At 45.0% G+C, this 72,089-nt stretch overlaps 1 protein-coding gene across 1 annotated transcript; it reads left to right on the forward strand.

Annotated features, from left to right (window-relative positions):
• The first annotated feature begins 13,827 nt into the window (after positions 1 to 13,827).
• Positions 13,828 to 39,311, forward strand: LOC148136493 (putative G protein-coupled receptor 139). Its single transcript, XM_087983355.1, has 2 exons — positions 13,828 to 13,966; positions 38,401 to 39,311. The coding sequence occupies exons 1-2, from the start codon at positions 13,828 to 13,830 to the stop codon at positions 39,309 to 39,311; spliced, it is 1,050 nt and encodes a 349-aa protein (XP_087839481.1).
• Positions 39,312 to 72,089: the final 32,778 nt, after the last annotated feature.

Raw genomic sequence — 72,089 nt, forward strand, 5'->3', positions numbered from 1 at the left:
GTCTGCCTCAATATAGCGTGTTAATTCGATCGTCTCAGTTCGATGTAGGCAAAATAATAAATTCAAACTCGATTTGGTTTTCGTATCCTGAAATATATTTAAAGATATTGGTTAAAATCTAATTGTTGTTAAAACAGCAACCAACTCAGGTACGCAATTCACAGCTAAATGTTGCATATTTTCAATTTTCCAGTGCACTCTCATACTTCTAGCTAGTCATATGACAGGTGGTTGTAAGCTCTCAGCGCAAAACAGCATTCACTCTTTCTTAACGTCACAATACATGCTTTCAACTTCATAACACACAATATCCTTTCTTCACGAATCTATACACCTTACTCTAGATGTGATCTCAGTAAGATCATATACAGCGGCAGCAACACGTTCCCAATCTTCTATACTGTTCCCAGCCAGGTTAGCGCACTCTCAGCTGTCTGCAGGAATTCACAGTAATGTTGAAACGTCGGTGTACTTCTCTTCTCCAACAAAAGATGGGCGATCTCGTGAAAATATCAAAATGGCACTTGAGAACAACAGATAAGATGCAGCGAGATGAACTTAAACAGGTCAAACTAGATCTCGCCAAACAGCTCAACATAATCTACATTCATCTCCGCAGAGCCAACGTCGCTCATATTCTACTGAATCTAGGAGGATTGAGTTTAGCAACATCAACGAGAGGCAATCGTTGATGGGAGTTACATATCAGAATGAAAACTGCAAGATGAGTTTTCGGCATTTTTCTAAAACAGGAAGTCAGTTTTATAATTTGTGGGTACTGCAGTAATAATTCCAGTTGAAGGACAAATTAGGTTTACATCTAAAAAGTGTTAACAGAAGTGAATGCTTACGCAGGGATAATGCATTTCAAGATCGTATGTGAGATGGTTTGCTTTAATGGTACGTTGAGCAGTGAGCTAGAGATGAGTTTGCTTTGCAATTGGTATTGCATGATCAGAAGAGTTAACAGAAAAACTTGCTGAAAAGGGGATTTTGGGAATATGAATCCTAATACATTGATTTTTTTAAAAATGATGTTTGAAATTATGTTTATAAAGCTGAATCATGCAAGCAATGAAGGTATGGGGGACAAGTTGACCAGTGAATTTGAAAAGATGGTGAAAAACATGTTACGGAAGAACAGACAATGTCTATTATTTGCACAAAGACTGTAAGGTGAATAACATACATTTTATCCCTCCAAGGTGCAAATAGCAAAAGGGAAACGTGACACAACGATAGTTAACAGAAGTTAAAGATGATATTACATCAAAGGAATCATCTTTGATAAATATGGTAATCTATGGATTCAGTGACATCTAGGACAGTGCAAAGAGGACCAAGAAACGGATAAAGTCATCAGAAAGAGACCAAGATTGCAACGTAATTAGAAGCATAAAGACTGTCGAAATGTTTCTATCGATGTTTGAAAGGAAAATACAAGCAAGTTGAATTCTGGAACGGTGAGTGTGGGGTCAGGAAGATTTATTGTAGAACACAGAGACTGTACAGTTCAACGAAACAGTTACTTTTTGTCGGTCTTCGTGGACAAAGATCAAGTTAATCGCCCAGGAATGCCAAGTGACCATGGGATTTTGGAACGAAAGACCAAAAAAACATTCATACCAGTAACGGTAGTGTTAGAAAATACGGCTTGATTGAATATTGCGATGTCTATCAAACTAATTGTACGTCATAGCAGAATTTCGTACGAAGCAATTATAGACATATTGAATGCATTAGGAATTAAATTTTTTTTTGCCCTGTGCATTCTCGAAAAGCTGAAAACTTGACCCATGATGTCCAGTGTTTCAAGGAATGAGAGGTGATCCCAGTAAAATTTAGGAAATTCACACAAAGGGGACTGACTAACACAGGGGCAAGGAGAGTTGCTGGTCGGCATGATTAGGGAGAATCTCAAGATAATCTACATGGACATCGAGCAGAACAGAACAAACAGTGAATAAGTAGTACCCATTAGAAAACAAGGGGCAATCTCTGCCTGAAGCTGGAGAACATTGATGGTTTGTTACATCAGAGCTTCACATCTGTTTCCCTTGGGAGAAGGAGGAGGCAGGTACAGAATTTGAGAAGATGGACTGTGAAGCTCTTCCGCAAATTGAGAGAAAATGCAAGCAGGTATTTATGGTTTGGCTGTGGGAGAAAAGGGAGGAAAGGCCCTGATCCAAATGTTTAATGGAAACTGGCCACATGGGAGGAGCCAGAGGACTGTTGAGCAGCTATTATGGCTCCACTTTACTGCAAAGTTGGTGGAGAAAGGCCTGGAAATTAAGGACCGATGAGTATCAGATCAGTGTTAAGGAAACTATTGAAGAAAATAGGGAAGTAGAAAAATTGATTTCAATTTAGAGAGGGATGTTTTGAGCAGGCCTAGTCGGCATGACTTTATCAGAAAGAAGCCATGCCGAACGAATTTCAATTATTCTTTCTTTGATGAGGTATTTTATATTGGTTTCCTTCATCATGATCTTTGACAAAGCCCCACATGGGAAACTGACAAAGAAAGTAAACTCTCATGGTATCAAGGGTAATTTCGAAAGTTTGAAAGAAAATTGTCTTTTTGACAGGCGACAGAGGTTGGTTGTAGAATGCTGTTTGTGTAACTGTAGATCAGTGTCAGGTGGTGTACCACAGAGATCAGTGCTATGTCTTCTTATTTGTGGTATTCATAAATGATGTAGATGTGAATTTCTAGGGGTTGGTAAGTGGGGAGTATGAAAAGCAAGTCTGTGCTGTATAGAGTGATTGACTGGTTGGCTGGTAGTGAAGAGGACAGTCTTGGGAAGAAATGAATGGAATGATCAGTAGGGCTGATGAATGGCGGATCGAATGCAACTCTGATAAATGTGAGGTGATGTATTTTGGAAGAACAATCAGAGAAGGGTTTATTCAATGAAGGGTAGCACATAAAAAGGCTCGGGGGAGGTTCTCCACAGATCCTTGAATGTGACTGGGCAGTGTAGTACGTTAATTCAGAAGGTATAAAGGACCATGGGTATTGCATTATTGATTGACACATAGATTGTAAGAACTATTAGTTTGAAAACTTTGTTTCGGCCACAGATGGAATACTGTGTGGATTTCTGGTAGCAATATTACAGGAAGGATGTGATTGTACTGGAGGAGGAGCAGAGGATATTTGCCAGCATGTTCCCTCGGAAGGAGTTCATCAGGTATCAAGAGAGACTCAATAAGTTCGGGTTGTTTGTTTTGCAGAATACAAGGCTGAGGGATCTATATTTTACAATATAAGACTAGAAGGGAAACGGGCAAGGTGGCTAGACAGCAGCTTTGCATTTTAGTCAAAGGGGTAAGAACAAGGGATCACAGTTTTAAAATGAACGGTTTGAGTTTCAGTGTGGATTTCAGGATTGTTTTCCACCCAAGTGGTTTGGGGGTCCAAAACGTACTTCCTGAGAGGGTTGTTGTGATGAGTAAGCTCACAACCATTACAAAGTACTTGCACAACCTTTTGAAGAGTCATAACATTCACCGCTATGGGCCTGATCAAGAAGGTTGGGACTAATGTAGACCGTGCTGTATTTCTGATGGCACAGAGCCTCTCTTTCTCTGGGTGAATGTTTGTGAAAAGTGAATCATAAAAACAGCTTAAGATGGGTATTTCTGGGTTACTGAAAACGATATTAACAAGGTTACACGAGTGAAAGATAACAGTTTCTAAAAATGTGTATTTGGGAATGGTTAGAAAAATGAAGTGCATCTTCCTCAGTCCGAAACCAGAGAATGGAGAACAGCAAACGGCAGAATAATAAAGCAACTACTTCAGTTCTTTCTTCACGGAAGAAAACGCAAAAAAAAAACTTCTTTGTAAATACTAGAAATTCTAAATCTGTTGAGAAAAAAATAATCGAATAAAATTAGTAAAGAACTGAAAGCCAATAAAAACTTTTGAAATGGGAATCATGCATGACAAACTGACTGGTAGATAATGGATGGAGAAGCAACCGATTCAATGCATTTAGATATTCAGAAAAAGAAACAGCGAAACCCCAAGCTTTTTGTGAAAACTCAAATTTTATGGAATTGGAGTTAATATATTGGCACATTCTAAGAATGGGAGAGCTGACAAAGAAACAATGTGCTTTTGGATTGGTTGGTTCATGGCGTATCGCAAGGATCGGTGCTTGGGCCCCAGCTCTCCCAATGCATGTCAAGTCTTTATTTGAAGGATTGAAATGTAATTTTGCCAAGCCTGATGCTGTCACTGAACAATGACAGGTTGTGAGTAGGTGAGGAGGAGGTAATAAAAACGCTGCAAAATAAGTGATTCAAGTGGAGTGAATGGATAATTACATGGTAGATGAAGAGTAATGTGAACGATATGCAATTCGGTGAGAAACAGAGAACAGCAGCCTACATTTGAAAAGGAATTGTTTGAAAAATGTTGATCGATAAAGCGTTTTATGCTCCTTCAATTGTTTTCTTCAGCGCAGATCTCTGAGGTCCATACAGGACAGTCTGTTCTGAAGCCAGACGCCAATACGGGGCCTGGCATTGGCATGCTAACCAGTGTACACAGACCCACCAACTGGGGAGCTGTAACATTGAAATAGATCTGGATCTCCTTGAACACCAGTCACTGAAAGCAATATTGCAGGAAGAGAAAGCGGTTAGGAAGACAAATGGTGTGTTGACCTTCATTCAGGGGAATTCGAGTCTAGGAGTAAGGGTGTCTTATGTCAGCTCTATAGGATGATGGCCAGACCTCATCGAGAACACTGTAAAGTATTTTGTGTAGATTGGATCTCCTTACTTAATACAGAATAAACCTGATATTGATAGACTGAAGCGAAGGATAACCAGACTGACCTCTGCGACGACAGGTTTGTTGTGGGAGGAGAGTTTGTGTCCATTGGGACTGTATTCCATGTGGTTTAGAAAAATGTTTGGAGTTAGCAATGAACTAGGCAGACTTGATGGAGGGTTGATAATTTCTGAAAAAAGAGGCCACGGTATTCGGTATCGACAGGCCACTCTGCACTGAGATGAGGATAAATGTGTCGAATTAGAGACTGGTGAACCTGGAGAATTCTCTAGGACATGATAGGGTCGCTTCTCTGCCCACTCTCCTACCTGGTCCAAGTCCTTCTGCAGAACCCCACGCCTCCTCAATCCGACCTCTCCCTCTGCTTATCTTTGTATCGTTTGCAAACTTAACCAGAATGCCTTCAGTTCCTTCTTCTGGATCGTTAATGCATAAAGTGAATAGTTGTTGTCCCAACACTGAGCCTTACAGAACACCACTTGTCACCAGCTGCCACCCTGCGAGCGGTCCTTTTATCCCAACTATCTTCTTCCAGCCAGACAGCCAAGCTTCTATCCACTCTTGCACATTGCGCCTTACACCATGGGTCCTTGTCTTACTTAGAAAAGGCGTCGAAGGGCCTTTACTCGGCTGTAATGTTCTATGTTCTACGTTCGATGTTCTACTGTGGAAGCCAACGCACTGAGTATAAATAAGGATTTCTAGACAGTAAAGAGGGAGAGAGCAGCTGAATGGTGTAGCGATAGAGGATCGCTCATTATTATATTGACGAGAATAGAAATCGATGGACCCAACGACAACTGCAGTTCGAACTTTGCATTTTTTCGTTGGTCAATCAGGATTCGTAATATGTACAGTGTGTGGGAAAAGTGAATTGAGGTGATATTCGTCCATGAATTAAATTTGGCGAAAATATATTGATTGAATGACCTCCTCATTTCCCAATGCAATCTGTGGGATAGCTCTGTCAATATTGTCACGAGTTTTCAGATGTCAGGAAGGAGGCCTCTGCTGTGTCAAAAGGAATGTGTTTCCCGTTCGGTTTTCCAATACCGAAGCAGGTACTGGGCGTTCAGTCCAGTTTTATCTTTTAAGAACTCAGCGCTGTTTGGTACAATTGTGTGTCTTGCTTAGTTGTTTCAGAGAGTACTGAAGATTCGAACATATGTGTTTCTGGAATGACTTTTAAGCCAGACCAGAAAGACACGGGAGATTTGTTTCTTGAAAGTACACTGGTGACGCAAATTCGTGTTTAAAATCGACATTGGCTTCAAGGTCACGATCACATACACCAGATGTTAGAGCTCGATATATTATTAGTTCATTTTAACTCCCACCAGCTGCCAGATCGTTAGCCTGGTGTGGATCAGTAATCCACTGACTTTTCCAAGACAGCACCATCTCCACATGGAGATCGATTGTGAACCACACTGAGCAGGTTATTTCCATGCTGCTTGACAGTTCGATCAAAAATAACTTCCACCAATTTGACTATCGTGATGAGACTGAATTTGTGATAGTTGGTCAGGTTATAATTATTATTCTCTTAACGGACTGGACATAGTTGAGTAATTTTCTACATTGCCAGGTAGACGAAAGAATTGGAGCTGGAAAGAAACAGCTTCCACAAAGACATGGCTTGTTGTGCAGCATAAGAATTCAGTCCTAATGCAGGAATGATGTCAGGACCCATTGCCTTTGCTGTATCTACTGCATTAACCTTTTTCTTCACGTCATGTGCGGTGAATTGAAATAGTTGAAGATGGACATCTATGATTCTGTGGGCATTATACCGATTGTCACGTGGATCACAAACACAAAACCTCTGACTGAGGAAGGTGCAAACACTAAATACATGTTTTTGCATTGATGTAGAGAGCTGTTCCATTATTTTGAATTGGTCTATTGTGGAACCATCTCCTCCAGTGAGGTGTTGCATCATCCAGCATCATTTATGAATGGATGAGGCAGGACATGAGAGCTTCGATCTGTTCTGTTGGTCTTGTGATCATTTCACCCTCTCTATCAGATGTTAGTTCTGCTGTTTGGAATGTAAGCAGTCAAGTGCGGTAGCTTTAACGCGTTTACATCAGTTTTAGGTACACATGGTTCTGATCCTGTCAGGTTCATTCATACTCATCACCGAGCCATAGATCAGCTTGGTGGTAATGACAGAATGAGAGAATTTGCTGGACAAAATTTTACACAATGTGGTTGAATATAATGCTGCTCCTGAAGCTACTGTCGTCTACAGCACCACATGAATACCTAGTTTGAGCTGCAATATATGCAATACAATTCTGCTGCCTACCCTCCAATGCACACCAAGACCCATTCACCCATCACCCCATACTCCGAGAATTATCCTACTTTCTGATGTGGCAAAACTTCCAATTTTTTTTCTCATTCTGCTGAGGGTGTCTCTGTGGTTTCATGCCTCGAATTTGTCACATGCTTCAATAAATCCTTGACAAATCTTTTCCATTATGCTAATGTCATGTTCTGTGTTTAAAGTGAATCAAGTTTCCTCTGTTTGTCTCCCTGAACATTATTAAGAGTCCTGTCGTGCCACTGATCTCAACCTTGTACAGTGTCTGAACTAATGAAAGTGTCACCGTATATCATCAATTACTTGCCAGTGTATGGAACTCTATGTTGAACAGGTCATTTGAACAGCTTTGACAAAACGTCTTTGTAACTTGTTCGAGAACAGAAATCTTTGGAGAAGCTAAGCACTTCTGGCAGCATCTGTGAAGTGAAAGCTGAGTTAATTTTTAGGGTGTAGTGACCCTTCTTAAAAGCTCCCAGGCTTTCCAACAATTTTCATTTATGTTACAGATTTCCAGTATTCACAATTCTTTGTTTTTTTCGAAGAAGATATTCCGTATCTGGTCACGTCTGGAGAAACAAAACAGATCCGACAGAGTTTGCAGAGACAGAGAAACAGAGTAACGTTTCATTTTCAGTGTGACATTTCTTCAGAACTGAAAAGGATTCGTAACTGGGCTTTTTAATCCCTTGACAGCAGTGGAGGATGGGGGACGGGAAACAAGAGGGTGTGATGATGCAGTGCAAAAGGCAAACGAACTTTTCATTTTGGTGAAAGACAAAAAGATGCAAAATGAGTGTAAATTGACTTGTGAATTGGGGAAGGGGTTCTCCCTATTGAGTGCAAGATAAAGAAGGCATAAGCACATTAGTTCCTAGGAACAACAGGAGGGAGAGTGAATGGAAAATGGAGAACAGACATAACGTGGTCTGGCTAAAATCAGGAGGAAAAAAGGGCTTTTGCCCGAAACCTCGATTTCGCTGCTCCTTGAATGCTGCTTGAACTGTTGTGCTCTTTCAGCACCACTAATCCAGAATAACGTGGTCTGGCTGTGAGGTCATGGAATTGAAAATGAACTCCTAAAGGCTGTCACATACGAAAGTGTAAATTAAGGTTTTACTCGAGCTTGCGTTGTGCTACACTGGGACATCACAGCAGCCCAGGACCGAAGTGTTAGCATGACAGTAAAGTAGTTTATTGAAATGGGAAGCGATGAGAAGGTCAGGGTTATTCCGACAGACAGAATGAAGGTGCTTCTCAAAACAGTTTCTGTTTGGCCTCACCAATGTAAAGGAGACTGCATTGTGAGCATTGAAAGAGTACAAGTGAAAATTGCCTCACCTGGAAGGTGTGTTTGGACAGAGAGGAAGGAAGAGATGAATGGGCAAGTGTTGCATCTTTTGCAATTGCATGGGAAGGTGCCGTGAGGGATGATGGAGGGTGTAACAGAGGGAACGGTCCCTGTGAAATGCTGACCGTGGAATGGAAGAGAAAGCATATTTGGTGACGCTGTCCGACTGGAGGATGTGAAAGTGGCGGAGAATGATTCTGTTATTGTGGATACTACTTGGAAGAAGGGGAAGGAATGAGAGCAGAATTGCGTGAGTGGGACATTCACAACGAAAGATCCTATCCACTTAAGTTGGGAGTATTTCTCGTTGACAGAAAAGGAGGTCTTGTCGGAGGCTACGCACTGGAATGAGGCATCATCGATCGAAAATGACAAAGAAATAGAAATTGGAAGACTTTTGTCACTCAGCCACATGCAAAAGATTGAATATAATCAAACATCTGAATTACTTCTTTCTGTCTTCAATATAATCTGAATGAAGATGTGAGAGTGGATCCCGTGTGAGGTCAGTGGGTGCACAGGGCAGACTCTTTAGCAGATATTTCATAACGTTTGTTAATGATTGATTCTGTTAAAAACAAAGGTTTCGATAAGAAAATGAACCACCCATTGTTCACTTCGGCTGTCAAGAACAATACTCAATAAAACATTTGTGAGCACTACTGTAGGCCAGATTTGACCTGTTATCAATGATTATATTACCCTTTGTCTTCGACTGTTTAGATTAGATTAGATTACATTACAGTGTGGAAACAGGCCCTTCGGCCCAACAAGTCCACACCGACCCGCCAAAGCGTAACCCACCCATACACCTACATTTACCCCTTACCTAACACTACGGGCAGTTTAGCATGGCCAATTCACCTGACCTGCACATCGTTGGACTGTGGGAGGAAACTGGAGCACCCAGAGGAAACCCACGCAGACACGGGGAGAACGTGCAAACTCCACACAGTCAGTCACCTGAGGCGGGAATTGAACGCGGGTCTCTGGCGCTGCGAGGCAGCAGTGCTGACCACTGTGCCACCGTGCCGCCCACCGTTTCTGTCCATAGCAGTTTTATATTCTACCAGTCAGTTTGCTGGACGGCTAGTTTGTGATGCAGACGAATGAGTCTGAAGGAAATATAGAACAATTGTTAGGGTCGGCGGATTTTATAGAAGCATATAAAAGTATGAAGGGGCAAAATATGACATCGAATCAGACAGGTTCTTTCCACTGTTGGGTGAAGCGAGACTTAGGGGGAATAACCTGAAAATAAAGGAGAGCTGATTTATGACTGAGTTGAGGAGGAATCTCTTCACTCAGAGTGTTGTTCATCAATGGGATTCCCTGCTGAGTGAAGCAGTTGAGGTTACCTTGTTGAATGTTTTAACGACCAAGAAAGATGAAGTTGTGAATTGGAAAGGAATAAAGGCTTATGATCTGAGGGCGGTTAAGTGATAAGTCCATGAAATGATCAGCCCTGAACGTACTGAATCCAAAAGCACACATGGCCTACTTCTGCTCCTGGTTCTTATGCTGTTACATATTTGTTTAATCTTTTTTATGCAAAGTGCCAGTTGAGTGTGGGGAGAGAATCCCGCCATGAGGCTATGTGGATTTCACCAACTCCACACATTAATATGTTTTCGAGCCCTCACAGTGAGATAAAGTTTTGTTTTCCCCCATTTCTTATTGCACACTATTCCCTGAGCAATTCAGCACTAAGCTAAGATCCTAGAATTAACCAGCATCCCAGGAATCAGTGCCATCTTTGAAAGCGCACACTGCAGTGGGACAAGCAAACTCCATGCAGAGCTAGCCGGCCCAGCCCCTGATATTGAGGCTGTACGTGGCAGGCAGGGGAAGTAACTTCCCTTCCCAAACCCACATTGTGAACATGGGCATTGAGCTTCTTCTGGATGGGGAGGGTCATAAGCATGATTCCTATTCCCGCAGGACCAGCAGTGGAGGCCATGACACCAGACCATGCCACCCTGAGCTGAGGCTTCCCCCCCCCCCCCCCCCAGGTTAGACCAATCTCAGTCACCGAGGGGAATGTGCAGCATTGGATGGAGATTATTGTCCTTCTTCACTCCATCAGCATAAGGAGAGACCATGGAAGAATCTTGCCATCCCCCTTGAGAAGAATAAGCAAGAGGCAGCGATTTTTTTTTAACATCAGGAACAGTCTCAGCAAACATCTCGCCAAATCTACTATTAATCTCACCACAGCCCATGGCACTCAGATTACATACAAAAGTGTTTCGCTGAAGCTTAGAAACAGCAAGGAGAAGCACGTACGGTGGGAGTTGTAAATCGAAGGCAGTACTGCAGGGAAACGTTTGTGTATGTGATAAACAGAAAATTAGATATTCCAGATATTGCTGATGAAAATCAGCAGGTGTGGTTGCATCTGTCGAAGAAAACGGGGATGACATTTCAAATCTGGGAACTCTTAATCAGAACAGTTTTTTTTTTCTTCCAAGCTCCGGTGCTTGTGTTTGGTTGTTTTATTTTAGGTCGGCAAGCATTGTTCATACAATATTAATGGATGGCATGTTCTGGAAAGGAAAGGAAAGGGTGAGGGCACAAGTGCAGGAGAAGTCAGACACAACTGAAGGTCTTGTCCAAACGAGGTTTGGGGCTGGGTGGGAATCCTTGGGTGACTGAAAAGGAGGTCATATCAGGCGTACCCTGCTGGAATTCAGCATCATCTGAACGGATTCGACAGATTCGGAGAAAGTGGGAGCGTGGAGTCACCCTAAGCTGGTCATTGCTTTTCCACAGTTGGTCAGGTGTAAGCACTGTGTGAAGGACTGTGTTTTTGATTCCCCCCGGGATGGATAAATCGACTTTTCACATTGTCCCCTTGTCTGCGTATGTTTCTTCCAGGTGCTCTGTTTTCCATCCTACAGTTGCAAAACGCACTGGTTTGGCAGTGAAATTGGCAATGGTCAATGGCATTGCAGTATCCAGGGAAGTGCTGCCAAGTTATAGAAATGCAGAGCTATAGGGATAGGGTACAGGTGTATCTGCTGGGTTGCTCTTCGGAGGGTCAGTGTGAACTCGATGGGCCACATGGCCTGTTTCCATATTGCAGGGATTCTATAAATTCTAATTAAATATTTGTTCTTGACAACACTTCTCACGACCCTGCAAAGACGTGCTGCGCAAATTTGCCTTAACAAAATCCTACACCTTATCCTTTCCTAAAATAAACTCAATCTGCCACGTCTCGGTCCTTCGGCCCAACTGATTAAGGTCCTGTTGTACTCTGAGTTAATAGTTTTTGTTGTCCACTGCACCACCAATTCTGATGTTATCTGCAAACTCACTACCCATTCCTGCTATATTCAAATGAAAATCATTTACATAAATTACTCAATCCATTGGATCCATGAGGCACACTGCTGGTCACAAGACTCCAGTTCAGAAAACAATCCTTCACCAGCTCCTCCGTCTCACACCTTCGAGCTAATTCCCTCCAGTTCTCCCTGGATTCCATATGGTCCAACTTTGCTGACAGTCTACCATGTGGAAAATTGTCAAACAAGCTACTGAAATCCATGTAGCCAGCCTCCACTGCTGAACCGTCATCAATCTTCTTCATAATTTATTCAAAACATTCAATAAAGTTAATGAGACACGATTTCCCACGCACAAAAGCACGTTGACTACTCCAATCAGACCTTGCCTTTTCAAATACAAGTAAATCCTGTCCCTCAGAATCCCCTCCAATTACTTATCAAGCACTGACTACACGATCACCGTGTGTCGTTCTCTGGCTTTTCCTTACCACATTTCCTCAATAACGATACTGCATTAAACAACCCCCAATCTTCTGGAACCTCATCCGTGGCTACCCATGATACAAATATCTCATTATGGGGCCTAGACAATCACTTTCTTAGCTTTTCACAGAGCTCTGGGTTACAACTGATCTGGTTCCAGGGAGTTATCCGTCTTTAAGCATTTTAAAACTTTTACTCCTCCTCATCATTCGTATTCACACTTCGCAAGATATAACCATTTATTTCCACAAGTTCTCTAGAATCAATATCCTTCTTTACAGGAAATACTGATATGAAATATTCATAGAGTATCTCACCCAACATCGGTGGTTCCACACATATGCGGCCTTGCTGTTCTTTAAGGGGACCTGTTCTTTCGCCAGTTCCTCGTTTGTTCTTACTGCATTTGCAGAATCCCTTTGGTTTCTCACTGACCCTATTTCCTGAATCTTTCTCATGTCCCCATTTTGCCTTCTGATTTCTCTCTTGAGCGTCAACCTGCTGTGCTGTCCATTCACATGATCTCTGCTGTCCAACCCAATCACATGCTTTCTTTTGTTTCTCGATCAGAGCGTCAACTTCACTAGCCATTCAGCATTCCTTCCACCTGCCAGCCTTGCCCTACTCATGAACAGACACATATTGCTGCTAGACTCAGTAATCTCATTTTTTAAGGCATCCCACTTCTCTGCGAATAGTCTGTCCTGAGCAGCTTTTCAATGTGCTTGCATAAAACGTTCATAATTGGCTTTACTCAATTTCGAACTTTATATCAGAACAACGCTTCTCCATATCTATTTTAGCATTAATAGTTGCTGCAAACAGGTTCAAGAAGCAGAATCACCTCGTGCAACAGGCAGGAGAGGCTGAATGGCCACCTCTTGTTGCTCTGTAACAGACTCAAGAGGTTGAATGGTCTCATCCTATCCCTGTAACAGAGAGACGTGGCAGATTGCAACCTGTCCAGCAGTCTCAATGCGCTGATTCAAGTCTAAATGTTATGACAGGATTGAAAACAGGGCACTTAACAACAGGAGAAACATTACAAAAACTTAATGAGCAATAAATATTATTACCCTGGCTTATGATCTCTACTATTTTCCCCACCAGCTAGCCTCTTATAAACAGGGTGGAATATGTACAACCCTGCAGCGGCTTGGTGCCAGTCCCACATACAAGGAAGGAGGATTTAAAGTATTGAAAGATTTATGGTCCACAGTTGAGACACCCTCATCCATGCCATCCATACACCGTGAGTAAATGTTTTGTTTTTGCATGAAAAGTGACGCAAGGAAGAGGTTAACGCAGTCTGTTGTTTAGTGACTGTGATTAATGAGAGTCTCCATGGATTCTAACTATCCCAGTGGAGGGTTTACATCTTTTAATAATAAATGTGCTCCATTCAATGTGTTATCCCAAAGAACGAGTGGGATCCCGGAAAGCACTAACAGGGATCAGCAGCTCCAGAGGGACGGTGAGGAGAGATCAGAATCTGAGAACATTATACTGGAATGTTCAAACAATGGATCAGAATCTGATAACATTTTACTGGAATGTTCAAACAATGGACAGGGATTTATCCTGGAATATTTGGGTTATTTCTACATATTATGAATATTTGCCATTATCAGCGCTGATTGAATATATACTTCGCATTATTCAGTATATTTATTATCCAATCCTGGCTATCGTTGGCGTCCCTGGTAAGTCTCACTTTCCATTTATTAATTATGTTCAGCGTTTTGACTTCAATATTGTTCTCTTCATTTCGTCTACTCTCCTTGCTGCTATTATTGTACCTGCTAAGAGACTGAATTCAGATATTCATTCCACAAACCGCTGTTAACTGCATCAGTGAACTTGTTCATGCGGTCTTCTCCCTCTTTCCTTCTAGCAGTGTCCCTTTGGGTCTCGATGTTGATTTGTTCAGATTCAGTTGTGAACCACAGTTCATTGTATAACTGACCTTGTTATTCAAATATTGGGAGAATGGAGGTCACTCACTTCTGTTCTGGTTATGAACTCTATTTCCTTCCTCTGACTCCATACCAGCTCTGGCCAACATCTGAGGCTGAAACATTCAAATCGCAACTGTGGCGATCATTCTGGCCATGAAATGATTCCTGACACCACACCCTGAACATTCCTAATTGTAATTCCAAACAACTACAGAATATAATTCACTCTCTCATCCCATCTGGTAGTTAAGACGGGAGCTATGAAATACAGACTGAGTGATGTCAATAATCTGTTGCTGACAATACCGGCAGCACATCTGCATAAGAAAATCTGAGTCGACGCGGTATGGATCGGGTCTGAACACAAAACAAAATCCGAGCCATCCATCATTTCTGTAGGCACTGATCGAAATTGTTATTCGCACTGAAATGCCATTATATTATTTTGTTTTCAATCACGTCATCATATCTTGCCCTCAGTGCTTCTCCTGTGCATTAAAAAAAACTGCTGCTAGTTGTTCATATTAAAATTAATTTCCTCCATGCGCTTACTCTCTCAGACAATGATTTTCACATCTACAAACGCCCCAGATATACACACACACGTACACGTAAAACTCGTTGCCTTGAGTGGGTGTATATGGAGATAAAGAAATAAATTTGTGGAAGACCCAATTACTGTCACTCGCAGTATGGGCTGCAAATCGTCCAGTGATCGGCCGAAATCGAGACAATGTTTAGCAGCAATATACTGGCAAAGGTTTGCAATACTCCCCATGGTGGTCAGATAGCCTGGTTGACTGAGCAATACACTAGCACCGTCTTCACAGCTCTCCACACATATATGTTGCCATGCCCTAGTTTACAGGGACTGGTTCTTTGAGGCAGATTCAGAATTTGATATAACGAACCATGTCACCTGATCTGGCAATGCCTTTCTTCAATTTTCTCATTATTTTGCTTTGCACCCTCAAAAGCGAAATTCATCCAGTTAGTCCCATTCACCTGTCTTTTTTTTTTTCTCCCATGTTTCCACAAAATGGTTTCTTTTAATGAATTGTCTGTTTCTACCTTAATGTAATTCTGTTGTTGTGGTTCTGTTCGCCAAGCTGGGAATTTGTGTTGCAGACGTTTCGTCCCCTGTCTCGGTGACATCCTCAGTGCTTGGGAGCCTCCTGTGAAGCGCTTCTGTGATGTTTCCTCCGGCATTTATAATGACTTGGATCTGTCGCTTCCAGTTGTCAGTTCCAGCTGTCCGCTGCAGTGGCCGGTATGTTGGGTGCAGGTCGATGTTCTTATTGATTGAATCTGTGGATGAGTGCCATGCCCCTAGGAATTCCTCTGTTTGGCTTGTCCTATAATAGTAGTGTTGTCCCAGTCGAACTCATGTTGTCCTATGTAGTGTTATGTGCAGTACTTGCATGGGATTTTGTACACTACATTGGTTTTGCTCATGCTGGGTATCGGGTCCTTCGCCCTGGTGAGTTGCTGTCTGAGAGTGGCTGTTGGTTTGTGTGATGTTATGAGTCCTCGTGGTCGCTGTAGTCTGGCTGTGAGTTCAGAATTGTTTTTGATGTATGGTAGTGTGGCTAGTCCTGACAACAACTCACCAGGACGAAGGACCCGATATCCAGCATGAGCAAAATCAATGTAGTGTACAAAATCCCATGCAAGGACTGCACAAAACACTACACAGGACAAACAGGAAGACAGCTAACGATCCGCATCCATGAACACCAACGAGCCACGAAACGACATGACCAGCTATCCTGAGTAGCCACACACTGAGATGACAAGCAACATGAGTTCGAATGGAACAACACTACTATTATAGGACAAGCCAAACAGAGAACAGCCAGGGAATTCCTAGGGGTATGGCACTCATCCACCGATTCAATCAATAAGCACATCGATCTGGACCTAATATACCGGCCACTGCAGCCGACAGCTGGAACTGACAACCAGAAGCGGCAGATACAAATCACTATAAATGCCGGAGGAAACATCACAGAAGCGCTTCACAGGAGGCTCCCAAGCACTGAGGATGTCATAGAACATAGAACATAGAAGAATACAGCGCAGTACAGGCTCTTCGGCCCTCGATGTTGCGGGCCTGTGCCCGAAACGTCGAATCTCCTGTTCCCTGGATGCTGCCTGACCTGCTGTGCTGTTCCAGCAATAAAGTTTCAACTTTGATCTCCAGCATCTGCAGACTCACTTTCTCCTCGCCGATCCAAGCCCACCTAACCTACACTAGCCCACTATCCTCCATATGCCTATCCAATGCCCGCTTAAACGCCCATAATGAGGTAGAATCCACCACTGATACTGGCAGGGCATTCCATGAACTCACGACTCGCTGAGTTTTGTCACCTAGACAGGGGACAAAACGTCTGCAACACAAATTCCCAGCTCGGTGAACAGAAGCACAACAACGAGCAACCGAGCTACAAATCTTCTCCCAAACTTTAATGTAACTCTCTCTGTCCCTGTCTATGTTTCCCTGGCCTTGGTTTTTGGCTCACGAGCGTGCTGACAACGTGAAAATCAGAAACAATGTGTGTCAGGTTGTTGTTCACATCCCGGTGGGTCCCATGTGGACAAGGGTTTCAGTCGCTTTGACCCATATCTTTGAAACTTGATCTATGCCTGTCCACGGGACGCTTGTGTTTGGCCCTCTCAGCTGATCGTGTGGTCAGTAACACGAGGAAACACCTCGAGTATTGTTGCAAAGGACGAGGCATCTAACTTGCAGCTGAGGAGTTTCTGACTGACTCTTGTTATTGAAAAGTTAGTGAAGGTGCTGGGGATGGTTTGTTGGAAGTTGTGCTCTGAGCTGCCTCAGACATTCACGGAGACCTGACGATATGGTGACTCAATTCTGGACGGAGAATAGGGACTGTAGTTACAGTGTTTGGGTCTGCAAAATGAACAACAAACGGAGTAGAGGCTGCAGAGAGGGGAAGCTCTGAAACCATGGAGTGAGAGCGTATGGGAGAGGGATCTGCTGTATCTGTCTGTGTCTTAACGTAGACTCATAAAACCTCACTCTCCCCCTTTCACAAAAGCTCCCGCTCACACTCTCTTTCACACAACCATGCACATTTGAATCAGTGGTGTGAATTTGGATTTGCAGATTTCTATTTGTGGACGGATTCTATTCTGTTCAAAAACCATACAATTTACGGGCCGTCAGGTAATGCGACATTTTATAAAGAGGCGTCACAGTGGCACAGTGGTTACCCCTGCTGCCTCGCAGCGCCAGAGACCCGGGTTCAAGTCCCGCCTCATGCGACTGATTGGACGGAGTTTGCACATTCTTCCCCGTATCTGCGTGGGTTTCCTCCGGGTGCTCCCGTTTCCTCTCACAGTCCAAAAATTTGCAGGCCAGGTGAATTGGCGATGCTAAATTGCCCGTCGTGTTAGGTGCATGGGGATGGGTCGGGGTGGGTGTGCTTCGGCGGGTCGGTGTGGACTTGTTGGGCCGGAGGGCCTATTTCCACACTCTAAGTAATCTAAAAAAACTAAACACTTCCTTTGAAAATAAAACCAGTGTGAATACAGGTTAAGACACAGGCAGACTCCAAACAAACCTCACACCTAAAAGACATTGTCTGACTAGAGGTGTCACCTCCTTGACATCGATAATACCTTAGTTTATCTCCAGGCAGTGATTTGACATAAATTCTGAGATTTGCAGAATAATTAATCAAAACCTGCACCTCCATTCTAACTGATTAAAGATTTAAGAGCCATGTTAAATGTATTCAATTCATGCACGTAAGTTGTCTGACCCTTTGATCTTTTCCTTGTAACCTCTGTAACTCAGGTCTTCTTCCCTCACTAGCAGCTGCTGCAGATGCAGCGCCCCAAAAAGTAATGTTTTCAAGATATCCCATTAGACTATAAACTGGTGTTATGTAATTTTTGACCATGTCCAAGCCAATCCAACACCGGTGCCTACACATAAAGTCTTTCTTGGTTCACCAATCTTCTCTACAAACAAAAATTTCCAAGGTCCGTGGGCGTTTGTATTGCATGTTAATCTTTTGTGAGGCACGTTATGCAATGCCTTCTGGAAGTCCAGATATTATGCATCTATAGGATCACTTTTATCCACATTGTTTGCTAAATTTTAAATAAATCTCGAGCAAATAATTCAAACACGATTTTTACTTGATAAAATAATGTTGACTGTGAAGGATTGCGGTTTTTCTTTGACAATCCCCTGTTATTAATTTCAACAATAGCTTCAATTTGAATATTTTATTCACTAACTTTCATTTCCGATTGAAGCTAGTTATTCTAAGTTCTTGCCTTTCTCTAAACTCTAACTTCCCTTTCAATTGCTGTGTATTCGGCGTATTCGGCATGACATTAAAGTCGGTGGAGTATTTGACAGTGTGGAAGAATATCGCAGGTTGCAGGGGGACTTGGATAAACTGTAAAATTGGTCGGAGAGATGGCAAATGGAGTTCAATGCAGCTAAATGTGAGGTGATGCACTGTGGGAAGAATAACAGGAAGGCAGAGTATTGGGTCAACGGAAAGATTCTTGGTCGTGTGGATCTGCAGAGGGATCTTGGAGATCATGTACACAAATCCCCGAAAGTTGCCATCCAGGCGGCTAGTGCTGTTAAGAAGGCATACAATTTGTTAGGTTTCATTCGTGGAGGGATTGAGTTCAAGAACCGCAATATCATGCTGCAACTATACAAAACGCGGATGCGGCCACAGTTGGAATATTGTGTACAATTCTGGTCCCCATATTTGGGGAAGGATGTGGAAGCATTGGCAAAGGTGTAAAGGAGATTTACTAGGATGTTGCCTGGTCTGGAGGGAAGGTCTTATGAGGAAAGGCTGAGAGACTTGAACCTGTTCTCATTGGAAGGAAGAAGGCGAAGAGGGGATTTGATAGAGACATACAAGATATTCAGAGGATTATATCGGGTAGACAGTGAAAGTATTTTTCATGGGATGATGATGTCTGCGTGTACGAGGGGCATAACTACAAATTGAGGGGCGATAGTTTTAATACAGATGTCAGAGGCAGGATCTTTACGCAGAAGAATGCAATACCTACTAATGTAGTCAACGCAGCCACATTAGGGAGATTTAAACAATCCTTAGATAAGCAAATGGATGATTTTGGGATAGGGTAGGGAGACGAGCTGAGAATAGTCCACAGGTCGACGCAACATCGAGGGCCAAATGGTCTGTTCTGCACTGGATCGTTCTATATTCAATGTTCTAAATGAGGTGTGTGTTGTTTTAGAAATGGGAGAACTGACGGTGGAAGTGACAATAGGTTTAAAGTGAGAACTGCCTTTCACTGAACATTGCTCCTTACTTGGCAAGTGGGATGTGGATGTTTCAGAATCTCCTCGTCCTGTCCGACCCATGTAATGATCCTCCTCAAATGGCGGGGGCCGGGGGTTAGGCAACAGCTGATAAGCACTCCAAAATCCGGCTTTTCCAATTCTGTCCTATTAAAGACTGTTTCCCCTGTCATGTGAGAAAGGGAGGGAGGATGGGAGTGGTGGCCCTGCAGTTAGTGCCTGTGCAGATTGGGGGTGGGTGGGATGTTGAGGTGTCCAGAGTGAGTCATAGAACATAGAACATAGAAGAATACAGCGCAGTACAGGCCCTTGGGCCCTCGATGTTGCGCCGATCCAAGTCCACCTAAACTACACTAACCCACTATCCTCCATATACCTATCCAATGCCCTCTTAAATGCCCATAAAGAGGGAGAGTCCACCACTGTTACTGGCAGGGCATTCCATGAACTAACGACTCGCTGAGTGAAGAACCTACCCCTAACATCTGTCCTATATCTACCCCCCCCCTTAATTTCAAGCTATGCCCCCTTGTAATACCCGACTCAATACGCGGGAAAAGGTTCATACTGTCGACCCTATCTAACCCCCTAATCATCTTGTACACCTCAATCAAGTCACCCCTAAACCTTCTTTTCTCTAGTGAAAACAGCCCCAAGTGCCTCAGTCTTTCCTCATACGATTTTCCTTCCATACCAGGCAACATCCTGGTAAACCTCCTCTGCACCCGTTCCAATGCCTCCACATCCTTCCTATAGTATGGCGACCAAAACTGCACACAATATTCCAGATGCGGCCGTACCAGAGTCTTATACAACTGCATCATGACCTCAGGACTCCGGAACTCAATTCCTCTACCAATAAAAGCCAGTACGCCATATGCCTTCCTCACCGCACTATTTACCTGGGTGGCAACTTTCAGAGATCTGTGTACATGGACACCAAGATCCCTCTGCTCATCCACACTACCAAGTATCCGACCATTAGCCCAGTACCCCATCTTTTTGTTATTCTTCCCAAAGTGAATCACCTCACACTTAGCTACATTGAATTCCATCTGCCACCTTTCTGCCCAGCTCTGCAGCTTCTCTATATCCTGCTGTAACCTGCCACATGCTTCCTCACTGTCAACAACTCCTCCGACTTTCGTATCATCCGCAAACTTGCTCACCCAACCTTCTAACCCCTCTTCCAGGTCATTTATAAAAATGACAAACAGCAATGGTCCCAAAACAGATCCTTGTGGAACACCGCTAGTGACGGCACTCCATGAAGAAACTTTGCCATCAACTACTACCCTCTGTCTTCTTCCATCCAGCCAATTCCTAATCCAAACCTCCAACTCACCCTCAATGCCATATCTCCGTATTTTCTGCAGTAGCCTACCATGGGGAACCTTATCAAACGCCTTACTAAAATCCATATATACCACATCTACCGCTTTCCCCTCATCAACCTCCTTCGTCACCTTTTCAAAGAATTCAATAAGGTTTGTGAGGCACGACCTGCCCTTCACAAAACCATGCTGACTATCCTTGATCACATTATTCCTATCCAGATGTGCATAAATCCTATCCCTTACAATTCTCTCTAAGACTTTGCCCACAACAGAAGTGAGACTCACCGGCCTATAGTTATTAGGGCTATCCCTACTCCCCTTTTTGAACAAGGGAACCACATTTGTTATCCTCCAGTCTTCTGGGACTACTCCTGTAGACAAAGAGGACATAAAAATCAAGGCCAATGGCTCTGCAATCTCCTCCCTTGCTTCCCAGAGAATCCTAGGATAAATGCCATCAGGCCCAGGGGACTTATCTATTTTCACCTTTTCCAGGATTTCCATCACCTCTTCTCTACATACCTCAAAGCCATCCATTCTACTTATTTGTGCCTCAGTATTCTCATCGACAACAATGCCCTGTTCCTGAGTGAATACTGAAGAAAAGTATTCATTCAGTGTCTCCCCAATCTCTTCCGCCTCCACACGCAACTTCCCCCTACTATCCTTGACTGGACCTATTCCTACCCTAGTCATTCTTTTATTCCTAACATACCTATAGAAAGCCTTAGGGTTTTCCCTCATCCTATCTACTAAGGACCTTTCATGTCCCCTCCTTGCTGCTTTTAGCTCTCTCTTCAGGTCCTTCCTGGCTACCCTATAACTCTCAATCGCCCCAATTGAACCTTCACGTCTCATCTTGAGGTAGGCCGCCCTCTTCCATTTAACAAGGGATTCCAATTCCTTATTAAACCACGGCTCCCTCGCACGACCCTTTCCTTCCTGCCTGACAGGTACATAATTATCAAGGACACTCAATAGTTGCCCCTTGAACAAGTTCCACATATCATTTACACTCTTGCCTTGGAGTCTACTTTTCCAAGCCACACATCCTAAGTCATGCCTCACCGCATCATAATTTCCCTTACCCCAGCTATAATTCTTGCCCTGTAGTACACACTTATCCCTCTCCATCACGAGTGTAAAAATCACCGAATTATGGTCACTATCCCCAAAGTGCTCACCTACCTCTAATTCTAACACCTGGCCTGGTTCGTTACCCAGAACCAAATCCAGTATGGCCTCACCTCTTGTTGGCCTGTCTACATATTGTGTCAGGAAACTCTCCTGCACACATTGAACAAACACTGACCCATCTAACGAACTTGAGCTATAGCTTTCCCAATCAATATCAGGAAAGTTAAAGTCCCCCATAACAACCACCCTATTACTGTCACTCATCTCCTGAATCACCTTCCCAATCCTTTCTTCAATGATTCTAGGACTAGTCAGTGCACAGTGTTGAATCAATACAGTGTTATCAGTGTGAGGCTGTTGTGTAGGCGACGGAGAGACTGAATGAGAAAGGGTGTTTCATTCAATAGTGAGAGTGGTAGAGCATGAGCCTTATTGGCTTTTGCTGCTATACTGATATACAGCGAGTGTAAGGGAGCAGAGAGAATACAGTGACACCTGTCCTGGCAGAACGGGGAAAGTTATTAATGCTTCTCCTGTATTGCTGGACATGTCTGCCGACCATCTCAGCGTCAAAGGGAGCCTCACCTAATGTCTTGTCCACGTCTATCAGAAATAACAACACAGATCACGTCCTTTAATTTCCACCAAATCAGTTTGGATGGAGCTTACAAAGAGCAAGGAGAACGAAACTTTGGTGAGTTGCATATCTGACATAAAACTCTCTCACAGATTTTATGCATCTTATGCTCTGGAAATTAGATCTGCAAGCATTGTAGGTGCTGCGGTAACAATGAATGATTCAAGTTCCATTTGAATTCCCTTAATCAAGTGAATACTAATGCTGCGACAAATAATTTCCATAACTATATATGAGGTAGGTTGAAGCGTGTGTCGTGAACCAAACGAGAGATCAGCTAATTTCAGATTTGGTGTTCCGTGATCAGAAGTGTTAATTCATAACCTTGCTCTGAAGCAGCTTTTGAGAAGAGTGACACGGCGTCCGCATTAAAAATAGAATGTTTGAGCATTACTTAACAATTTAGAATTCTCTGAACTTGGTTTTCCCCTCTGTGTTGTAATCAATAACACATTCTCCTCTTCTTTTCCTTCCCTGTCAAAATACCCTTTGAATATATTCACATGACGCACTCTGTGAGATTCCTTTCTGTCTGGAGTTCACCTCACTCAATTTTACTTTTGATTTGATAAGATCCACTAAACCTTGGTTTTAAAGGTTCGCCAATCACTGGAAATACCATGAACACCTTATCTCCAACAGCAAATTTGCAGTTTCTGATTTTTTTGTCTGTTTGCTGTTCCATTGTATGCTGCGATTCTTTCAAATGTTGTCTAGTCAACTCCCCCACTCTATTTAATTGTTACTGAACGTTTGAAATATAGTCCAACTGTGTGATCTCTGAATTCTGACTTACCAATTTCTCCTCAATCAGTTTTAGAGATCTTCTGCCTTTATGCCCAAAAACTAAACGGACTGAATTTTTTGATTCTTCTGTTGCTTCACTGATCGCAAAAATAGCACAAACGGAATTCCCTTATGTCAATCATCTGGATAGTTTTGGCAATCAGCCCTCGTCATGGTCTTCAATGTCTGATGCTACCTTCCTAATGCTCACTCCGAAACGAGATGGTGCGCAGTGGATTTGAGCAGTTTTCTTCCTTGAGAATTTTCGATGTAAAGTTTGACCCTTGATCGATTGGATCCTTCTTAGGATTCCATATTTAATGAAAGCGTTTAGTATTTCTTCCACATATTTCTTAGCTGTGCTACTGTGCAATGGAACTCCTCTGGAAATCTCGTGGAAACATCCATTATTGTTAATATATACTGATCCCCACTTTTCCGTTGAACTAGTAGCCCTAGGCAATCAGTTAAGACTCTCGTAAAGGTTCCTCAAATCTAGGAATAGGTATTTAACACGCGGGTTTCATAACTGCATGTGTTTTTCCAATTACTTGAAACGTTTGACATTCCCAGCAAAATTCAACTACATCCTTCGACAGTCCAGGCCAGTAAAATGTCAGTGTATATTAGCTTGAGGTTATCTCACCCCTAAATGATTCCCCAGTGGTAGACCATGGGCCACCTACAACACCTCCTGTCTATACCCCACTGGCAATAAGATTTGATGAAACTTTGCCAGTTTCTCATCTGCATGAATGTGTGATGGTCTCCATTTCCTCATTAATACATCATTTCTGAGATAATAACAGTCAGCGATGCAGTCAGATTATTTTTATTGTGTATGTGCTGTGATACAACTTCTTTAAATTTCAGCTCGCTGCTGTAACTCAATTAAATTATCTGAGATAAAAAAAATATCGGTTTTATCATTATTCTGCTTCTGATTTGTCACAACCATCTGATTAAATAGGGTCTCTGCTGATTCCACTTCAACCTTATTAACTGTAGTATTGATGTCTCTCTAGTTTCAAATCATTACATTGTGACCTCGTTGTAAATGAGTCAGGATAAATTCTGGGATGTGTATTCTGCAATAACTCAGTTTCTTGGTTTTGCACTAGCTTTTGAACCACAGTAGGCAGCACTCCTACTAGTCAATCAGCAACATCATTAGCAAAGACAAAAATGTATTCCTGGAGCTGAGAGTTTGTCCAATCACCCAACTTTCAATTTTCCAATCTTCGCTGGACATTTTACCCTCACTTTACATAAATGAGCGATTTTTGTCTCACCATGAATTCCCATTACTGGTAAATTTTCTGGCACTGGTCATTCAGAAGTGCATATCTCTCCATCTTTCAATCTCACACATTGAAAGGATTCGGTATCTCTTAATATTGTAACCTCTTTCCCTGCTGCTCCTGGCCTTTGCGAATAAACTTTACCTTCCCAGTATTTGGTCGAAGAAGATCTGGCACTTACTCCTTCAACAACTTTCGAACAGTTTGTACATTCTGGTGCAGCTTCCCAGCCTTCACTGTGCTTTCTTTTACCACTCAAAAAAATTCACTGGTTATCCTTTTTTTCCGACATCTGGCTTCCTCGTGCTTTTTCTAACCCACCAACAATGTGATTTCATGCGGATTACTTTATTGCAGTTAAAACGCTTCCGCTTTTTAAAAACTCCTCTTGATCCTTCATGGGTTTCCTTTTCACCCTGTGGGGTCGAGTATCCTTCTAATCTTTACCGAGATTACCTTCTCCTTTCCTTTTCCACAATTTCTATCCCTCATGGATGAAAATGGAGTTTGGAAAGCAAACTTTGATTTATGGACCAATTCATAAGCGTGAGCCATTCCAGCTGCGATTCTTGCCGTTTTAACTCTCTGCACTTCCACGTGAGTTCTCACTGCTTTAGAAAGTGAATTTTGAACTCCTCTATTAGTGCCAATTTCTCAATTTCAAATTCCATGCCTTTCTTCATTTCTGCTCTCTCTCTTTCTCTCTATCTCTCTTGTTCTCCTTAGGGTGGCACGGTGGCTAAGTGGTTAGCACTGCTGACACGGATCTGGGATCGATTCAAGACTTGGGCGACTGCCTGTATGGAGTTTGCATATTCTCTCCTTGTCTGCGTGGATTTCCTCCGAGTATTCCAGTTTCCTCCCACTATCCAAAGATATGCACGCCTGTTGAATTGGCCATGCTCAATTGCCCACAGTGTTTGGTGCATTAGTCAGAGGGAAAAGGGTCTGGGTGGGTTATTCTTCCGACTTGTTGGGCCAAAGAGCCTGTTTCCACACTGTAGGGAATCTAATCTTCTCTCGCCTTTTCATCTTGAAAGATCTGATGGCGTTTCGAGCAAATTTAAACGCTGACGTATTGCTGTAATTATCTCTGCTTTCCTCCCGGGAGGAGGCAGCTCCAACTCCAGGTTGCCTGCTACGTCCAGCCTCCTGGACTTCATCACCTTTTTTGATACCCCCAAGGGAACTTCCTCCACCTCCAGAAAGCCATTGGTGACTGAGAGAGCCAATGTTATCCCAAGCACTGTTTAAATGAACAGAATTCAACATCCAGAATAAACTTACTAACAGCTACGACTCGATACAACAACCCTCATCCCAAACTGCGAATATCGACCAAATCCCGCAAAAAGCCTCAATCTTTTATGGACCAGGCCGGACCCCCTTAAAACATTTTAAAAAAACCCCAGAAACTAACTTTGCCAGTTGTTTTAAGCAGGTGTAACTTAAATATCCCGGCAGTGATGCCGCTGTTCAAAGCACTTAGTTTTAAATATTACAGAACGTCTTTACAATATTAACAACTGAGCACAAACAAAAGCTAACAGCATACAAAATCACTTAACCTGTTCAAATACCGAACAGATTATACCAACTTAATGATGGTATCCGTGATTAGTGTTGGGCCACAATGATCGGTGTTGGGAAAGCAATTACTCACAAGTTGCATGGATGATTTCGAATTGGGGAACATGTTTAGGCTGTCAATGTTTGCAGATGACACTATGCTGGGCGGTAGAGCAAAGTGTGCAGAGGACTGTGTAACATTTCATAGGAAAACAGATACAGTGAGTGAGTGGAAAGAGGTCTGGCAGAAAGAATTCCATGTTAATAAATGTGAAATAATGCATTTTGGTAGGAGAAAGAGTAAAAATGCTTATTATTGAATGGGAAAAAGTTGTCGCATGCTCCATGCAGAGGTACCTGGGTGTCCTTGTGCACGAATGACAGAAGTTTGGTCTGCAGGTACAGCAAGTGATTAGGAACGCAAATGCGTACAGCTTTCGTTTCCTCATTTCAGAAAGGTTGTACCAGCAGTGGAGGGGGTGCAGAGGAGTTTCACAAGGTTGATTCCGGAGTTGACGGGTTGGTTTATGAGGAGAGATTGCATAGATTGGGATTATATTCATTGACACTCAGAGAATGAGGGGGGATCTCATAGAAATATATATAATAATGCAGGGAATGGATAAGGTAGCAGTAGAGAAGAAGTATCCACTGGCAGGTGAAGGTAGGACAAGAGGGCATAGCCACAAAATTAGACGCGGGAGATTTAGGACTGAATTCAGAATGAATTTCTTCAGAGCGTGTTGTTAATCTACGGAATACCTTGCCAAGGGAAGTGGTTGACGCTACGTCAAAAAACATTTTTAAAGCTAAGGTTTTGCTTTTTCAAAACTAAACGAACTAAGGGTATGGCGAGTGTATGGGTAAGTGCACCTGAGTCAACGAAAAGTTCAGCCACGCTCTTATTGAATGGAGGAGTCGGCTCGAAGTGCTGGATGGCGTTTCTTATGTCTGTTATGCCCTTATGTTCCAAATCCCTGTACACCAAACCAAACCAGAATGAAGCTGAGTTGGGAGAACCCGCAAATCCCCTCTCATTGTGCAATTGCTTTTTTGAAACTCGAAAGTCTTGTACCTGAGACAGTATCTGTTACCTACAAGTAAACTGGCCGTAAAACCCTATCATGCCCAGATTTTTCGTAGTGTGTGCCTTTTACGAACATCTGAAAAAAAAGTAAAGGATACTTTTGCCTTGTAAAAGGAGCAACATTGTTGCATTCATTTTGCTCACCTGATGGCCGTCATAAGTGTACTCTTGCATGCTCTTGAAGGTATTCATTTGATCCCACCTCCCGATACCTGACATATAGCTTCTCCATATTTCTTGACCAGAACCTCAATAGCCCTCATTCATGCACTGTTCACTACTTTTGCAAGCATTTCCCTTCACACTAACCACATGTCTCTGAACTCTTGTTGTCTCACTTTTGAAAAACTGCCATTTTCTAGCAACTCGTGTACAGTGAATAGCTTCCCCTAATCATCTTTTTTAAAGTTCCTGCCTAATACAGTTATACCTAAATTATATTTTCCCCAGCTTATAGCGTTAACTTACTTACAGGCCTATTCATTTCCAGAGGTTTTCTCAAACTAATAGTACTACGGTCACTGGTCCCATCGTTCTCTCCCTCTCACAGCTCAGTCACTTGCCTGCCTTATGTCCCATGGGGAAATAGTGTTGAGGTCTAGTTCACATGAGCCACGATCATATTGAATGAGACTGCAGACTTCAGGGTGCGAATAATTGCTTGTGTCTCAATTTATTGTTGTGAGTATATGCGTTTGTTTCTATGTTTGCCTGTGTCTTTGTGCTACAGTGTATTAATGTGTGTATCTCTGCATCTGCATCTCTGACCATTTGGGATTCTGTTGTTTTGTAAGTGAATTCATTGAATGGGAATCAAAATGTTCCTCTTCACTCTCTCTCCCTCTCCGTCTGTCTCACCCTCCTGTGTTTAAAGTGGTGTAATACCACACTCTGATGCCCACTCCGCGCCAGTGCACAAGCAGCAGCTTTGTTTGAAAAGGCATCAAAGACAGTGACTCTTTTGAACTCAGTTGGTTGTCGTGTGAAATCTGAGGAGTTCATTGAAAAGTTTCTAATGTCATTGCTCATTTCGCCTTATTAGATCCAAGATTCAGGCAGTACGGTCACTCAGTGGTTAGGACTATGGCCTCGCAGCGCCAGGGAACAAGCGATTCCAGCCTCGGACGATTGTACTTGTGGCTTCTGCCCATTCTGTCCGTGTCTGCGTGGGTTTCGTCAGGGCGCTCCAGTTTCCTCCAACAATCCAAAGATATGTATGTAAGGTGACTTGGCAATGCTAAATTGTCCATAGTGTTCATGAATGTGTAAGTGCATTAAGGTGCATTAAGCAGGGGTCAATGTAGATTAATAAATTTGGGGAACGCGTCACTGTGGGTTAGCTTTGGAGGATCAGTGTGGAGATGTTGGATCATATGGTCTGAATGTATGCTATACGGACTCTGTAACCGAGGTACAGATTCTTAAGCATTTGATACAAAAATGCAAGAAAGAAAAATGGAAGTACAGTACAAGAATAAGAACGTAAAATCGAAAAGACTCGATTTAGAGTCCATAAACCCAGTCTCTGCGAGCACTGAGTCTCCAGACTGCACCGGCCTGAATCTCCAGACCGCACTGAGCACAGTCTCCAGGATACCCCGGGCCCAGTCCCCGGCCCGTGCTGGACCAGTCTCCCGAAAACTATGGGATCCATTCCAGACCGCCCTGGGTCAAATCTCCAAACTACGTTGGGCCGAGTCTCCAGACCATACTGCGCTGAATCTCATGACTGCACCCGATCAAGTCTCTAGACAAAACCGGGCCGAGTCTCCAGACCGAATCGAGTCTCTAGACTGCACAGAGCGAAGTCTACAAACTGCATCAGTCCGATGCTCCACAATGCAGCAGGCTTTGTATGCAGGCAGCACTGAGCCTAGTTTCCATACTGCCCCGGACCCAGTCTTCACACCACACCGGTCCCACTGTCCAGACTGCACTGGAAGCAGTCTCAAGTCCACAGCAGGTACAGTATCAAGACTGCACCAGGCCCAACCTCCCGGTGCTCCAGGCCCAGTCTCCAGACTGCAACGGGTCAGGTCTGCAGACTGCACCAAGCAACGTTGCCGGACCGCACTGGGTGGATTCTCCAGACTGCAATGGTCTAAATCACCAGATCGCACTCGGCATCCAGATGGTATTGTGTCGAGTTTCCAGACTGAACCTAGTGGAGTCTCCAGACTGCATCGGACCGAGTCTCCACACTGCAATGGAACAAGTATCCAGACCGCACCGGGAAGAGCGTCTAGAAGCTATTGGGCTGAGGCTCCAGTCTGCACCAAGTTAAGTCTCCAGACTGCACTGGTCCCAGGCTCCAGACAACACCAGGCGGCGTCTCCAGACCGCATTGGGCCCAGTCCACAGACTGCAATGGGTTAAGTCTCGAGACCACGGCAGAGTCTTCGGAACACATCAGGCCGAGTCTCCAGATCGTGCCTTGCTCAGTTTGCAGAGCAAGCTGGGCTTCAAAACTTGGTGTCTTCCCTCCCACGCCAGACTCGAGTTTTGGACTCCCCTCCAGGACACCCCACCTTCATTCTTCTCAGAAAAACTTTAATAAGGTACAAGTTTTGAAAATTCTTCACTGAAACCAAAATAAAATGAGAAAGTGAAAAAGTACAGGCGGCGCAGAGGTTCTCCGACCGGAAAATGCCGAATCTGCCGCCATGTTTATGATACTTGACGACTGTTTCCATGAGCAAAGAATGACTTTGGAGACTCGAGCAGTTTTATCCGATTCTTTGTAATGTTGCCCCTGAAATATTGACAGCAGAAGATGAATATTCCCATTGCTGACCGGTATGCTGCTATTGGATTTGTTTCAGGTCTTTACAATTCATTCTCATCATAATTTGGACGAATACATCAAAGCACATTGAAAGTTAGAGATAGTCGAATAAAATTCATCTCAAACTCACTGAAAGGGCTTGGATAAAAGTCTACTACTGTGGTCTGAATAGCTCTCCGTATTGGACAGATATTTAGTCCGGGTTTATAGATCGATGCAATGGTGTGGACGATAAAATGTTCCACTCTGGGCAGATTTCTTGGTTGGACAGAACAGAGCATGGTCTACACAGTGTTCTAAGCTGAGTGGATATCTCCTTTGGGTTTATAGTTTTTGGACTGGTTCTGTGGTGTGAATTGGGAATGTTGTTTACCGAATCATTTCAGCTGCTCTGGCAATGCCTTTACTTTGTGTTCTCATTCTTGTGACTGGACACTCCGTCTCTCACCCTATTTACGATGCAGTGTGACCATGCACAGTACATCGTGTTGGTGAATATCGACTGTCTTGGCAGCAGCTACTGCCTCTTCACTTAGAAGCAATCAACCATTCCCGTCATCTTCGGTTCTCCTTGTGAAAAGAAAGAATGACGTCTCAGATAAAGGCCGCCGCCCCCACCTTGATACACGGTTCAATACACCCTCCTCCACGCCTTTCCCCAACGCCACCCAGCCACATCAAATATCCCGTGTGTACTGAGAGCAATGGGGTCACTGGAAACGTCAGGGAACTACCTGTCAGGCAGTTGGAGCAGCACGTCCGATGTTTGAACGTCAGAGTGAAAGCATCAGTGTACACTGTATCAATCAATCCAATAATTTCTCCGTTGATATAATGCACAGGCCTTTTCTTGTCCTGAAAAATTCACAGGTTCACAGTTTCCGACGTTATATCCCATCTGCCAACTTGCTGTCTATTGCTTATCGAATTCCGAACTCTGGATGTCCTGTTGAAAACTTCGCTTCCTACCTAATGTAGCGTGATTGACGAATTTAATTAGAACGTATTGTTCCATTAATTAAAACCATTTAGAGAATGAGAAAATAGTTGTGGACTCAGCACTGATCACTATGTCACTGTATTTAGTAATTTCTATGAAACTGATAGATACTAATTCATCCCTAATTTATACCAGCTTCTGGCTCCGGAACCTATCCACCCACATACTGATGTAGCAGCTTTGAAAGGTTAAATATTCCCTTCCATTTCCTGTATAACATTCACGAGAGATTAAAAGATCTGCTCCAACTGCTGAGTAACATCCTTCAACGGTTGAATGGCCTCTTTCTGTTCTTTCTTTAAAATTCTTCATGGGCTGAATAGCCTTTTTACAGTAGCGGTGTAACTGCAAATGGTTCTAAATATCTTAGAAACATCAGTGAACAGTTCACTTCTGACTTTATGATGGCGGGAAGGCCATTGATATTGCAGCTGTTGACAGTCCACAATGTCTCATGAATGGCCAGTTTCCACTTGCACGGTCGTTTGGAAATATGCCCTACTGCGCAGGAGTTCGGGCCACATAACACAGTAGGCTTTATCTTAAATGTGAAGCAGAGACTTGCCGTCTGCCAGGACTGCATGCTGGGTGCTACTACAGATACTGTTCGGGAATGAAACATCTCAATGAGAATGCTTCGCTCTTGTGTTTCACCCATCACTTCCCGCAGTCTGGCTGCGCTGTATTTTAGGTCTTGCTCTACTCATTCAATGGTGTGCCTGTGGAGACACTCTTGGTGTATAACACCCTGAGTACATTCTGTGTCCTTGTCACCCTCAAAGCTTCCGCTGATTTGTTTGCAAAGTCGACCAGGACTGATTCATCAACGTGGAATCGTGTGGAGGGCAGGGTATGTCCAACATCAGGAGATTTCGTAGACCATCCCTGACCTGTTACCATTAGATTTCCCGGGTTCTGGAATCAATGTTGGGGAACTTCGGAGTACCTCCATCCTTGAATGTAAACTATGGTGCACCCACCACAGGTCAGACTCTCCTACTGGTGGGACAGGATCTGCCCACGCAGTCTGATGGAGCTTCATGAAACATTGCCCATCGGGTGTAATTATCTGAGTAAGACAATCTCAGATTGTTTCCTGACTGGTGAATGTGACGAGTCGACGTAACATTGGAGCAGGGTAAAATGGGTTAAAAAGCTGAATGAAACTACTATATAGAAATGCATTTTGTATTCTCAAAACAGAATAAGGAATTCACTGCAGACTTCGAGGGGAAATCGATATGATTTAATGGAATTGGAGAGACATTGCTACAGAGGGGCTGATATTGGGAACTGAATATCCAGAACATTTTATATTTTTGAGTGTTATAAAACAAATGAAAAGTAGGTGGGGAGAAATCTTGGAATAAGGGATGCCATCTGTATGATTGTAAGAGCGGATTAAAGAACAATTGATCGAGATATTGTCTCAACCGTAATGTTTTTTTTCTTGCAAATCACCAGTTGAGTTTTGGGAGAGATTCCCACAGTGAGGCTGAGTGGGTCTCAATAAACTTACTGGACAAAAAGGCCTTTGTGATGTGGATCTCCATGACACTGTAACATTCTATACTTGACATTCCCTGGAAAATTCTATAACTGATATTCTCCGGAATATTCTATCATCCATACTTCCTGCAACACTCTGCAACTGACATTCCCCAGAATATTGTATATCTGGCATTCTCTGAAAGTTTCTATCACAGACATTTTCCAGAACTTTCGGTAATTGACATTTCCTGTGTTGTGGATGAGGCCAGACCACTCAAAACAATCTTCAGTAGGCATTCCATACCATAACTGTGCAATTAGGTTTGGTAAGTGTGCAATGAAAACTACGTGGATTATGTTAACGAGTTTGCCGATCAGGTTTAAAACAGACAAAAAACAAATCACAAAATTACACAATGAAACACATAGAAAAGAATTTAAGAACCCCTACAGAAATCAGTCTACCCAATATAGACGTAGGTATGATGTTCCAAACAGTCGCAATAAGTAAACGAATTTAAAAACCCGTACAAATGTAACAGGTTGAAGTTAGAAGAGAGAGAGAGATTTTCCACACAGCTCACTATTGAACTCCCAAGTAGTACTGGACAAAATTAAACTGCACAGCGAGAGAACTCACCACTCTGCTTTCAGTCCAGAGGTCACTTCTAAATCATGAACACTTTGGCTCGAAGTTTAATCTATTTACACAGAAGCAACAGGCCTTTCAAAATCCTTTTCATCTCTGTATCAAACCAGTAAAACCAGAGCACGGCTTGGTTTCTTACCCACTGAAATAAATCAAGGACAGAATATCTTTGAGCCCAGGAACATCATTTCGAAAAATACGGGTTAACTTTGTGACACCAGTCCCCTTAAAAAAAGAACTATCAATACCAAAAGATGTCCTCATGTTTAACCTTTCAAAAACCAGTTAGTAGACTAACAGGCATATGCACTATACTAACTATAAACATGCAAACATGCACAACCACATGCAAATTCAGGCAATGGTACACCCACCAGCAAACGCCTCTGGATGTCATTTCAATCTCGATAAGGCATCAGAAGTCAGTTTTTGCGACCTGACACATGCACAATTGTCAAATCGAATAGCTGCAACAAGTTCTGTCTAAACAGTCTGGCATTTTTGTTCTTAAAATTTTCCACAAACGTCAATGAGTTATGATCAGTGCATACGATTGTCTCAGGTACATTGTTGGAAATGCAAACACTGAAATGATGCATTTCCACGACCAACCTTCACATCTATTCTCCACTGTTAAATATTTCTGTTGATGAGCTCGCAAATTCCTGGAAAAATACACGATGGGCTTTACTGTCGCTTATACATCCTCCTGCAGGAGCACCACACCGACACCCGCATCACTGACATCGATAACCACCTTTAAAGGCTTTGGGTAATCCGGGTGGCTAATACTGGGGCAGTGGTAGACAGAGTTATTAGGCTGTCAAATGCCGTTTGACAGTCCTCTGTCCGCTGAAAAGGTTTGCCCATTTTTTATCAATCCAGTGAGTGGAGCAGTCACTCTGCTTACGATTCGGCACAAACGTTTGGTCAAATCCACTCAATCCCAGGAACCGTTGTTTAGCTCTTTTCGTCGACGGTGTGGGAAGTTCACCAATTACTTTCATTTTCGTGTCTGGTGGGGCCACCTCTCCAATAATATGGCCTAGAAATGTGACCTGGGCTTTCGCAAATTCACTTTTAGCTCGCCTTACCGCCAAGTCCGCCTTCTGAAGTCGTTTCAACAAATCCAATAAATGCTGTAAATATTCCTTCCATGAGTAACTAAAAATCACTAGATCATCAATACACACCGCACAGTTTGGCAATCCAGCAAGAACCTTATTAGTCAGTCTCTGAAATGTGGCTAGAGCGTTTTTTTTTTCATACAAAAAGGCATGACTTTGAACTGATATAATCATTTGGCGCTACGAAAGCCGAAATCGCTTTTGCTTTCTCTGACAGAAGTACTTGCCAGCAGCTTCTGAGCAAATCCAACTTAGAAATGTAAGTTGCTTGTCCCACATTTTGGTCACAGTCCCACAAACGTGGAATTGGATATGCATCAGTCTTTGCAGCAGTCTTTGACATTGTGTTAGTCCATAAATAATCGTTGGGTACGATCTGGCTTTGTCACGATGCCTATGGGTGAGCTCTAGTCACTGGAGCTCACTTCAGTTATGCCATCTTGGAGCATGCACTCTATCTCCTTCTGAACCTGTGCCTATAGGGTTATGTCTATACAGATGTTTCTTAATCGGTACACCATCTCCTATCTCTACATGATGCACAATTAGGTTAGTACTTCTCAGTTTATTTCCGCATATCTCCCCGCGTCATAGTAATAACGGTTTCAGGTCATTTCGATTTCCTTGAGGAAGGTAAGTCAATAATTTATCACACTTTTTGACAAATTCCTCATTGTTCAATTTGATTTGAGAAATGTCCAATTCAGAATCGTCTGAACGTGGTTCTTCCTTCTGTGCTGTAATCACGAACACCTTCTCCACTTGCTTTCCATCCCTTTCAAAATACGGTCTGTGAGATTTCTTCCTATCTGGTGTTCTTACTAAGTAGTGGGCCTCACGCAATTTCTTCTCGATTTAGTACGGTCCATTAAACCTTGCTTTGAACAGCTCACCTGTTACTGGAAGTGATAACAATACTTTATCCCCAGTTGCAAATTTGCGAATTTGTGATTTCTTATCCGCTTCCTGTTTCATAGTATGCTGTGATACTTTTCAATGTTATCTAGACAACTCCCCACCTCTATTTCATAGTTCACCACAATTTGATACATAGTCCAAATGCCATCTAATTTCTGACTGGTTAATTTGTCCTTTATCTATTTTAACTATCCTCTTACTTTATGCCCAAACATTGATTCAACTGGATTGAATTTGGTCGATTCATTCGGTATGTCTCTGATTGCAAAAGTACAAAAGTCCCTTATCCTAATCCTCTGGATAATCCTGACCATGAACCCTTAATATTTGATGCCATCTCTCAAGCCCTCCCTGCTATTCTGGATGAAACGCAATAGATTTGAATTGCTTCATTCCCAAGTTATTCATAGCCTCCCTGAATAGTTTGGATGTGAAGTTTGATCCTTGATTTGTCTGAATCTCTATTGACAGTCCGTATCGAGTAAAAAATGTAAATAATTCTTCTACAACCCTTTTTGCTGTGATGTTGCATATTAGGATTGACAATGAAAACAACGGAGCTTTTTAACGCCCTTGTCTTCCTCAATGGTTTCTTTTCTTATATTGTGGTAAGTTATCCTTATGATCTTCACTGAGATCTACCTTTCCCTTTCCACGTGAAAATTTCTCTTTGCCCCAATTTCTCTCTGTAATGATCTGAAATTCATTCTCGAAGCCTAGCCCTGTTTTAGGGACCAGCGCATATTCATCAGCTCTTTCAGCTGTTACTTTTGCTGCTTTTACTCTCTGCTCTTCCACATGAGTTTGACTACATCAGACAGTGATGTTATGACTTCCTACAAAGTAATTACCTCTCTAAGTCCATCATAGGGTTGCTCGATTTGGAAAGCTCTTATCCATCTGCCGAAACTTCTCGTTGATCCTTTCAAACTCACCATAGATTTGACCAGCATCCCTCCTTAGATTCCTGCAACTTTGTCATAAAGCTTCTGGTACAAGCTCATATGCACTTAAAATGGATTTTATTCATCACCTCATATTGCGCAGATGTCTCCTCTGGTAGTGATGCGAATATATTACCAGCCCAACCTGCAAGTTTCGTTTTGATCAACAAAACCCACATTGCCACTGGTCACTGCATTTGTTTAGCCAGTTTTTCCAACGAGATGAAAAAGTCTTCCACATCCTTCTCGTCAAATTCAATGTTTGAATATAATTAAACAGTTTCTCTCTCGGTTTCTGACTACCATGGGCTTGCTCATCCTGACTCTACTCCTCACTAAAACTCACCTCAGCCTTAACGTCCAATCTTTTAATCTGGATTTCCTTTTTAAGTGTCGGTTTTTTAAGTTTAAAGGCTGTCTCTTTTTCTTTCTCTGCTATTTCTTTTTGCCTCTCTTCTGCTGCAGTGTTTTTTCGCTGTCTTCTGTATTTAATCGGAAATCAAGCTACATCATTTCTGCTGTCCATTCCTTAGCGCTCGCCTCAAATTCAAGCTGCTTCATTTGCAATGGAGTTCTTGTCATCTCTGTAGATTCCGTTGGATTTTCCAGCACGTCTAAAAGATGACCTTCTGCTGCAATTAACGCTAGTTTTTTCAGAGAAGCAGACAGTTCCAATTCCAGCTTCTGTGCTAAATCCTGCATCTTTGTCTTATTCTCTTCTTGCAAATCGTCCAAAGTCAACGCATCCACATCCAGAAAATAATTGGCGATCGAAAGAGCGATTATTATCCCAAGCTTTGTCCACCCAACCAAACCAACACCAGAAATAAAGACACTCGCATCTGTCACTCGCTATTTAAAATCCCGCAAAGTGCCCCCAACCTTATATGGACGGGGCCAAACCACTCAAAACATTCTTCAGTAGGCAGCACAGACAATAATTTGCAATCTGTTTAGTTAAATATTCAGTGAAAATTACCAGGATTAAGTTAGCGAGGTCGACTACCAGTTTTGAAACACAAAAAATGCATTCACAAAATTACGCACTGAAACACGAAGATCAGAATAAAGAACCCCCACAAAACTCAATCGATGCAAACTAAATTTAAAGTATGCTGTTCCAAATTTACAAACAGTCCCAATACAAACCCCTTTCAAAGCAGTATAAATGTACGACATGTTTGCAGGTTGAAATTAGAGGGGGCGGGGGGGGGGGGGGGTGATTCCAACAGCTCACTATTGAATTCCCAACCAGTACTGGACTGAACTAAACTGCTCAGCAGGGTAGCTGACCACTCCCCTTTCATTCTACAGTTCACTTCTAAAACATGATCACTTTGGCCTGAGGTTTCATCTGTATGCATATAAACAACAGTTATCTCAAAATCCTTTTCATCTCTGTTGAAAAACATTCTGATCAGAGCCTGGCCTGGTTAATTACCCCTCCGAATAAAAAAGACATGACAGCGTAACCCTGAACCAAGGGACAGCTTTTTGCATTTGTGACACTTGGAATATTCTTTCACAGAGTATTTATAAACGGACGGACGTCAGTGACTTGAACAAAAGATAAGATCCTGAGGGAAGAGATCCGGTTCCAGGGAGGAGCAGATACTGTTTGGAAGTCCCCTGAGGCAGTTAAATGGTTTAATATGTTTTCCTGCGTTTGAGTTTCTTCACGACAGAGGGCCGAGCACATTTTAGACTAAAAGACAGAAATTTCCAATCCCTACCTGTCCTCTATGAACGGGGAGGGAATCCTACAGGACGACAATGTTTTCATTTTCCCTATTAGGAACTGTGAATAAATTATCTCTGTCCACTCTCGAGTGATCGAGTGCGCGGTAATGTTCCACAAAGCATATGCTATTATGAGTATATCTCTGTGTGATTGGGAGAGAGGGCTTCTTGTGTTTTATGACACAAATTTGTCACTAAGTCAGACGTTCTCTTTTGTTATTTCAGCTCCAATCCTTTTAATAAATGCAGTGACAGGTTTGAAAATGTCACTGGATCGTCACACAAACTTGGTGTCAAGGCTAATGCATAATTTGTTTGTTTCCTCCCTCACAGTTAACGTAGTGACAATCTACCTCCTCCTTTATAAAGATTGTGGATTATCCCCGTGTGTCAGACGTTACCTGGTGGCCATGGCAGTGGCGGATCTATTGGTCATTATTTTCGACCTGATATTGAGACACATCCCAATTGTTTATTATGAACAGTTTTATTTCTTATATTCCATCCCTGTGTGTAATATCCACGCTGTCCTGCTTTATGCAGCCACTGACTGTTCTGTCTGGTTCACCGTCATTTTCACCTTTGATCGGTTTGTGGCCATTTGTTGCCAGAAGCTGAAAAGTAAATATTGCAGTGAGAAAACGGCGGCTGTAGTTCTTGGAACAGTGACGGTGCTGAGCTGTTTAAAAAACATTTTCTGGTATTTTATGCTCAGAGATCGGTATTGGCTGGGAAACGCCCCCTGGTTTTGTGATGTAACAAAGGATCTTCGCTACGCCAGTGTCTGGATCACAATCGAGTTCGTCCACCACATTCTAACCCCGGCTCTCCCATTTCTCCTGATTCTGATGTTCAATGTTCTCACCGTCAGACACATTTTAGTGACAAGCAGAGCCCGCAGGAGACTCCGCGCTCACAACAAAGCAAACGCTCAATGTGACACAGAAATGAGAAATCGAAAAAAATCTGTCATTTTACTCTTTGCTATCTCAGTCAATTTTATACTATTATGGGCAACGTTCATGTTATATTCCATATGGTACCGCATGGATCATATTGGGAATACATCTATGTTTCTACATTCTTTTGTGAGGGAATTGGGCTTCAAACTGCAACTCCTCAGTTACTGCACAAACACCGCCATTTATGCCGTGACACAAACAAAGTTCAAAAGACAGCTGAAGAATGTGCTGAAACATCCCTTTACCAAATTACAAAAATCAGTTACATTCACTCGAAAATGAACACATTAAGCATTTTCTCATTTCAGTTCACTGTTTCCGCTATGAAATAGCCTGACACTGTGGCAACAGACTGAGAGTCGTGCTTTTTTGTACAATCTTATGCCATAGGGAAATACAGTGACATATTTAATGCTTCTCACAAATCAGGGACCAGTGAGAAAAAGCACCATCCCACTGACTGCATGGATAATTTCAGTTTGTAAACAATAAAAGTACTCTCTAAAAAGTGTCAAGCAGCAGAGTGAATGATATTGTTTGCGTTTGTGTAGAAGGAGCTGAGCTGGAGAAAACGGACTTCGCCCCATGTTCTGGTCCTCAGGGAAAGGGAGGGAACAGGGGCCGATCTCAGGTAATTAGTTATAGTCACTCTATGCTTACTTTCACCTCTGGGTCACCCACTCCGACATAGCCTAAGGCTAAATTCAGCTCTCGCCCTTTGTACGTCTCCATCCATGTCTTCCTCCCACGCTCAAACATTCCGTTTATCTCTCTCTCTCCTATTTCCGTTCGCACATTCAATTTCACTTTCTCCTGCTTTACCATAATCCTTCACGCTTTATCTGCATCGTAATCTTTACCTCCTAATCGCCATTTCTCCACACTTCCCTTCCTCAAATCCTCTCTCACCATCCAGTGCGAAGAAATAGAGTCGGGGGCATGGTGGTGATGTGGACTTTCGACCGTTGATTGGGTAGCAGAGGGGGTGTTGTGGAGCATCAGGCAGTTGTTTGGATAAATGTCTGAGGATTGGCCCAAATACCGTTCCTAGAGGACTCAGTGGGTGTGAGAACACATACTGTTACTCTGGGACAAATGTGGGGGTGGCACCATAGGCTGTGCCTGGTGGACCAACAGGCTATTCCACGTGGCACAGATTGTGTGGGCATGGGGCCAAAGGCCATTTTTAGAGGATTCATTTGAGAGTGTTTCCCAGGCTAGAGATTAGGGCAAGGACTGTGGGAGGGATTGAGCATGATGGAGGGATGAGAATGGGGTGGTGAGAGTGATGGTGGGGTATTGGCTAGGGAAGGGAATCTGGGAGTGTGCGAGTGTGTGTAATTGAGAAAGACGGTGTGGCAGTATGTGGGAGAGTGAGCATGTGAGTGGGGGAGTGTGCGAGTAAATCACCTTGATGTTGGCGGAGTGTGCGAGGGAGTGAGCAAGACAGTAAAAGAGAGTGCCGGGGAGTGAGCATGACACTGGGCAAGTGAATGTGGGAGTGAGAGTGACGGTAGGGGAGAGTGCAGGGACTATGCATAATGATGTGGAAGCATGCACGCGAGTGAGCCTGATGTTGTGGGACTGTCAGCATGACAGTGAGGGAGTGTGCAGGGGAGTCAGCATGATTGTGGGGGAGTTTGTGGGCGAGTGAGAATTATGGTGGGGCTGTGTGTGGGTTAATCATTGTAACAGAAGGGTAGTGTGCCGGGGAGTGTGAGAAATGGTGTGGATGTGATCCTGGGAGTGTGTGTGACTTAGAGGGTTGGGCACGGGAGAATGCGTGATGCTGGGGGAGTGTGCGGGTAGTGAGTGTGATGGTGTGGAAATGAGAGGGGACGTGTGTGCGGTAATGGGGAGTCTCGTGATGGAGGGAGTGTGACAGTGTTGAAGAGTTCAGGGAAGTTTGTGCGATCATGGATGATTGAGCAGCGGCGTGTGCTTAATTGTGGGGATGATAGCAGGGGAATGAGTGTGAAGGTCTGGGAGTGAATGTGGGAGTTTGTGTGACACTCGGGAATTGAGCAGGGGATTAAGCATGATGGTGTGGAAGTAAACAGGGGATTGTGCGTGATCATCGGATAATGTGTGTCTGAGTAAGGATGACAGTGGTGGAGAGTGAAGAGGAATAAGCATGAAGGTGGGGGATTGAGCGGAGGATTGTGCATGGAGATGAGGAAGTGAGCGGAGCGATGCGTGTGACGGTCTGGAAGTGAGTGCTGGAGTGTGCGTGCAGGTGGATGAGTGTGCAGAGGAGTGTGCATAATGGTGGGGATGTGAGCAGCAGAGTCGGCGCGATCGCGGGGGAGGGAGTGAGCATGATGCTGAAAGAGAGCATGAGCAACCGTCACTGATAGGGAGGGGGTGAGAGTAGGGAGTGTTTGCGAGCGTGGAAGAGTGAGCAGGGAGTGTGTGTGATCGAGGTACAGTGAGTGGTGTAGAGACTGCGACCGTGCAAGAGTGTTAGAAGGAGTGAGCATGATGGTGGGTGATTGAGCGGGTAAGTCTGTCTGTTGGTGCACCGTGAGTAGGGTACTGAGTGCTACATGAGGGGAGTTTGCAGGGAAGTGAGCTTGATGGTGAGGGAGTGTTTGGATGAGTGATTGTGATGGAGGGTGGTGCTGCAGCTGAGTGAGTGTCAATGTGGGGTAGTATGCGGGGAGTGTACATGTGATGGGGAAGTGTGCAGGGGAGCGAGGGAGACAGAGGGGAGTATGCGTGGGAGTGAGCATGACCATGGGGTTGTGTGTGTGTGACTCAGCATGGTGGTGGAGTGTGTATGGCGGTGTGAACATTGCGGTGAGTGTGCGGGAGAGGGAGTGTGATTATGAGGGACTGTGTGGGGGAGTGAGTTTGACTGCAGAGGGTGTGAACGAGGTGCGAGCGAGATGTGGGCGTGTGTTCGTGGGGACGAGCGTTACGGTGAGGACGCATGCTACAGTGAGCATGATGTTAGGTGCATGTGCAGTGCAGTGGTTGAGACGGTGAGGAAGTGTTTAGGTGCATGAGTGTGATGGTGTGGTAGTGTGTGGGGAGAGTGAGCGCGATGATAGGATATGTGCTGTGAGTGAGTGTAACGGAGGGCGAATGGGAGGGGGAGTGAACACGACGGTAGGGGAGTGTGGGGAGAGTGAGAGGGATGGAGGTGAGTGTGTGGCAAGTGTGCATGAGGGTGTGACAGCGTGCAGGGGAGTGAGCCTGATGGTGCCGGAGTGTGCAGTGGTGTCAGCGTGATGTTGGGGAATTATGGCTGAGTTTTACGGATTGACCATGATGATGGGTTAGTGTGCTGAGCAGTGAGCGTGATGATTGATGACTGAGGGGGAAATTGTGACAGATGGTTGGGAGGTGAGCAGGGGAGTGAGTGTGACAGTGTGGGAGTGATTGGTGGAGTGATTATAACGGTGGCGTAGTCTGCAGAAAGTGTGAGCGTGATGGTGGAGGAGTGTGAGTGGGAGTAAGCATGATGGTTGGGATGCGTGCGTGTGAGTCAATATGACGGTAGTTGTGTGTGCGGGGAGTGGTCATTACAGTGACGGGGCTTGCGGGGAAATGAGTATGAGATTGGCAATGTGTTTCTGGGAGTGAGCGTAACAGTGATGGAGTGTCCGGCAAATAGAGAGTGATGGTGAAGCAGAGTGCGGGGAGGGGGGGGTAGTGAGTGTGACGGTGGGCAGTTAGCGTGATGATGGGGTTGTATGCAGTCGAGTGATTTTGCCAGTGGCATAGTGTATGGGAAGTGAGCATGATGGTGGATGAGTGTGTGGGTGAGCCAGCATTATGGTGGGGTGTATACGGGAGATTCATCATTACAGTGAATGAGTACGTGGGGGAGTGAGAGTGACGGTGGGAACTGTGCGGGGATATGAGTGTGAAATTGTGGGAATGTGCGCTGGAGTGAGCATGACGGAATGGTACTGTGGGCAGGAGTGAGTGTGACAGTGGCAGAGTGGTTTTGGGAGTGAGCGCGACAATGAGGTATTGTGTGGGGAAATGAGTGTGATGATGGAGCAGTATGCTGGGAAGTGAGTGTGACTGTGGGCGAGTGTGCGGAGCAGTGAGCGTGATCGTGGGATATGTGTAGGAGAGTAAGTGTGATCCTGGTGAACTGTGTGGCGAGTCAGTGTGTTGCTGGGTTAGTGTGGGGGGAGTGTGAGCGTGATGGTGGGGGAGTGTTCGAAGGAGTGATGCTGCTGGTGGAGGACTGAGTGGCAAGTGTGCATAAAGGTGTGAAATGCACAGGGTAGTGACCCTAATGATGGCGGAGTGTGCATCAGTGTAAGCATGCCATTGTTGTGAGTGTCGGGGTGTGATCATGGTGAAGTGTGCCGGGAAATGAATGTGACAGTGAGGGAGTATGTGGAGGAGTGATTGAGACAGCGGGGGAATATGCAGGCGGGTTGGTATGCGGAGAGTGAGCTGGACGGTGGAGCAGTGTGCATGGAAGTCAGTCTAACCGTGCGGAACTGCAGTGGAGAGTCTGGCAGTGAGGGTTTGTGCGGGGGGTGAGCTCCAATGTGCGTGGCAGTGCGGAGGCGTGAGGGTGATGGAAGTGGAGTGTGTGAAGGAGTGAGCGTGATGGTGAGATCATGAGTGGGGAGGCAGTGTGATAGTGGTAAGACATAGGATGCATAGAATGTGGTAGCAAAATGCAGGGGATGGGGACAATCGAAATGTGGAGCTTGTGTAACGAGCAGATATTTCGTTTCCATGATAGGTATGTCCCTGTCAGGCAGGGAGGAAATAATAAGGTAAGGGAACCGTGGTTTACTACAGAAATTGCATCTCTTTCTAAGTGGAAGAAGGAGGCTTGCGCGACGATGAGACAAGATGGCTCAGATGAGGCGATGGAGAGTTACTGATTAACTGGGATGCATTTAAGAAAGAGGTAAGAAGAGCAAACCGAGGACATGAGCAGTCTTTAACAGGGCAGCGTAAATGAGAACCTTAAAGCTATCTATAGGTATGTGAGGAATAAAAAGATGACGAGGGTAGGAAGAGGGCTAGTCAAAGAAAGAAGTGCGAAGTTGTGTGTGGACTCTGTGGAGATCGGAGAGGTGCTTAACGAATATTTCTCATCGGTTTTCAGCCTGGAAGAGGACAATATTTTAGATGAGACGAATGAAATATGAGATATTAGATGAAAAAGCATGGAGGTCAGTAAGGAAGAGGTGTTATCAATTGGAGAAGGAGTGAAAGTAGATAAGTCCGCTGGGCCAGATGGTATTTATCCGAGGATTCTTTGGGAAGCTAAGGATGAGATGGCGGAGACTTTTGCTTTGATTTTTGAGTCAACATTGTCTACAGGTTTCGTACCAGAGGATTGGAGGATTGCAAATGTTGTGCACTTGTTCAAGAAGGGCAATAGAGATGATGCAGGAAATTAAAGACCAGTGAGTATCACTTCTGTTGTAGAAAAAGTTTAGCATAATATTATAAGAGATAAGTTTATAAGCATCTAGCAAGCAACAATTTTCTTTCAGATAGTCAACATGGTTTCGCCAAAGCAAGGTCAAATCTCACAAACTTCATTGAGTTTTTTTGAGTAGGTGACCAAGCATAACGATGAGGGCAGAACAGTTGTGGTGGACATGGATTCTTCATTCCTGAAGAAGGGCTAATGCCCGAAACGTCGATTCTCCTGTTCCCTAGATGCTGCCTGACCTGCTGCGCTTTTCCAGCAACACATTTCCATCATGGATTCAGTGAAGCCTTTGATAAGTTTCCACATGGTAGACTGTTGTAGAAAATGGAGAGGCATGGGATTGAGGGTGATTAAGCAGTTTGAATTAGAAACTGGCTTTCTGAAAGAAGGCAGCGAGTCGTAGTTGATGGAAAATATTCAGCCTCAAATCCGGTTACTCATGGTGTGCCACAAGGATCTGTTTTGGGACCACTGCTGTTTGCCACTTTTATAAATGACTTAGAGGCAGCCATATGTGGATGTGTTAGTACGTTTGCAGATGACAGTGAAGTCGGTGGAGTAGTGTACAGTGTGGAAGAATGTTGCAAGTTGCAGGGGGACCTGGATAAAATGCGGAATTGGGCTGAGACGTGGCAAATGGAATACAAAGCACCTAACTCTGAGATGATTCCGACAACAGCAAAGCAAATTACTGGGTCAATGGAAAGATTCTTAATAGTGTAGATGTATATAGATCCCTGCAAGATACCACTCCAGTTGATAGTGCTGTTAAGAAGGCATACGGTGTGTTAGGTTTTATTGGGAGAGGGAATGAGTTCCGGAGCCCTATGTCATGTTGTAACTAAACAAAGCGCTAGTGCGGCCTCATTTGGAAGATTGTGTACAGTTCTGGTCGCCCCATTACAGGAAGGTTGTGGAAGTCTTGGAAAAGGTGTGGTGAAGATTTGCCAGGATGTTGCCTGGTCTGGAGAGAAGCTCTTATGCGAAAAGGCTGAGATACTTGGGTCTGTTCGCATTGGAAAGAAAAAGGCAAGAGGGATATGATAGTGACATACAAGATGATCAGAGGATTAGATAGGGTAGACTGTGGAAGTCTTTTTCCTAGGATCATGAGGTCAGTTTGTACGAGGGGGCATAACTACAAATTGAGGGGTAATAGATTTTAGACAGATGTCAGAGGCAGGTTCTTTACTCAGAGAGAGGTAAGGATATGGACTTCCCTGCCTGTGAATGTAATTAACTCAACCCCATTAGGGAGATTTAAACAATGCTCGGAAAAGTACATGGAAGATGATGGTATCCTGTAGGATGATGAGCTTAAATTAGTTCACAGGACGGCGCAACATCGAGGGCCGAAGGGCCTTTTCTGCACTGTATTATTCTATAGGTGAGAGTATGAGGTGAGTGAGCATGATGATGTGGCTGTGTTCGGAATGTTGCATGATGGTGTCGAAATGTGCAGCGGAGTGAGCAGATGGTGTGTGAGTGTGTGGAGGAGTCAATGTGATGGTGGTAGAGTGAGTGGGAGAGTGAGTGCTGCAGTTGGGGATTGTTTGGGGAAGTGATTGTGGTTGTGTGGACGTGTATGTAGGAGTGAGCATGACGGTGGCATAGTGTGCAGGGGTGTGACCGTGAAGGTGGACATGTGCAATGCGCAGTGAGCTTGATGAAAGGGGAGTTGCAGGGTAGTGGGTATGTCGGTGAAGTGTCAGTGAGACGGTGGTCGAGTGTACAGTGGAGTGCGTATTTTGGTAGGGAACAATGCGGGGGAGTGAGCGTGACGGTGGAGCAGTGTGCGAGGATGTGAATGTAACGGTGGGTGAGTGTGCAGAGGAGTTAGCATGACGGTGGGGTGGTGTCCAGCAGAGTCAGCGTGATGGTGGGGAGTGTGCAGGTTAGTTAGCGTGACGGTGGGGATTTGTGTTGGGGAGTGAGCATGATGGTGGTGCACTGCGTGGCGAGTCAGTGTTTTGGTATCTACGGGTGCGGGGGAGTGAGGGTGACGATGGTGGAGTGTGTGGCAAGTGTGCATTACAGTGTTGAAATGTGCAGAGGACTGAGCCTGACAGTGGTGGAATGTGTGGTGTAGTACAGATGACATTGTAGTCATGTGAGAGGAAATGAGTGTGACGGTTGTGGAGGGTGAGTGGGAGTGCACAGGGAAGTGTGCAAGGGAAAGTGGGTAATGGTGGGGTTAGTGGGTGGCAGTGAGCATGATGGGGTGGAAATGTGCAGGGGAGTGAGCGTGGTGGTGAGGGAGTGTATGTGGTAGTGAAGGCAACGGTGGGAAATGTGTGCAGTGGACAGAACGATGGTGGGTGTCTCTGCGCTGGGGTGAGCGTGTCTAGGGGGAATTGCGTTGTGGATTGACCATGATGGTGAGGCAATGTATGCGGGATTGAGCGTGATCTGAGGTTGTGGATGTGGAAGTGAGCGTCATGTTGGGGCAGTGCCTGGCAAGTGAGCGAGAACGTGGTGGTGTGCGCGAGCGAGTGAGCAGGACGTTGGTGAAATGTGTGGTGAGTGAGTGTGAATGTAGGGGATTATACATGGAACTGAGCATGATGGATGACCAGTGAGTTGGTGAATATGCATGATGGTGGGCGAGTGTGCGGTGGAGAGTGTGTAACTATGGGTGAGGACATGGGTGAACAAGCATGATAGTGTGGGATTGTGGTGGGAGTTAGTATGACCATAGGAGGATGTGTGGGGAGTGAGCATGATGGTTTGGGAATGTGCGGAGGAGTGAGTGTGACAGTGTGGGACTGTGCGGAAGGGGTTAGTGAGCCGGGCTGAGTTTGCGCTCGAGTGAGCGTGACAGTGAGGGAATGTGCGTGGCTGTGTCTGTGGGAGTGAGACTGAAGGTGGGGGAGTGTCTGGCGGTGAGATTGGGATGCTGGGGGATTGTGGGGAGTATGTGTTGGTGGTGGGTACTGTGCGGTAGTGTGAGCAGGACGGTGGGAATGTGTGAGGGACAGTGAGTGTGAGGGTGGTTGAGTGAACTGTAGTGTTGACCATCGTTGTGGAGAGAGCAGGGGAATGAGTATGATGGTGACGAAATGTGCAGGGGGGTAAAACTGATGGTGTGGTTCTGCAGCAAAATGAGCATAACAGAGTGCGTTTTGCAGGGGATTGAGTGAGATAGTGCGGGTATATGTGGAGGAATAAGTGAAAACGTGTCAGTGTGCGGGGGAGCGAGTGTGACAGTGAGGGAATGTGTGGGAGAGTGAGTGTGATGGTAGAGGAGGAAGACGGTGTGTGATCTTGATTCTGGAGAAGAATGCGGGATAGTGAGCATAACGACGGGGAAGTGTGTTGGGGAGTAAATGTGGCTCTGGGGGAATATGTGGAGACATGACTGTGATGGTCAGAAGTGGTAATGGGAGTGAGAATGGCGGTGGCGCAGAGTGCAGGGTGTGAACGTCATAGTTGGGATGTGAGGGGAATTAAGCGGGACAATGAGTGAGCGTGAGGGAGAATGAGCATATCAGCTTGTGAGTATGCGGGGGAGTAAGCGTGATGGTAGGGGCATATGCAGTGTTCTTTGCCTGGTAGTGAGCGTGACGGTTGGAAACAGTATGATGCAGTGAGTGTCATGCTCGGTGAGTGCAGAGGAGTGAGAGCAACAGTGCAGGAGTGTGTAGGGAAGTGACAGAGGCAGTGGGGATGTGGGCAAGTTAATGGGTTTGACGGTGGGTGAGTGTGCAGTGAAGTGCGTGTGACACTGGGGGACTATTACAGGTATGTGAGCGTGACGAGGTTGGTATGTGCAGGGGAGTGAACCCAACTTGCGCGGGTATGTGCAGGGACTGAGTGTGAAAGTGTAGGAATTTGTGGGGGTGTACGTGTGGCTGTTGGGGCCTTTGCATGAGTGTGAGTGCGATGGTGCGGGTCTGTGTGAGGTAATTAGATTGGCAGTGGAGGCGTGCGCGAGGAGTGGGTAAATGTGCAGGAGGTGAGTGTGACGGTAAGAGACGAGTGGTGGAGTGTGCATGATAGTGGGGAGAGGGCATAATTGTGGTGTAGTAAACAAAGCAGTGTATATGATGGTGGAGGAATGATCGCTGGAGTGAGTGTAACGTTGAGGCAGTGTTCAGGCGAGCAAGCATTATGGTCGAGGAGTGTGGGGGAGTGATTGGGACGTTGGGGGTGTAAGAGGGTCACTGAGCGTGATAGTCGGGGAGTATGCGCGGGAATTACAGTACCGGTGGGCGATTGTGTAGGGGAGTTAGCATGACGGTGTGGGTATGCTCGGGCAGTGAGAGCGATCCTGGTGGGGTGTCTGGGGCAGTGAGGGAGATGGAGCGAATCTGTGATGGAGTTGGCGTGATGCTTGGGAAATGCGTGTGGGAATGATCGTGCCCATGGCGGATTGTGTGAGGCGAGTGAACGTGATGGTGGATGACCAGAGATTGAGCTTCAGAGTGTGGCAGTATGTGGGGGAGTGAATGTAACAGTGAGGTAGTGTTCATGGCAGTGAGTGTGATGACGGGAAGTGCGCGGGGAGTCCGTGTGATGGTGGTGGAGTTTATTGTGTGTGACCAAGAAGCTGGGGGAGTGTGCGAGGGAGCGAGCATGATGTTGGTGACGTTTGTGGTGAGTGATTCATAAGGTGGGGGCGTGTGTGCACGAGTGAGCATGATAATGCGGGAGTGTGCGAGGGATTGTTTATGATGGTATGTGGGAGGGAACGTGACGATGGAGTGTTGTGCACCTGAGTGAGCTGGATGGTAGGGACTATCCGGGTACTGAGTATGACCGTGGGTGAGTGTGCAGTGCAGTGAGCATGATGTTGTGGGAGTGTGTGGCGTAGTTAATGTGATTGTGGAGGCGTGAATGGGGGAATGAGCTTCATGTTGGATAAGTGCGCCTAGGATTGAACTTAACAGTAGTGGAGGTTGCAGCAGAGAGAGTGCAAAAGTGGATGGGTTTGTGAGCGATTGAGTGTGACGGTGTGACAGCGTGTGGGAGAGAGACTGTGATGGTGGGGGAGTAAGAGGGGGAATGCAAAGTGAATGTGAGGCTGACGCTGTGGGCGTTTGTGGGAGAGTGTATGAGTGAGTGAAGGTGATGTGGGAGGGTATATAGCATAGTGATCGTGACTGTAATGGAGTGTGAGGGGGGGGGGGTGAGCGGGACCACGGGGGAAATGTGCAGAATATTGAGTGTCACATTGCAAGAGTTTGCGGGCGAGTGAGCTGGAAGGTGGGAAACTGCAGGAGGGTGAACAAGACGTTGTAGGCGTGTCTGGGGGAGTGACCATCACTCTGGGCGAGATTATGGTGCAGTGCTTGAGACTTTGGTTTAGTGTGCTCAGTTGTGTGTAGGTGTGAGCGCAATGGAGAGAGTGCGCATGGCACTGACTGTAATTTTGCGAGTTGGTTCACGGGGAGAGAGCGAAATGCTGTTCAAGTGTGCGGGGCCTTGAGTGCCATTGTTGCCGGTTGTGCGAGGTAGTGAGCATAACGTTGTCGGAGTGTGCAGTGGAGTGAGTATGACAGTGGGGAAGTTTGCGGCGTTGGGTATGGGACTCGGGGGAGGATGCATTAGAGAGACCGTAATGGTGGTCTACCGCGATGGTGGAGTGACAAAGATGGTGTGGGTGTGTGCGGCAGGGTGAGTGTGATAATGGGGGAGTGAGTGAGGAGAGATTGTAGAGGAGAGAGCAGGGAAGTGAGCATGGCATAGGAGGAGTGTGAGCAAGTGAGTGTGACGGTGGAGGAGGGAGTGGGGCTGTCATTAGGGAACAGATCATGATAGTGCGCGTGTGTGTGGGGCACCGAGCATGATGCGGGGGGGAGGAATGTAGTGCGCCCCCGGGGGGGGCGGACTGAGTGTAATGGTGGATATGTGGGTGGGGAAGTGCGCAAGGCTGTGCGGAGGTATGGGAGCGTGGATGTGATAGTGTGGCATTGTGCGAGGGAGTGAACACGGCGGTGTCGGAGGGGTGGGTAGGGCATGTGACAGTGGGAGAGCGTGTAGTGGACTGATTCGAATGATGAGTATATGTGCAGATGAGTGTTGTGATGAAGGACGGTGCATTGGAGTGAGGTTGACTGTGACGGAGTGTGCGTGACAATGGGTTGTGTGCGATTGAGTAACCAGGAAGGTGGGAATGTGTGCAGGCGAGTGAGTGTGATGGTGGGAGCGTGTGCGGGCAATGTGCGCAATTTTGTGGGAGAATATGGGGAGTGAACGTGATAGCGGGCTGCTGTGCAGAATTGGGTGCGTCTTAGTAGTTGAGTGAGTTAGGAGCATGCACGATTTTAGGGGAGTAAGCAGGGGAGTGAACGTGATGGTGGAGGATCGAGCAGAGGAGCTTGCATGACGGGTTAGTGGTGGTGTGTGTGGTGTGGAGTGAATGGAGGATTGAGTGTGATCGTGGGGATTTGAAGAGGGGAGTGGGTGTGACAGTGGAGATGTGTGTAGGGAGTGAGCGTGATAGTCAGCAGCACGCTGTTTAGTGTGCGTCATGATGGGCGAGTGGGCGGGTGAGCGAATGTTATGATGGTGAGCATGTGGATGAATGACTGTGACAGTGTGAGAGTGTGCAGGAGATTGAAGTTGACAGTGGGAAAGTGTGTGCAGTTGTCAATGTGATAGTGGGCGCGTGGGGGTGAGTGGAATTGATGGTGGGGATGTGCGGGGACAAAGTGGAAATGTGCAGGGAATTGAGCATGACAGTAATGATGTGTGCAGGGGATTGAGTGTGACGGTTGGCTAGTATGCGGAAGAGTGAATATGATGGCGTGCGAGTGTGCGAGAGAGTGAGTGCAGCCATCAGGGAATATACAGGGAAGTGAGGTTGACGTTAAGGGAGTATGTGGGGATCCCGTGTGATGGTTGGACAGCGTCTGGTCATTGAGCATGAAGGGGTGAACATATGCGAGGTAGTGCGCATAATGGTGGATAGTGTCTGGGGAAGTGTGTTTGATGGTGGATGAGTGTGTAGTGGAGTGTGGCTGACAGTGTTGGAGTGTGTGGGGCAGTCAGATGGATGGTCGGGGAGTGTCTGGGGGAGTACACTTGACGGTGAGTGAACATGACGATATGAGAGTGTGTCGAGGATTCAGGATGAGTGTGGAGGAGGAATAACAATTGGGAAGTATAGGGGGAGTAAATGTGAAGGTGGGGTATGTGTGGGAGTTTGCACATGTTAGATCGACAGCGTATGGTGGAGACAGAAAAATCGTGGTGCAGAGTTCACAGTGGGTGTGTGAGGGAGTGAGGGTGACGGATGGGGAATACGCAGAGGGGTGTGTGAGGGATGGGACTGACACTGGTGGACTGTGCTGCAGATTGCGTTGGACAGTGGTGGAGTGTGAAGGCGTGTGAGCATGACTGTGAAGTGAGTGTGTGGGGGAGTCCGTGGGGGATTGTGAGAGGGGTTGAGGGTGACAGTAGGGGAGTGTGCAGGATAGTATGTAGAATATTGGTGGAGTTTATGGGCAAGTGAGTGTTGTGGTGCTGTGCGTGTATGGAGCAGTAAAAGTGACACTGTGGGAGTGTGCAGGCGAGTGAGCATATTAGTGGGGGAGCTTGTTGGCGAGCGAGCAGATGGTGCGAAAAGTGTGAGTGGAATGGAGCGTGACGCAGGGGTGTGCGCACGGAAGTGCGTGCGACATTGTGGGAATGTGTTGGAGAGTGAGCTGTATGGTGGGGAAGTGTGCGACGGATTGATTGAGATGGTAGGGGAGTGAGCAGGGTTATATGCAGGTCAGTGAGCGTGATGGAGGACGAGTGTGCGGGGTGTGAGCGTAACGGTGGGCAAGTGTACGGGAGAGTGAGCGTGGCGGTGAGGAAGAGCCCAGGGCCGTGAGTGTAATGGTGCAGGTGTGCACGGGAGAGCGGGAGTGGCAGTGGTTTTGTTTGCGGAGTAGTGAGCGTGACGGTTGGAGAATGAGAAGGTGGGTGAGCATGACGGTGTGAGAGTGTGCAGGGGATAGATGGTGACGTGTGTTGAGTGTGCAGGTGAGGAAATGTGTGCATGGTGGAGTGTTCGTGACGTTGAGAGAGTGCCAGATGGAGTGATTGTGACGGTGGGGAAGTGTGCAGAAGAGTGAGCGCGCTGGTGCATGAGTATGCAGGGGACTGACTGTGATGTTGTGGGAGTGTGCGGAGCAGTGAGCATGATGCTGGAGGTCAGTGCAAAGGAGTGAGCGTAATGGTGGGGAAGCACATGCATGAATGAGCGTGGCTGTGGGGGTTGTGCAGGGACGTGAGTGTGACGGTGTAAGAGTCTGCAGGGGAGTGAGATTGACGGAGGTAGAGTGTCCAGGCTAGTGAGTGTGATGATGATGATAGACTGGTCAAGAGAGTGAGTGTGACGGGTCAGTGTGCGGCTAAATGAGAGTGATGGTGGAGGAATGTGCGAGCTAGTGAATGTCACTGTTTGGATATGAGCAGGGGTGTGAATGTGAATGTCGGGGAACGTCCTGATGAGTGAGTAGATGGTGTTGGAGTGTGCAGGGAATTGTGCCTGATGGTGGCGGAATGTGCAGAAAGTGAGTGTGAGGGTGAGTATGTGCAGAGGAGTACGTGTGATAGTGGAGAGAAAGCGTGATGGTGGGTAGTGAAAAGGGCAGGTTTGCATGATGGTGAGGGAGTGAATAGGATTGAGTATAATTGTGAGGCATGTACGGGTGAGTGAGAATAATGGCGAGGACGTGTGTGGCGGAGTGAAAATGACGGTGGGGGTATGAGCTGGGGAGTGAGTGCAACAGTTAGTGAGTGAGCTGGGAACTTTTTGTGACAGGGAAGAATATATGACAGTGAGTGAGAGCGCAGGTGAGTGAGTGTGATGGTTGGGGCTGTGCACGGGCATGTGAATGATGTTGGTTAAGTGTGTCTGGGAGTGAGCGTGATGTTGTGTGTGTGAGGGGGAGTGAGCTTGATGGTGGGTTTGTTAGCGGGTGAGTAAACGTGACGGTGAGCAAGTGTGCAGGGGAGGGACTGTGACGGTGGGGAGTGTGCAGGGGAGTGATTGTGACAGCGGGGGATTGTGCAAGAGAGTGATTGTGCCCTTGGCGGAGGCTGCAGCAGAGTACACGTGGGAGTGGAAGTGTGTGCAAGGCAGCTAGCGTGTTGGTTTGGTCGTGTTCGGTGGAGTGAACATGACGGTTGGCAGACGGCATGTGATTGAACACGTCGGTGTTTGACTGTGCGGGGGAGTCAGCGTGAGGTTGGGGAGGATGCAGCAGAATAAGAGATACGGTTGGGGATATGGGAGAAGGGTGTGTGTGGGCGGAAGTGTGGATGGTGGTGGGGAAGTGAGCGGGGGAGTGAGCGTGACGGTGAGGAGGTGGGTGTGGGTATGAGCTTTACGATGTGGAAGTGTGCGGGGGAGTGAATGTGATGGTGAGGAAGTGTATGGGGCATTGAGGGTAATAGTGGGGAATGTGTGGGCAAGTTAGCATGATGCTGGACAGTGTACGTGGGAGTGAATGTTTCGGTCCGTGACTGTGTGTCAGCGTAAGTGTGACATTGGGGGAGTTAGCATGCCATTGCCGAAGTTTCAGGGGAGAGTGTGGGACAGCGGGAGTTCGTGCAAGGGGAATGTTTATGACAGTGGCGAGGTGTGCGTGATGTAAGTGTAGTGGTGCAGGCCAATGCAGGTGAATTGGTGAAATGGTGAGGGAGTGCGTGGGAGAATGAGTGTGTCAGTGTGGGAGTGAGAGAGTCAGTGGAAGGGTGTGTGAGAGCGCGGGGAGAGTAAGGGTGAGGGAAGAACGGTGACTGTGTGCTAAGGAGTGGGTCAGAAGTTGTCTGAAGGTGAGTGGGTCTGAGTAATGGTGAGTGAGTGAGTGTGAGGGATTCAGGGAGGCAGTGAGGGATTGAGTGTGATGGGGTCTTAGTGCTACTGATGGTGTGAGTGGAAGGGGTCAGGGTCAGAGTGATGGTGATGGAATTACCATGACTGGGTCAGGGTGAAACTGATGGGGTGAGTGTGAGTGATTAAAGATAACTGTGACGGAATGACTGTGAAGGGAACAGGGTGCCAGTGACTGCCTGAGTATGAGGGGGTCAGTGTGTCACTTACAGAGTGAGTGTGAGAATATTATGAAGCTGAAATGCGTGTACGCAGCTTTAAAATAGAATAAACACTGTTTTACACTGAGCACTTTCAAGCACCCGTCTTACGGTTAGCTAGCAGTCTCAGAGTGCACTGAAACACTGAAAATATGTAGCATTTATCTTTCAAATGGATATCCGAGTTTTGGTTGAAACCAAATCGAAATTAGCCAAGCAGTTTACATTATGCCCCATGAAACGACAACCCAATCATGTTTGAATTTATTGATTTGCCAACCTCGAATCAATGAGATGATCTGGTGTTTGGGCTGTAAATAAAAACATTTTGAAATTTAGACAGAGACTAACTGGCACCGAGATAGACTTCCATTGAAATCACTCTCTGCCAAAGGTATGTTTTCATGTAAAGATGACCAGGTAAATCATTAGCTAGAGGAAGACAGACACCGATGACAACAGCCGCTGTTCAGTTTTGGATTTAAGTTGATGAATTTTTAACAGGAGTTAATTGAAATACTATATTGTAATAAAGGTGAAGGCAGATAACAAGTGCTACATTTGAAATAGTTGTATTAAATAGCGGTGGCTGAACGTTCGCTTTCACAGTCAAAGAATAAAGTGAAATTATTTCTTTTAAATCGTGGAATTTGGGAGTTCTCTGTCACTCCTCCTTGAACAGATTACGATGGGAAGTGAGCTTTTCTGGGTTTTTGATTTAATAAGCAGAAGTGTTCACTGCCGTGTCGTAACCGATAAAAATACTCGTATTCGCCAAATGAAGATCCCCACTTCTATGTAAGTTTAAGTTGTAATGAGTAGATTTATTGGATGCAAAACCACCGCTCAGTATTGAAAAGTTGCAATATATGAATAAATGACCTCAGCAGCATTCTATTTAAGTTGTGGGATAATTTGCATAACAATGACTTTGCTTTGGACAAGTTGTGTAACATTTAACTTTGTTCGTTTGCGTGAAGTGTTTGTCTCTGCTTTTGAAACATCTTGCACGTAAGCGATTTTTTTATGGAAGGCTGGAGAATTGACATCTGTCACTACTCTTTCCATTTTGCGTGCGAGCAGCAGCTGAGTTTAAACTACAGCTAAGGTAAGACATTTTGTTTTAAAATTACTTACAGGTAGCGGGCAGCGGTGTTTTTTAACTTCACAGAAAGAGCGGGAGCAGCAGGAGGAAGTGACGACGACCAGAGGGCAGCCGGGAAGGAAAGCAGTGAGTATACAAATCAGGAAGGCGGCTAAACGCGAGACTCTACAACTGTAGTGTCTCCCTCCCGCCCTCCTCCTCTAACCCCCTTATTAAGTACTCTGTTTTTTTTAAGGTAAGGATTTTCTATTTCTTTATTAGTGACTGGTTAAAAAGTTACTTTTTTTGTTTATCTATTCATTGGTTTTTAGAAAAAGACGATAGCAGAGAGATATCAGAAAGTTTTTTTTTAACTCAAACCTGTACGAAGTAATAAAGTAATTAACTAAGCAGAGATGGCTGGGCAGGTGGTGTGCTGTAGCTATATCATGTGAGAGCTGGCTGATCCCATTGTGAATGGCAGTGACCAGATCTGCAGCAAGTTTTGGTTGCTGGACGACCTCCGGATCCGAGTTAATGATCTGGAATCTGAGCTTCAAACACTGCGGCACATCCGGGAGAGGGTGTTTTACCTGGACGCTTTGTTTCAGGAGGCAGTTACACCTGGGAGATTAAGTAATTCACATTTACTTAGTGATCAGGGACATCAGAATGTGACTGTAAGTGAGGCAGGTAGGGGGAACCTGAGTTCAGGAGTGCAGGAGCCTCAGCCCTTGACCTTGTCCAACAGGTATGAGATTCTTGCTCGCTGTACGGATGAGGAAAAGGGCTGTGGACAAGATGAGCCAGCTGACCACGGCACAATGGTGCAGAAGGCCATTCAAGAGGCGGGAGCAAAAAGACAAGTAGTTGTTATAGGGGATTCTATAATTAGGGGGACAGATAGTATCCTTTGCAAACCGGATTGGGAGTCTCGCACGGTGTGTTGCCTACCCGGTGCCAGGGTGTGGGACATCTCTGACCGGCTTGAAAGGATATTGGAGCGGGAGGGGTAGGATCCAGTTGTTGTGGTCTACGTTGGGACTAACAACATAGGCAAAGCTAGGGTGGAGGACCTGTTTGGGGATTATCGAGCACGAGGAAGGAAATTGAAGTACAGGTCCTCAAGGGTCATAATCTCCGGATTACTGCCCGAGCCACGTGCCAATTGACATAGGGATAAGAAAATTAGGGAAGTAACACGTGGCTAAGGGATTGGTGTGGGAAAGAGTGATTCCACTTCATGGGGCATTGGCATCAGTTTTGGAACCCGGGGTATCTGTACCGTTGGGACGGTCTCCACCTGAACCGATCAGGTACCAATGTTCTAGCGAAGAGGATAAATAGGATGGTCAGTCCGACTTTAAACTTCTGAGTTGGGGGAAGGGAAAGTGAAAGCGATAGGGAGTATGGAGTTAAATGGAAAGATAAGTGGCAGGATAGCATATGTGCAGGCAGATTTAAACTTGAGACAGACTGGGGATGCAGCAAAAAGGAAGGATAAATTAGGATATCTTATGACTTCCAATATCTCTAATGATAAGAAAGTTAGCATTAAAGCACTTTACCTGAATGCTCGTAGAATTCGTAACACAGCAAATGAACTAATGGCACAGATCATCGTGAATGATTATGATGTGGTAGGCATCACAGAGATGTGGTTACAGGGGGGTCAGAGCTGGCAGTTAAACATTGAAGGGTTTTCAACTTATCGAAAAGACAGGGAGGTGGGAAGAGGGGGTGGGGTTGCCTTGTTAGTTAAGAACAAAATTAAATCTATGGCACTGAATGACATAGCGTCGGATGATGTGGAGTCTGTTTGCGTGGAATTGAGGAACCACAAAGGCAAAAAACCCATAATGGGAGTTATGTGCAGACCTCCTAACAGTGGTCAGGACCAGAGGTGCAACATCTACCGGGAAATAGAGAAGGCATGTCAGAAAGGCAAGGTCACGGTGATCATGGGAGACTTCAATATGCAGGTGGACTGGGTAAATAATGTTGCCAGTGGATCCAAAGAAAGGGAATTCATGGAATGCTTACAGGATGGCTTTTTGGAACAGCTTGTCATGAAGCCCACAAGGGAGCAGGCTATTCTGGACCTAGTGCTATGTAATGAACTAGACTTTATAAAAAAAATCTTAAAGTGAGGTAACACTTAGGAAGCAGCGATCATAATATGGTAGAGTTCAGTCTGCAGTTTGAAGGAGACAAGGCAAAATCGGATGTAATGGTGTTACAGTAAAATAAAGGTAATTATGAGGGCAGGAGAGAGGAACTGACGAAAATAGACTGGAAGCAGAGCCTAGCAGGGAAGACAGTAGACCAAAAATGGCAGGAGTTTGTGGGTAAAATTGAGGACACTGTACAGAAGTTCATCCCCAAGAAGAGAGAGATTATCCAGGGAGGGATTAGACAGCCATGGCTGACAAAATTTGGAGATGCTGGTGTTGGACTGGGGTGTACAAAGTTAAAGATCACACAAGAGCAGGTTATAGTCCAACAGGTTTAATTGGAAGCAACGCTCCTTCATCAGGTGATTGTGGAGGGCTCAATTGTAACACAGAATTTATAGCAAAAATTTGCAGTGTGATGTAACTGAAATTATACATTGAAAGATTGATTGTCTGTTAAGCCTTTCATCTGTTAGAATTCAGTGATAGTTTCACTTCTTTCATGTGTAAATCACAAAACCCTTTTGTTTAATAGTTGCATTCTCGGGTTAGCTGTTAACAATGGTGATAGCTAGACAAGATGTTAAAGGTGTTAGCCCCCTGTGTGCTGTCTATGACCTGATGTTTAGATTGATTCTGATCTAAAAACTGAGATAACAGAGTTTTGCATAAATTCATGCTGTTTTTGAGCTCAGAGTTCTACATGAATATATGCAGTTTTTGAACAAAGTGCAATTTAACTCTGCAAGTACAAATTCACCACACAAAATATATGTGTGCATGTGGGTCTTTGTCTGTCTGTGTGTGTGTCTGTCTGGGGTGGGGGTTGTGAGTGTGAGAAAGTGTGTGTGTGTGCATTGAGTGCAGAGTGTCTTAAGTCTGTGAGGGTGTGCATGTGTGGGAGTGTGTGTATCTATAAGGGTGCGTGTGGGTGTCTGTGTGCGCGTCTGTGTGTACCTGTGTCAGTGTGTATGTGAGTGTGTGTGTGTGTGTAGGAATATGTGCGTGTGTGTGTGTAGTGCAATGGTGATCACCTGTAATGTGACATGAACCCAAGGTCCCGGTTGAGGCCCTCCCTATGGGTACCGAATTTAGCTATCAGCCTCTGCCTGGCCACTTTCCTCTGCTGCCTGTCCCGAAGTCCACCATGGAGGATGGTCACCCGAAGGTCCGAGGCTGCATGTCCTGGACCACTGAAGTGTTCCCCAACTGGGAGGGAACCCTCCTGTCTGTTGATTGTTTTGTGGTGCCCATTCATCCGTTGTCGTAGCCTTTGCTCGGTTTCGCCAATGTACCATGCCTCCGGTTATCCTTGCCTGCAATGTATAAGATAGACAACGTTGGCTGAGTCACATGAGTACCAGCCATGTACAAGGTGGGAGGTGTTCCCACGCGTAATAGTGGTATCTATGTCCATAATCTGACACGTCTTGCAGCGTCCACCGTGACAGGGTTGTAAGGAGTTGTCCTGAGAGCCGGGCAGTTTGCAATGAACAATGATCTGTTTGAGGTTTGGCGGTTGTTTAAAGGCAAGTAATGGAGGTGTGGGGAAGGTCTTGGTGAGGTGCTCATCCTCATTGATAATGTGTTGCAGGTCACGAAGAACATGGCGTAATGTTTCAGACCCTGGGAAGTAGTGAACCACGAAGGGTACCCTGTCAGTTGCAGCACGTGTCTGTCTCCTGAGGAGGTCATTACGGTTCCTTGCGGTGGCACGTCGGAACTGGCGGTCGATGAGTTGAGCATCGTACCCCGTTCTTGTGAGGGCATCCTTGAGTACTTCCAGGTGTCCATCACGTTCCTCCTCATCTGAGCATATCCAGTGTATGCCTCGGGCTTTTCCATTGGGAATGGCTGTTTTAATATGTTTTGGGTGGAAGCTGGAGAAGTGGAGCATTGTGAGGTTCTCTGTGGGTTTGCGGTAGAGTGTGGTGCTGAGGTGTACGTCCTTGATGGAGATGCACGTGTCCAAGAACGAGACAGACAGTCGAGAGTAGTCCATGGTGAGTTTGATGGTGGGATGAAACTTATTGATGTCACTGTGTAGTTCTATCAGTGGTTGACAAAGGAAGTCAGGAAATCTATCAAAGAAAAAGAGAGATCCTATAAAGTGGCCAAGAGCACTGGGAAATCAGAAGATTGGGAAGGCTACAAAAACAAAAAGAGGATAACAAAGATAGAAATAAGGAAGGAGAGGATCATATATGAAGGTAGGCTAGCCAGTAATATTAGATGTGATAGTAAAAGTTTCTTTCAATACACAAGAAATACACGACAGGCAAAAGTAGACATTGGGCCACTTCAAACTGATGCTGGAAGCCCAGTGATGGGAGATAAGGAAATAGCAGAAGAACTTTATAAGTACTTTGCATCAGTCTTTACAGTGGAAGATCTGAGTAATATACCAACAATTAAAGGGAGTCAGGGTGCTGAGTTGAGTATGGTTGCCATTATAAAAGAGAAAGTGCTAGAATAGCTAAAAGGTCTTAAAATTGATAAATCTCCTGGCCCCAATGGGCTACATCCTAGAGTTCTGAGGAAATAGCGGAGGCGTTGGTTGAGATCTTTCAAAGGTCACTGGAGTCAGGGAAAGTCCCGGATGATTGAAAGATCGCTGTTGTAACCCCCTTGTTCAAGAAAGGATCAAGACAAAAGATGGAAAATTATAGGCCAATTAGCCTAATCTTGGTTGTTGGTAAAATTCTAGAATCCATCATTAAGGATGAGGTTTCTAAATTCTTGGAAGAGCAGGGTCGGATTAGAACAAGTCAACATGGATTTAGTAAGGGGAGGAGAAAGTGAGGACTGCAGATGCTGGAGATCAGAGCTGAAAATGTGTTGCTGGAAAAGCGCAGCAGGTCAGGCAGCATCCAAGGAACAGGAGAATCGACGTTTCGGGCATAAGCCCTTCTTCTACAGGAATTCCTGAAGAAGGGCTTATGCCCGAAACGTCGATTCTCCTGTTCCTTGGATGCTGCCTGACCTGCTGCGCTTTAGTAAGGGGAGGTCGTGCCTGACAGACCCTGTTGGATTCTTTGAAGAGGTGACAAGTAGGTTAGACCGGGGAAACCCAGTGGATGTGGTCTACCTCGACTTCCAAATGGCCTTTGATAAGGTGTCACACGGGAGGTTGCTGAGCAAGGTGAGGGAGGGCCCATAGTGTTCGAGGTGAACTACTGGTATGGATTGAGGATTGGATGTCTGACAGAAGGCAGAGAGTTGGGATAAAAGGTTCTTTTTCGGAATGGTAGCCGGTGACAAGCGGTTTCCCGCAGGGTTCAGTGTTAGGGCCGCAGCTGTTCACATTATATATTAATGATCTGGATGAAGGGACTGGGGGCATTCTAGCGAAGTTTGCCGATGATACAAAGTTAGGTGGACAGGCAGGGAGTACTGAGGAAGTGGGGAGGCTGCAGAAAGATCTAGACAGTTTGGAAGAGTGGTCCAGGAAATGGCTGATGGAATTCAATGTGAGCAAATGCGAGGTCTTGCACTTTGGAAAAAAAGGATACAAGCATTGACTACTTTCTAAACGGTGAGAAAAATCGTAAAGCCAAAGTACAGAGGGATCTGGGAGTGCTCGTTGAGGATTTTCTAAAGGTAAACATGCAGGTTGAGTCCGTGATAAAGAAAGCGAATGCAATGTTGTCATTTATCTCAAGAAGGTTGGAATATAAAAGCACCGTTGTGCTACTGAGACTTTATAAAGCTCTGGTTAAGCCCCATTTGGAGTACTGTGTCCAGTTTTGGTCCCCACACCTCAGGAAGGACATAGTGGCACTGGAGCGTGTCCAGCGGAGATTCACACGGATGATCCCTGGAATGGTAGCTCTAACATATTAAGAACGGCTGAGGATCATGGGATTGTATTCATTGGAGTTTAGAAGATTAAGGGGAGATCTAATAAAAACGTACAAGATAATGCATGGCTTGGAGAGGGTGGACGCTAGGAAATTGTTTCCGTTAGGCAAGGAGACCAGGACCCGTGGACACAGCCTTAGAATTAGAGAGGGTCAATTCAGAACAGAAATGCGGAGACATTTCTTCAGCCAGAGAGTGGTGGTCCTGTGGAATTCATTGCCACGGAGTGCAGTGGAGGCTGGGACGCTAAGTGTCTTCAAGGCAGAAATTGATAAATTCTCGATGTCACAAGGAATTAACGGCTAGGGGGAGAATGCGGGTAAGTGGAGTTGAAATGCGCATCAGCCATGATTAAATGGCGGAGAGGACTCGATGGGCCGAATGGCCTTACTTCCGCTCCCATGTCTTATGGTCTTATGGTCTTTCATGGACATCAAAAATATGTTTTAATTAGTTCGAAAAAAGTATCATTTATGTCTCAATTCAATTACAATTGAATTTCCCTGGTTTCCCCCATAGTTCATTGGAGACAAACCAGGGCAGGGCGCTTACTCAATGGTTAGCATTAATTCCTCACAAGTCCAGGGTCCTGGGTTCGGTTCCAGCATCGGTTCACTGCCTGTGTTCGATAACATCAGATGTTCCAATTTCCTCCCACAGTACAAAAACATGCAAGTTAGGTGCATTGGCCATGCGAAATTAACCACCATGTCGAATAAAGGTGGTGGGTGTGGCGAGATGATCTTTGGAGGGTCGGCATGGGCCATATGGCATGCTTGCATTCTGTCGGGCTTCTATGAACGCAGCATTTGTGCAATCGTTGGTGGGGTGGTGAATACTTCAGCTGGCCTGTTTGGCTTGGCCTTTAAAAGCTTCAGAACACCATTCCCGCATTAAATATGATTAGTTTTCCCGTTTAAACTCAGTTACACGAAAAGGTCGAACTCATCACACTCTCAGTCTCAGCGAGACTGAGACTCAGACCATGCGTGTGACAGAAACTGTCAGGTCACACCGTGTGTGTGATGAAGAGAGTAAGACCATGCATGGGACTCAGACTGTGTCAAGTCAGACCATGCGTGTGACTAAGATTGAGTCAGGCCGTGCGTGTAAGTGAGACTGAGACTGAGTGTCAGAACATGCATGTGACTGAGACTATGTAAAGTGAGACCATGTGCATGACTGAGACAGTGTCAAGTCTGACCGTGCGTGTGATTGAGACTGACTGAGAGTCAGACCATGCGTTTGACTGAGACTTAGAGTCAGATCGTGTGTGAGTGAAACTGTGTGAAGTCAGAGGCTGTAAGTGTCTGAGCTTCTGTGAGATATTGTGAGTCTGACCATGCGTGTGACTGAGACTGATGGTCAGACCGTGAGTATGAGTGAAACTGCGTGAAGTCAGACAGGCTGTCCGTGTCTGAGATTCTGTGAGACTGTGTGACTGAGACAGTGAGTGAGACATGTATGTGAGTGAGACCGTGTGAAGTCAGATGAGATTGTAGCTAGAGTGTGAGTCACATCTTGTGTGAGAGTGAATCTGTGTGAGAGACAGTGACATTGTGTGTGAAGGACTATGCATGAAACTAAGAATATGAAAGAGATTGTGTGTAAGAGAATATATATTTGCAAAGTGCAAACTATTTTGGAGGGAAAAACAACAAGCAAGCTCACCATTTATCCAATCATTAGCAGAATAATGAATACTTCAAATGAAGTCTTTAGCTCGGCTCTTCGACGCTTGAGCACAACCTTTCTGCATCAGTCTTTTTATGTTTTCACAGTTTAAAATATGTTGGATAACAAATCCATTTAAATGCGTTTAAGAAAGGGCAACTGCAAGAAATAATAGAATTGTTTATTATTGCCAATGATAGTGCACTTTTTTCCAATTGTATTTTAATTGATGTTTAGCTGTTTAAGAATTTATCCTGAATTGTTATATTGTGTGATGTGCGTGTGTAAGCGAATATATTTTTGTGAGCTGCAAACCATTTTGCAAAAAAAATTAAAAGAGGCACACGAGACCAGATCACAGTAGACATAAGTACATCTTTTGTTCCCATTTATCTGCTTATGTTCAATTACTCAGAACTGCCATTGCCTGGTGAGGCTGTACCGACAGTAGTGAAAATAAAACAATAATATACTTTGTGTGAAAGTACATGTCTTACTGATCAAGAGCCTAATCCGACACTCATTCATTGACCTCTTCATTTTTATGCAATCACATCTCAGGTGAGGACAGTGTTTTTTATGTATATTTACTTTTCAAATGGATCCAAAGTAAAAATCCATTCAAATAGTAAAATACCAAGAATGTATTGAAAATAGTTGGGTATCTATCAAATTCCGATTTTAACTATGTACAAATTAACACCAGAAACAACAAGTGCTGAATCGCTATTACATTTCTCGCACACTTGTCTTGCACGAAAAATGTTCCAGTCTTCTCTCCCAATGTGAATCTATGCGCCTATGTTCTCTGGTGAAAAATAATCCTGATTTTCGAGAATTCTTAAGAATTTTCTTTCCCCTTCCGGCAAATCGCTTGGTCCCCTCTATAGGTTCACTAATTAAACAATTACACATAACCTCTCACTGCTAAACTGGTTCAGCATGTCGGTTATGCCAACAATATTCAGCGCATTTATAAAAGGGAATCATCTGAGTTATTTGTCTAATTTTACTTTCTAAAGACAGTGCTTAGTAAATGTTTTCAACCTCTTATATTTGGTTTAAGTAAAAAATGCAATCTTTTGTTTGATTCGTTTTAAGTAGAAGGCAACCTCTGGGCTGATGGGGCTGTGAGTAAATTTCGTATGCAATTAAGGTTGCTTCTCTACATATAACCCACTATCAGAAATTTTTGTGCTGAGAGGTCACCACTAGGAAATGTGCATCTATATTAATGGACAGTCAGAATCGTAGAAATCAAGGCTGGTGCCTGGGTACCACGCAATAAATCTCTTTTAGGGGTCAGTTCTTGGAGTAATTGATTGAACAAATAATGACTTTGCCAGGATTGGAAGCTTGTTCTCAATATGTGGGAAATGTGCCAACATTCAAATGATCTGTAATATCCATCTACAGACTTTCACGACTGACCCCATGCAATTCGTGAAATGCAACCTTCAGTTTCGCGACCACGTTTTTCTTGATGCACTTTCAAAGAATTTATACGCATGACCATTGATTAATATTTTTCTCATTGATTGCCTTATCAAAAGTATGGGCCAGCTAGTGCTGGCACAAGCATTGGTCAGATTACAAGCAGATAAAAGAGGTAGCTTCAGTAATAGTGGATGTATTTGTTGTGAATTTCCGAACCTGTGAAATCTGATAATGTATCTGGAAAACCGCCAAGGTGACACTCTATTCAAAAACAGACGGAGGCAAAAGTCACGTAACTATCAGCCGATTAGCTGAACACTTAAAGTTGGAAAAGTATTTGGATGAATTACTAAGGAAATATTAGTAATTAAGCAGAGTCGAAATTACTCCATGAAAGAGAAATCATGCCTGACTATTTTGAGAAAGGCTCAACCAGATGAGTGAGATAGGAGACAGTACTAATGTCGTATTTGGAATGAAGTGGCCGTTCAACAACTTACCTCCCAAAAGTTAAGTCTTAACATAAGAGCCAGTGGTATTGGAAGCAATATGTCAGCATGGCCAGAGAGGTGGCTTACAGACAGAAAACACTAAACAGGAAGAAGAGGATCTTATTCAAGTTGGTGACCAGTTGAGAGTGGGGGGTTCACAAGGATTCATTCTGGGACTGCAACTGTATACAACACAGATGAATGACTTGGCGGCTGCAAGTAGAACATACTGGGATAAAGTTTGCAGACAACATAAAATAAGAGAAAGGACGGATTGGAACTGGGATACAACCACTTCACAAATAGATATCAGTATGTGGGGAGACAACAATTTAGCAAATTGAGTATAATGAGCGAAAATGCAAAGTTGTCCTTGGAAGGGGAACAAAAAATAACAATTATTTTAGTGGAGATAAACGGCAGAAATCCGTAGCAAAGGAAACACAAAGCACAGGAAGCTAGCATTCAGGTGCAGCAAGCAAACAGGAAGTATAATGGAACGTTGGCCATTATTTAACGGGAGAAAGTGAGGACTGTAGATGCTGGAGTTCAGAGTCGCGAGTGTGTTGCTGGAAAAGCACAACAGATCAGGCAGCATCCGAGGAGCAGGCGAATCTACTTTCTTTGCTGATGAAGGGCTTATGCCCGAAACATCGATTCTCCTGCTCCTCGGATGCTCCCTGACCTGCTGTGCTTTCCCAGCAATGAACTCTTATTTTAAGGCGGTTGGAATTTAAGAGTAGAGAAGTTTTCCGCAACCATACAAGCCGCTGGAGTTACCACAACTAGAGTATGTCAGCCGGTTTCGGCCCCCTTTTAAGTGATATTTCACAGAAGCCTCGTCAAAGTAGCTTCACTCGATGAATCGCAGTATGGTGGTATTGCCTCATGAGCAAAGGCTAAGTAGGTTGAGACTCTACTCTCTGGAATTTAGAGGAATGAGAGGTGATCTCCTTGAATTGTATAGAATTGTTAAGACAGGGCAAATGATGACAGTATTTTCCCTCGTGGGATTGTACAGGGGCAGAGAGCGTATTCTGCAAATAAAGAGTGCCAATTTAGAATTAAATTTTGGCTTTACTGTCACGTGAACTCCAATGTCACACAAGGTGCCACTTAAAGTACAAAGTTACATGGGTTCAGATCCTCTAATACAAATTGTTAACAGGGAAACAAAATCTAAAAGTAAAGAGATGAGAAAAGAATTCAGCATTTAGTTTGTAGCAATATTTTAAAAAAAAGAAATAAAAAGCTCTGAATGCCAATCTTTCTAACCCAGCCCACACGGGCAACTAGGCTCTAAATTAGATTAGGTGGTCTGCAGTCCGGAAGCATGCGCTTAAGCGCGACAAGTCCATACCGACCCTCTAGCGAGTAACCAACCCTGGCACGGACCCCATACCTATCCCTGACTAACGCACCCAACACCATGGGCAATTTAGTAGCCAATTCACCTGACTTGCACATCTTTTGGATTTTGGGAGGAAACCGGAGCACCCAGAGGAAACCCACGCAAACACGGGTAGAAGGGCAAACTCCTTCCAGTCGCCCAAGGCAGGGATCGATCCCGAATCACTGTTTCTGCAAGGCAGAAGCGCTAATTGCTGAGCCACCAATCTGAGCCATGCCTCCTTCTGTGATTCACCTGGAGGGTCATGAGGCTGGAAGACTGCTCTGGAACAATATCGCAGCCGGAAGTAAGACTGAGGCCATGTCAGCTAAGGTTTTGCCACTCCGGGCCTGTGCTGAGGCAAGGATATCAGCACATCACCGAGAAGAATGGAGTGGAAAAACCCCACAAAAATGGAAAAAAAAAACAGACAAGTAAAGGACAGAACAGACGGGTCATACCTGTCAGTCTAAGAATGAAGGGAGGAGGAATTTGTTCTGAGGTTTAAGTGTGGCTGGAACCCAGACTGCATTCATTCATTCAAGCCCTTTTCAGTCTATCCCGTTTCACCATACACGTCTCCCCTCCACTTTGGACTCCTCCGCCCCACAGAAATGGCCTTGTCTATTCACCCTATCCATGCCCCAAAAGATTCTGCAAACCACTCCCATCAGTCTCTGACACTCCACAGAAAATAGCCCCAGCTTCTCCGAACTGCAAGCCCTCCAAACCCTGTAACATTTTTGGAAATACTTCCTGAACCACATCACACGACCGAATCTGTATCAAAGGAACTGAGGTTGCACGGTTTGAGAGAATCAAGTTACTCAGAGTGACAATAACGGTCAATCTGTCCTGGACTCCCCACGTAGGTGAGATGACTAAGAAGGTATGACAAAGCGTTTTCTTCATCATGCAGCTCAGGAAATTTGGAATGTCAATAAGGACCCTTTTCAACTTTTCCAGATGCAAAAATTAAAGCATATTGTCTCGGTGCAAAACGGCCTGGCATGGCAACAGGACTGCCCAAGACTGTAAGAAACTCGACGACGTGGTGTGCACAGCCCAGAACATCACGGAAGCAAATCTTCAATGCTCACGTATCACACGCTCCCTCACTGTCATGCTCACTCCGTCATACATTCCCCCACCCTCACCTTCACACCCCGTCACACTCCCCCACCCCCAATCTCATTCTGTCGCACATGTACCGACAGCCACCCCACTACCCCGTGCTTTCTCCAACCGTAATGTTCACTCCACCATGCACTCCACTACGATTACCCACACTCCCCCACACACTCCTCCACCATTACGCTCCATCCTCTTCACACGCCCCCACTGTCACGCCAACATCCACGCACACTCCCACAGAGTTCCGCTCATTCCACCCACATTCTCCCACTGTTAGGCTCACTGCCCCAATACAATCTTCCATCATCAAGGTTATTCACCCCACACTCCCCCACCATCACCAACACTACCGCCTCACACTCCCCCACCGCTGCGCTCAGTACCCCCAAAACTCACGCACTGTCAGCCTCACTGCATCACACACTTCCCCCAATCACCCCCGCTCCCCTGAACACACCCCCACACTCTCGCTCACGTCCCCACAGACTCCCCCACCATCATGGTCACTCCCCAGCACAATACACGACCTTTGCGATCACTCCTGCCACACAAACAACAGTCACCCCCACGCCCACAACCTCCCGCACCATCTTGCTCACTCCCTGTAAGACAATAGACAATAGACAATAGATAATAGACAATAGTTGCAGGAGTAGGCCATTCAGCCCTTCGAGCCTGCACCGCCATTCAGTCTAATCATGGCTGATCATTCCTAATCAGTATCCTGTTCCTGCCTTATCTCCATAACCCTTGATTCCACTATCTTTGAGAGCTCTATCCAACTCCTTCTTAAATGTACACACCCAAGTTTTCACTCCCACTACCCCGCACACTCCTCAACCGTCATGCTCCCTTTCCCAGAAACATGTTCAACCCCTGCACACTACTCTACCCTCAAGCATACTTCCCCGCACACTCACCCAACATCACGCTCAGTCCTCGCGCATTCCCCCACCGTCACGCTCACCCCCCACTCACTCGTCCACTATCATGCTCACTACCTCAACATCTCCCTTCCCTTAGCACTGGGATGCAACTCCCTGCCCATTGAATCCCCTAGAAATGGCCCTTGGAATCTTCCCCAAGCTGTTCCCTGAGTCATACACGTTGTGTGTCCTCCCCCAGCCCGCAACTGCTCTATGTGTATTGAAAATTTGTCCCACCCCAACTCTCTGGGCTTAATCAAAACATATGGTGCCACCCACACATTTACTCCTTCAGAACTATCAGTGTTCTCACACCCACAGTGTTTTCTAGCAAAGAAAATTCGCCCAGGCCTCATACTGTTCTCTTAGCAACAGCCTGTTGCTCCACATCACAATCATCTCTTCACCTAACAATGGCCTGAATCTTCACACCGTCCCCCGCCCCCGCCTACGATCCCTTAGCAACAGAAGGGGATAGCGGACTCGAGGAAGACAGGTTGGAGAGAGGGAATGTGGGAGCGAGAGTTTTCCAGACGGGGAGAGGGTGAAAGAGAATGGTGAAGGGTTTGACAGTGGAACAGAGTGTGTAAATGGGAGGAGGAGAGAAAGAGAGACAGAGTGACAGTATGAAAGCAGAAGGGACATATGAAGGGAGAGGGACAAATGGAGAGTAATGAATTCTGCTGACGTTCAGGTCGGAGTTGGGAACCAAGAGTTGCAAGCCAAGACAGATGACCTAAACCCAACTACTGGGATTCCACCCTTTCCGAGGACCAGGCCCCAGGCCGGAGTCTGTCTCTCTCCAGCTCACCTTCTTCAACACAAACACAAACAACGATATCGTTCTCTCTGCTGCTTGGCACTGTTCAAATGATCAATTTTATTGTTTAGTAATTGAACTAATACATACAGTCAGTGGGATAGCAACTTTTCTCACAAGAGCATGATTTGAGAGAAACATTGAAATGTATCCCTTTAACCGCCTGTGGGATATGGTTGGACCAACCAGCACTCCCTTCAGTCTGTCACCACAGCGACAGGTTACTTCATTGCTGAAACAATGAAATGAAATGAGAACATCGCGGATGGATTGATTAATAAGTGAAATTTGACTGAGGAATTTTAGTAAAGGGATAGTTTCGCACATTCTTCAGCTGCTCTCTGAACGCAGTCTGGATCACGGCATAAATCGCTGTGTTTGCGCAGCAACAGAGAAGATGAAGTATGAAGTCTAATTGCAGCATAAAGCCATCTTTACACACAGAGAAATGCCCAATATAGTACATCCAATACGATATAGAATACACCATTAACGTTGACCAAAGCCGGATGAAATTGGCCAAGATGACAAAGAGTAAAATGATGGATTTGTTGTCAATTTCTCATTGCTGTGTCAGACTGAGCGTCCCTGTTCGTGTGAGCCTGGAGTCTCCTGCGAGCTCTGCTGGTCTGTCAAATGTGTCTAACCGTGAAAACATTGAGCAAAAGACTCAGCAGAAATGGGACAAACGGGGTGAGAATGCTGTGCAGGAACTCCACTGTAACCCAGAAAATAAGCATGTATCGTTGAATAAAAAAAAGGGATATTCCCCAGCCCACGCTGAGCTGTGTGCATAAAATACCAGGAAATAACCTTTAATCAGCTCAATACAGTCACTGTTCCCAGAACCACAGCCGCCGTTTTTTCAATACAATACTGACGTTTCTGCTTGTGGCAACAAATGGTGACAAATCGAACAACGGTGAAAGTGACCGTGAAACAAACAGAGCAGTTAGTGCTTGCACAAAGCCGGATACCGTGGATATTACACTCAGAAATGGACAGGAGGATATAAAACTGTTCCTGATGAACAATTGAAATGTGTCTCAATATCAGGTCGAGGATAATGACCAGGCTACCATTGCCACGGCCCCCAGGTAACCTCTGACACATGGAGATAATCCATTATCTTTATACAGCAAGATGTAGATCGTCAGTACGTTATCTATGAGGAAGGAAAAAATATATACATCAGCCCGGTGGCAAATTGGCTAGATTGTTTGGGGACACAGTGAGATTTTCAAATTTGTTACTGCAATCTGAGATTTATTGATGTAATTGAAGCTGAGATTACAAATGGTAAGGTCTGAACTATTGTAAAAATAAGTGATGTGAACCTCAAGAAACCCTCCCTCCCCAAACACACAGACACACAATCTTAAGAACGGATCGTTCATGGATCACTCCCACACACTTGCTCATTCGAGAGCATATCTGGGTCACTTCTTTACAGTTCATAATACGTAGGATGAAAACATTGCTCTCATGAAGGATTCTCTCCCATTTCCTTGACGACAAACGTAGGTTGGAAATTTCTATCTTTTAGTCTAAAGTGTGATCAACCTCTGTTGTGAAGAAATGTAAGCACAGGAAAAACATATTTACTCATTTAACTGCCTGAGGGAACCACAAAACATTGTCTCCTTCTCCTTGGAACGGGAACTCTTCCTTCAGGATCTTAACTTTTGGTCAATTCATTGACATCCATCTGTTCACAAATAATTTCAGTTATAGAATGTTGCGGGGAATAACGGCTATCGAATATGCCAGGAAATGTTGGGGAGAGACTATCCTTTGGAATTTCGTGATTTGGAGATTTTGATGTTGGACTGGGGTGTACAAAGTTAAAAATCACAGAACACGAGGTTATAGGCCAACAGGTTTATTTGGACGCACGAGCTTTCAGAGCGCTGATCTGTCATCAGGTGGTTGTGGAGAACGAGATTGTAAGACAGAATTTGTACCAAAAGTTAACAGTGTGATGTAACTAAAATTAGATATTGAAAAAGACCTGCATTGTTTGTTAAGTCCTTTTAGAATGACTATATTGGTTTCAGTTCCTTCATATGTAATTCGCAAAACTTTTTTTAAAAGTTGCTTTCTCAAATATACTTTAACAATTAGTGCCATCTGCCCAGAGAATGCATTGAAGGTGTTCGATTCCCTGTGTGACGCTGTCTGTGCCACAATTGTCTGACTGATTTTCATCTATATCACGGATTTACAGAATCCTACATGGATTCATGCAGTATTTGAGCAAAGTAACATGTAATTATGCAAGTGCAAATTAACCCCACACAAACTTACATATGTATGTGTGCATGGGGGCGTGTATGTAAGGATGGGGCTTATAAGTGACTGTGAATATATGTGTGTATGTGTGTGAGTGTGAGTATAAAGGGGTATATGTCTGTGAGAGCGTGTGTGTGGGAGTGGATGTGTGAGCGTATGAGAAAATGTCTGCGTGAGTGTGCATCTGTAGGAGTGTGTCTGTCTGTCTGTGCAGGAGTATCTGTGTCTGTGTGTCTGTCTGTGTGTATCAGTCTGTCTGTGCCTGTGTATAATGCAATGGGGTCAGCTGCAGTGTGATATGAACCCAAAGTCCCGGTTGAGGC

This window comes from Chiloscyllium plagiosum, unplaced genomic scaffold (assembly GCF_037043375.1).
Source record: "Chiloscyllium plagiosum isolate Xiang-an unplaced genomic scaffold, Cpla_swu_hap1 HiC_scaffold_45, whole genome shotgun sequence".
In the NCBI taxonomy this organism is placed as follows: domain Eukaryota; kingdom Metazoa; phylum Chordata; class Chondrichthyes; order Orectolobiformes; family Hemiscylliidae; genus Chiloscyllium; species Chiloscyllium plagiosum.

Coding starts and splice junctions, on each gene's coding strand:
- LOC148136493 (XM_087983355.1), top strand. CDS start 13,828: ATGGACAGGGATTTATCCTGGAATATTTGGGTTATTTCTACATATTAT. Junction 13,967..38,400: donor GGCTATCGTTGGCGTCCCTG/GTAAGTCTCACT, acceptor CCTCCCTCACAG/TTAACGTAGTGACAATCTAC.